Source organism: Chanos chanos, chromosome 6, assembly GCF_902362185.1.
Source record: "Chanos chanos chromosome 6, fChaCha1.1, whole genome shotgun sequence".
In the NCBI taxonomy this organism is placed as follows: domain Eukaryota; kingdom Metazoa; phylum Chordata; class Actinopteri; order Gonorynchiformes; family Chanidae; genus Chanos; species Chanos chanos.
In genome coordinates, this window is record NC_044500.1 from 33,683,287 (window position 1) to 33,736,596 (window position 53,310).

General features: G+C 40.9%; 2 protein-coding genes and 1 long non-coding RNA gene across 5 annotated transcripts; 1 reads left to right on the top strand and 2 right to left on the bottom strand.

Annotated features, from left to right (window-relative positions):
* Window positions 1-4,294: 4,294 nt before the first annotated feature.
* Window positions 4,295-8,421, bottom strand: znf362a (zinc finger protein 362a). 3 transcript variants are annotated; one of them, XM_030776941.1, is made up of 9 exons: window positions 8,330-8,421; window positions 7,454-7,700; window positions 6,978-7,103; window positions 6,498-6,828; window positions 6,064-6,288; window positions 5,886-5,964; window positions 5,332-5,490; window positions 4,947-4,997; window positions 4,295-4,868 (listed from the first exon to the last, which is right to left on the bottom strand). In XM_030776941.1, exons 1-9 carry the CDS (start codon window positions 8,390-8,392, stop codon window positions 4,713-4,715), a joined length of 1,437 nt encoding a protein of 478 aa, XP_030632801.1. In that variant the 5' UTR covers window positions 8,393-8,421; the 3' UTR covers window positions 4,295-4,712. The 3 variants fall into 3 exon arrangements, with proteins under 3 accessions (XP_030632801.1, XP_030632802.1, XP_030632803.1); XM_030776942.1 differs by having other exon boundaries at window positions 4,778-4,997; XM_030776943.1 differs by lacking the exon at window positions 6,978-7,103 and having other exon boundaries at window positions 4,778-4,997.
* A 6,136-nt stretch (window positions 8,422-14,557) lies between these two features.
* LOC115814909 (uncharacterized) lies at window positions 14,558-17,109 on the top strand. Its single transcript, XR_004025392.1, has 3 exons — window positions 14,558-14,682; window positions 16,750-16,899; window positions 17,019-17,109. It is a non-coding gene; the product is annotated as an uncharacterized LOC115814909 (long non-coding RNA).
* A 6,069-nt stretch (window positions 17,110-23,178) lies between these two features.
* On the bottom strand, window positions 23,179-53,037 carry trim62.1 (tripartite motif containing 62, tandem duplicate 1). Its single transcript, XM_030777796.1, has 6 exons — window positions 53,002-53,037; window positions 51,706-52,285; window positions 32,248-32,343; window positions 26,992-27,248; window positions 26,505-26,620; window positions 23,179-24,136 (listed from the first exon to the last, which is right to left on the bottom strand). The coding sequence occupies exons 2-6, from the start codon at window positions 52,117-52,119 to the stop codon at window positions 23,586-23,588; spliced, it is 1,434 nt and encodes a 477-aa protein (XP_030633656.1). The 5' UTR covers window positions 52,120-52,285; window positions 53,002-53,037; the 3' UTR covers window positions 23,179-23,585.
* Window positions 53,038-53,310: the final 273 nt, after the last annotated feature.

The following is a 53,310-nucleotide window of genomic DNA, read 5'->3' on the forward strand; positions in this document are numbered from 1 at the left end:
TGATAACCAAGTGATCTGAAGACACCTGTCTCGGCATTCACTCATTTTCTGTTTCACTTGCACTTGCACTTTGATTTTTTTTTTTTTACTATGCCATTTGTAAAAAAAAAAAAAAAAACATTCTTGAGAAAGAACAGCGTTTGTGAGTTCTTTAGTACTGTACAGATAACTTTTTTGTTTGTGATTTACCTTTTGTAAATTGAGACTGCTTCTGTGTAACAAATATCTTCTACTAAGTTGAGGAGAGAAGAAATGTAGGTCTTCATAGTTTTTATGCTAAATGAAACTTATACAAAACATATACAAATTTAATACAAAAGTAACAAATTTAATACTATAAGAGCAACAAAGTACTTCAAAAAATGAGTGTGACAGAAAACTAATCCCCACCTTTTATTTGATAGTTCTTCTTTTCAAAAAAGACTGCCGGAAAACTAAATTTGAGCAACATTTCTTTAAAAAACCTTTCTACATGCCACTGAATGGAAGAAATTTAAACATCATTATCTGGAACACCATGATTTCCATTGTCCTAAAAGGTAGAAAAACCAAAGTAGCCTACCACCACACCGACGATTTGAACGAGGTGTGAGAGTCCTCAGTTCCGCAACTGTTGTCGCAAAAAAAAGCAAACAAACAAACAAAAAGGCTAAATAAAACATGACACAATAATGACCGACACTAACTGGGGGATTTCTCCTATATGAAGAATATGCATTCTGTGTTTCATGTGATTAAGCATCATCACTTAAAAAACTCTAAAAGAGCTGAGGTGAAAAAACATCTGTGATTCACGACGCACATACCATGAACCGAACTGAGGACTATAGGGAACCGCGGTTTTCGGTTTCAAAACAAAACCGTTACACCTTTGTAATAATGTTTAGTAATATGTGGCGAAAAAAGTCACGTGTCCATGTTTCCAGCAGCTTTCCAGAGTACGTTTTTTGCATGCTGTATTCGTTACCATGGCAGTATCTTGATAAGTTAACCGTTAGTTTCCTTAAAACTCGAAGTTCTTGCAGTTACAAGAAGTGTCTGCCTAATATCTATCACACTGCCCTTTGGTGCGTTTTGCTAATTAGTAAGTTGTCTTTTATTTCTTACTGTATTGTCCTTTTTTTCATCTCAGCAAAATATTGTACAATTATTATTCATTATTCCATTTGCTTCAGTATCTGGTTAGCCTGGCCAATCCGTGCTGGTTGCAGCTAATAATACATGTGTTCTCTTTAAAATTATTATAGTAATTATAGTATTGAGGTTATTGTGTTCTTTTTCCTTGAGTACTGTTCAAATACCTTACCAATCGTCTTACATTCATAAACCATCTCAGCAAAAGCAAATAAGGGACATCTAAATTTTAGGGAGGTTAGGTATTTTAGGAGGTCTCCCCCGGTTTGAGACTCTTGAAAAAAAGTGTTCAAATGTTCATTTCTTGTGACATTTCAGAAAAAAGCTTTCAGCACTTTTGAACAGGTCTGGAGGAATCAGTCAATTTCTGAATATAGCCTACTATGTCATTCGAGTAGACAACGGCGAATTGTGTAAATGTCTCACGCAACGAGAGTGTAGTCTCTGACAAGACAAATTTTAACACTGGAGAATGGTAACGATATTGCTGAAAGTACATCTTTATATCGGCCATTTTGATAAAACAGATTCAAAATTCAACTTTAAGTGCTTTCTTTTGTAGAAAACATTGTAATTAACATTTCTTCTTAAAAAGTGCAACAGTTAAACGTTCCAGAAACTCACTTTCAATCTCAAATCTGTACTCCTTTTTCTTTTCCCTCTCTCTCTCTTCCTTTCTTCTCTAGACAGTGAGAGGTCTTTAAAATGATCTTTAAATGATCTATATTCATTGTAACTCCTTTACAATGAAAATTACGTTTTAACTGACGCAGCTACTGTGATAATTATCTCAACCCCCTCCCAACTGCAGCCTAGAGGCATCAGTAATGTATCTGTGTCCTAATGAAATCTACTGTCATCAAAAATCATTTTCAGACGGAGGGATGTAAAGAAACAAAAGTACTAAGTATGTATATGAAGTTTGTGAAATAAATGAAATATAAAAGAGGCATGCAAAATAAACAAACATGAGTGAGAAATAAAAGGGTGAGCTAGTCTGTTTATGGAGTATTTAAGTAATAAGGAAACTATTACCAAGGGGGCTTACCCTACATTTAGGTGTTTATATAGCAGTCTCAGATCAGAATACCACAGCTCCTAACTATAGCCTTAAATTATTATGTTGTCTTGAGTCCATGACCTTGATGAAAGGTTTCCAATTTTATTCCTGAACACCAATAGTTTCTTTATTAAATTGTGTGTGAGTCTCACCTATGGCATCCATGGTTGGAATTCCTTAAACCGCATAGTGATAGCGAGGAAATTATCTTCTTTCCACTAATGCATTTTTTGAGAGCAGTTACTATGGTTTGCAGAAATTTTTACAAGGCAGTACATCAGCCTCTTCAAGAGGAATCAGGCAAGGCTCTGGCAGGTTGATGAACCATGTATTTTCTGACCCGGGATCAGTAGAATATTACCGCAGTAAGAGTAAAGCTGTGAGCAAGACCAAAACACGTGTCTAAGTCCCTCTGTTTCCATGACATTTCAGGGGAAACTGACACTACTGTGGAGTCATTGTCAAGGTAAAACCAATTAGTTTAATAAAATTTCATACACATGGTTTCTTATGACACAAATTCGCATTTAGTACTCATAGTAAATAAACTGAAGGTATACTCAGGTGTAACTGAATAGAGTAAAAATAACAACAAAAGGGAATTATTGTACAGAGCGTTGATTCACAACATTTGCAAGCTAATGTTTACAATGTAATAACTGTTATTGTTAAGCAAGAAATGTGATGAATGTTTCCAAAGCCACGATTGGTCTGTCTTGCCCTGGATTAACCACACTGACTGATATCACTGTTGCTCAAAATGCATAATTTTAAACACAATAAACAAAACACAATAACAACAATCACTTCATTGTACTGACAGACCTATCTTTTGGCTCAGTGAAAGTTAATAAAGCACTTTGGATTTTAAAACCCTGAATAAGGTCATTTCCACAATGTAATCCACAAAGAAATCGACGACCATATATTTAAAGTTTTATTTATTTTTTTTTGGTCTTGTACACAAACTCAATTCTCTCTTCACGTCCTGACTGTGCATGTTTCAGCCAAGACAAGCTTTTTCAGGAACCACATTGCAAGACAAAGAAAATAGTATTGGTAATTAACTAGACCTATATAGTCAAAGGATATAGAAAAAATTGTTAACAGTATTTTATTTTTTTATTTACAGTATATTCATGCTATAAAATAAAAAAGGGGTTTAACATTACAGTACAGAGGAAAACACAGACATGGTAACCTCTAATATAAAATATGATGATAAACATAGTATACTGATAAAATAGTTAAGGCGTAAATGTGTATAAAAAAATAACTAAATGTTACTTATTAATATTCAGGTGTGATTTTGTAAAATGAATAATAATGAAGAGGTAATGTATACAAAAACATATCTATACAGTTTAAATGGGATATTCCGACCAGGAATTCACAGGATTTGTTTGTTTTTTTTTTCAATGTAAAATAACAGGGAATAAAATATCCTTGCAATACAAATGCACAATTTCAACTAAAGGAAGCAAAGATCAAAGAGGCAGCAAGTAATTAGCATAGCTGCTCCGATATGCTGGTCAGTTCCTATAGCTTCTCCTGTCCTCTCCCTATTTTCTCTGTTGCTGTTAAGACCAGAAGATCCCATAGGCCAGAAACAATTCAGTCTGAAGGAAATCCCAAGCAGTCAAACATAAAGTCTATGAAATATTTCAGACAGGTGATGTTAGAAGAAAACTACAAACATGCCATATGCTGAGACGCCTCTTAGTGGGTAATATCATCTTTTGTAGTTTTACCATCATATTTAATGTTTCTTGACTTGTCAATACATTGCACATGTTTTTTTTTTCTTACCTTCATAGTAAGGTATGTTATTTCAATTAGTCTTAACAATAAGCAAGTTAAATATCTTTTTATGTCACTTTTGTGTTTTACACTCTCTATTTATGACACTATTAAAGTACTGTTTAAAGGTTAATACATTTGTATAACACATTGATGAAGCTTAATCTTTCTTCTCTCTTGTATATTAATTTAAAATGTTGCCCAATAATTTAGCCACTGAACTTGGAGAAAATATAAAATTTTGATTATATGTGAGGAAACACACACACACACACACACACACACACACATACACACACAGAACAAAACAAAACAAGACAAAAAAAAAACAAACATAAGAATGCACAGGCTCTGATTACTGAGCTGACAATATGACTATTCATCACTTGATAATGAGACCCTCTCTCTCTTAAGGGACAAAAATGCTCAAGTGATAATGGACTAAGATGTTCTTGGTCCCGGACTGTTTGTCAACAAGATTCCATGATGACTGGAAATAAACAAGTGTCCTAAAATTGTGGATAGAACAGTCTTATAATGCTGCATAATACCTATGGTGAGGACTTCTAGCTGCCTGAAGCAATGCCTTTTGTGTCACAACAGACTAAAAACTAATTAGCCAACAGGATTTTGGCTTGAAAGTGCTGCAAACCCATCTTTGGATGATCCTATAGCTCCCTCTTCTGCTTACAAAAAGAAGTCGAAGGTGGGATAGGCTTCAAAAAATGTTTTTTAAAGATTTCTCTTCTTCTTTTTTGATGACAGCATAATACACGTCTGGCATCTTCTGGAACCATTGAAGGGATGTTGGACGTTGGCCGCGGCAGCAGTTAGGGGGAGGCCAGCACTGGCTTGCTGGGTGCGAGAGGTCCTGCTAAAGGAGAACTCATATGAGTGAGATGCGTATAGGGATGCCGGGAGACTCGGTCCTCTGAGGTGAGTGCTGACTCACCAGGTGCTCCACCACGGTGTGTTTCGACATGTGCTTCATCAAATACGTCTCCTGAGGAAAGGGAGAACCAATGTTAGGCACAGTGCAAACAGAGTGGTTGGGGAAAATGACAGCATACTAGTTATGCCATTCACAGAGGTATCCTCTGGAGGTACTATCTTAACAAATCAATACGCTCAGGTCAGTTTATGTTTAATTTTAGTTTATTTTTTCCGTTTTGGTTTTTTTTTGTTTTTTTTTAACAATTATTCACTCACTGAATGTTTAATGGTATTGTTCTTTATTTGTATTGGAAAGACCTGAGACCCCAGAATTACGGGAAAAATTTCTCAAAATGATTAAAAATTTAGTCTAGATCTAAATCCATTGCCATAGTGATACTTACTGAAGTGTATGCCCTGCCGCACATGCTACAGCAGTACGCCTTAGCGTTTTTAATGGCATGTGCAGACAAATGGATCTGCAGAGAGGCTGAGTCAGAATAGGAGCGGTAACAGTTGGGACACTTGTAGGGTTTGTCTTTGTTGTGCTGTCTCTGGTGGGACTGTTGGGTGGAAATCAAAGTGGTGTGACTACATACATATTTGAAAGAGGAAAGTAAGGAAGCAGATTCTATGATTAAATACTCTTATATTTAATTAATAAATAGCTGCATGAGATTCAAAGACATATGCTTCAAAATAGCCCACTGCAAGTGAAAAAAAATAAACAGGTCATTACAACTATGTTTTTTGCAATTGCATTTCTATAAAGATTGTTTTGGTTGCCTGCTCTGAGTTCACATGAACAATGAGCTGCAACTGAAAGATTCATTGGGATTATGTATGTCTGGAGAACACAATGACAACTACTAGAGTCACTAGTCACTACAGCTACCACTGCAGCGGCTAACAACAAAAGGAAGAAGAACAGAAAGTTCAAGTTGATTCTAGGTCTTACCTGTAGATTTGATAGCTGTGTGAAGGCTTTTTCACAACCTGGATGGGCACATTTATAGGGCCGGTCACCTGTGTGAATTCTGCGTAGGAGAGAAAACAAGCCAAATAATACACGGTGGAGAAAAGTGGAGAGTGAATAATACACATGGCTTTAAATGTGAGGAGGCCACTGATGTTACCTGGTGTGTTGCTGTAAGTGGGAGAGCTGGCGAAAAGATTTTTCACAATAAGAGCAGTGATAAGGTTTAACTCCCAGATGGATACGTAAGTGCTGGGCTAGGTAAGAGCCGTTGGCAAAAGATTTTGTGCAATGGGGACATTTGTGTGGCTTGGCCTCTGTGTGAGACTTGGAGTGAATCTGCATGTCTGACTTGGAGAAGAAAGTCAGTGGGCACACTTTACATCTGGAGAACAGAGACACACATACATATACATCATAGGTTATAACTAATGAGGAAATGTATTTGATACATAATAAATGTCTCACAACTTACATTTCCCTCTCTCCATCCCACATGTAACATTGTCTTTGTTGGGCGTTCTAATGTGAGTTGGCACTGTGCACATATGTAAATATGTACAAACAGAGTTGGATCAGTGGTACAGCTCCTACCTATAAGTTTTGCCCTCTTTGGCGGTGATAGTTGCGGAAGACTGATCAGCTCCTGAGGCAAGGATTGGATAGGGCAACACTAACAGAGGGCCAGAGGTGTTCTCTGCCTTGATCTTTTTACGCCCTCGGTCAATCTTGGGTGGAGGTCCAAGCAGTCCAGCCAAGCCCCCACTGGTTTTAATTGGCTCCAAACCTGGACTGTTAGCTAGTCCTGAGATAAGGTTTGGGGCGGGTGCCCCACCTAGACGACTCTGGCTGCTGGAGGTGGGTGTGGTTGGGGTGGCGGCCTCCGAGGTGTTGTGATGTCCAGTCCGGGATGAAAGTGCCAGACCTAAGAGACATGCAGCCCGCATTATGAGAAATTAAATTACTTGGGCATCCTTGCCTGATTTCTTTAAACATAAAATTATGAAATGTTAATTACTTCTCAATCCATTCTCGGATAATTCTGTTGTGAGGTGCCAAGAATAGTGCTATTACCTGACAGATGATTTGCTCTAGAGGGTTGTTCTATGATTTGACGCAAATGCCAGTCTTCCCACAATCCTCTAGCTTTTAAAGCTGCCTTATCATCCAGATTCAAGTTTACATCACCAAGAATACGGCCTGGTAGAGATGTGCAAAAAATTCACATGTATCACAAACACGTGCGGCAAACTCATATAACAAACAGGAGAGGTCTATGTAAGAAATGTAGACACTAAAAATGAAGGTGGGCATGGAAATCTCTCATTTTCACTCAAGCGGAGTGGAAGTAACGTACTGAAGTATTGTACAAAGTAGAATACTTCAGTGCAACTCAGCGTGGATATCTATCACAAAATGTACATCACAATGAAACACTAGCAGCTGCATGACATGGGAGAGTAATTAAGCCACCATTTCGTATGGTGCACGTGTGTGAATTTCTTGCACATCACTGAGGGTATTATGAGTGCTCTGGATACTCATCATACCTGCTACACTGCTGGAGGCTGGGCGCGCATGCAGGGCAATGTCTGGCTGAGATGGGCTGTGACCGTGTAACCCCGGCATCTGCTGCAGCTTAGGAACCACCATTCCATGCTGTCCACCCTCTGTGGGTGTGGGAGGGACCAGCAAAGGCTGCTGGGAAGGAACTGTGGTGGGTGGTAGGTGTGGAGGCCGGATTTTCTCAGCCATCAGTTGCTCCTTGATTTTGTTGATCAACACAAGGTTATCCAGCTATATGTGAGAACAACATACAATGACCAAAGAACACTGAAATGATACAAATTTGGAAATGCTCGTTTCTAAAGATCTGTTTCTTCTATTGGATTTTATGTGAAGTTAGATGGCTTCTGCCCTTCATGGCCATCATTAGAATGGACGTGTGGATTTAACTATGACTATAGCTGCTAACTTACTAAACTGACCATCTGATTTAGGAAACATGGAACACAGAAACAGTTTATAGTGCCAACATTGTTTTGACAAACACAAATTTGTGTAAGATAGGAGTAACACTGACATAAAAGATGTACAGTCAGTTCCTGCAGGCAGAGAGACACCCATGACCTTTTTGAGAGTCTATATTTGTGAATGTATCGGTAATCATCTTGGGAAGAACAACACAAGACAGTTAAGGTAATCTACGAATACTGTCTGCATGTATCCGCCTATAATCTAAATACACTTGACTGCATTTGGTGGTCATCAGAACTTGTCAGCCATTGTAACTGTAAGTAGTTTTGAGTGCTGTTGTTACAGTCTGATTAATGAGAACCTGTTGTGAATACCCTCACACGCTCCTCACAGGCATTTCATTGTCACTTCAGTTAGTTTGCAGAGGTCAGTACATGAACCATCCCTACCTGACCGGGCATGGTGGGGGGCGGAGGCCAGAAGTAAGGGTTATTAAAGCGAGGCTCTGCCATACTGCAAAAGACAGGAAATTAACGTTAGAACACAAAGCACACAGACACTTTGACCACAAACTGCACCAGTCACCCTTTCTGTAGGACATTAGTAGCACTTCTTCAAGAACTCACTATCAGAATTCAAACACTTAGTGTGTACCATAGCAACCATAACAATGCTGTTCCAGTAATGAACAAAAAATACAGTGTTGAAAATGCCAAAGACTTTTATTATCCCATAATAAACAGTTTAAGAATGACATTGTGTCTCTGATAAAAATCACTGAATATCTCATTGGTATTTTAGTTGGGCCTAAGAGGCCTTAGAGAGGATTATTGCCTCTCCCTAAATCTATTGGGATGTTAGATTTCTATTAAGAGTCAGCCTGCCTGGTCTGAAGCCCTTAAAGTATCTGATTCAAACTTCATTTGCCATATTAGCTGAGTTGCAGTTCAGTCAATATTATAAAACTGCATGAACATTGAAAGAGTGTTTTCACTCACCATCCAACTAAAATAACCTGCTCGATTCATTTACTGTCTGTCTTTGTGTCTGTCTGTGGATCTTTGGATAATTCACCACCCTCTGACAACATTTTGCAGAGAAGTGGAGCTCAGTGCACCAAAAAGAAACTGGTGAGTCACATCATCACACTTAGGTGGAAATACCCAAGAGGCCTTTTTTTCAGCCTCTCATTAACAGCCATTTGAACCACAGAACTACACAAAAAATAGTAATCAAGAAAAGCGCTCATTTGCTTTGTAATTCACAGTGTATTCCTGATATGTGTCATTTGAAGATTATGCAAGTGGGAACAGAGAGACTGAAATGACTGGACTCCTCAGCAGAACAACTGGAGGTTTACTCTCTCTCTCTCTCTCTCTCTTCTGCTTTCATAATAGTATTTATTTTCCCATAAATTAAAAAGCAGTAAGAACTTAAGTCCCCTGGGTTATTAACTGTAAGAAGAATATTTTCAGTACTCTTGGTTGATTTGACTCAGCAACGGTACTGTCCTTACTGTTTTACACGCCATATCTTACAAACTATTGTGCATCTTTATGGTCATTAACGGCACATTCTGAAGCACATTTAACTGCACTAATTTTGGTAGCCAGTGACTTTTTTGTGGTAAGTGCCTGCATACACAGAACTGGGTAGATACGTCAAACAGTAAAATATCACAAGCATTACAATTTTTGTTGCCTTTCTTCAGCAAAAGCATTGCTTAAAAAGTATTAGTTGGGTTGAGAAGGAATGAGTTGAAGTTAATCTGCATAGTGCTGATAAAAAATGACATCATGACTGTGCAAAAACAAAAATAAACAGAACAAGGAGTAGATAAGGTTCAGCTGTGTAGCAGACTCCTTAGGTCAGACACAATGGCGTCTTCAGGCCCCTAGACCCCAACAGATCAGTTACTGTACTCTAAGATTAGAATTTCTGGTTATATAATAATCCCCCAAGAAATGGGATTACTTTTGAAGAAAAAAAAAAACAGAACAAATAACTAATCATTTCAGACCATGAATCTAGATTATAAATAGATATTAATCAGGTAGGCCTAAATGTTTTCAAACCAAATCATTGTAGAAATGAACATTCCCCTGTTAGTATCAGTTTAACCTCATTTTGTGGAAAGAAATGTTTGCTTTTGGGAATGCACATTTTACATGGTATTTACACTCAATGGCCAGTTTATTAGGTATACGATCCATTCACAAAATTGGATCGCTCCTTCAGATGAGTTGAGTGGCTGTGGTTTGCTCTATAAAGCTGGCAGACAGGCATTAAGAAATCCAGTTACTGTTTCACTGAACATTAGAATAGGCAAATCAAATGAATTAAGCATGGGATTATTGTGTGTATGAGAAACACAGCTTTACGCATCTCAGAGACAGTCAGCAGCAATACTGTTAGTGGAAACAACTCATTGATATGAAAAGGCAAAGGAAAATGACAAGAATAGCATAAGCTAGCAGGTTGACCACAAACAGATAAGTAATGGCATGCACAGCTCGACAGCAGTCCTCGTCACTGATGGGCTATTAGCATCAAACAAGAACACAAACTTCCACTCCTGACAATGAAAAACAAACAAAAAAACCCCCCAAGGGAAGCAGCTTTAGTTTGCGCATCATCATTGACACTGGTGTGGAAAGTCACTGGCCCAACAAATTCTGGGTCTTGCTGTAATTTTCTGATGGCAGAATCAGAATCTGGTTGTTACCGGTGTTATTCGTCGTACAGGTTGTTATTGGTGGTGTAACGATATGGGAAAAGTTTTCTTGGCTCACATTAGGCCCATTGCTACCAACTGAGCAATGGTTGAATACTGCAGCATATTTTAACCGAGTTGCAGATCAGCTGCATAATTGCATGACGCCAGTTTATGCTTTGCTGCATGGACACTATGTCACAGATCACAAACTGTATCAGGATCGCTGCAGGAACATAACAGCAGTTTAATTTTTGCTGGCCTGTACAGTCTCCTGAACTCAGCAAAACAGAATATCTTGCCCAATTTCTCCTAATTTATGCAATTATAGATAACATGGATATTGAGGGCAGTCAATGTTACCCCTTTCAGGTCACTTTAATGCCAAATGAACTGTAGTAATATTGTTACACATAGTTTAGTATGAAGCGTAACCATGTGGCTTTATAAGTTTTGTGTTTATTTTCCCTTTTCAAAAATTAGAAAGATAATCACTAAGATTTACATTGTTACTATGAAAAGAACTAAATAATATCTCACTTCCTCTTTTGTGCACCTACAAATATAATGAAATTCAGTTGTGGTCAATGTGAAATGTTAAACCAAGACACCCTCTGTAGGGGGCCTTTCAGGCTGACTTCTAGTTGTTGAGCTTTTTAATACAGCAAATGTTGTAAACAGGCATTGAAATTGTACAAAGATGTGTGTAGCATGTGTAAAAGAAATTGGTACCATCTTAGCTTCAGAAATTCAGAGTATGCTTAATTCTTTCTCAAAACAAAAAAGTTTTGAGAAAATCCAGTACATAATCATGCTGTAAGTCTTCAAATGTATAAAAGATAGGCTAAGTTAAGAAATGAGTGCCTCAAGGAGGTGAAATCAAAACCCGTAACCGTCATTAAGGAAATATTTTTGAGGGGTCTCAGTTCATGTGCCTGAACGTATCATCTTTATTATTTTTGGCTCATGTAAATGAAAAGCACCATGAAGCCCTCTTGTCAAACAGACTTCAGCACAGCCAGCTTTGCCAAAACACACACAGCCCAATGTCAAATGAAAAAAAGAAAGTCATTATGAACAAGAGCAAAACGCCTAACTTTTGGGGAAGAATTGTCGGGTACAAGTCATTGATTTTAAAGACAATGACTGCTGAGTACTGGAAAGGGCACTAGAATTGAACTTGAACTAAGCCCGCTTGTAGTGTGCATACATTTAAGTTTCAGTCAATCTTGAAACAAAAATAAATGTCAGACTATATACTTTTCCTGGTCATGTTATCGACCTCATGCACAAACTCTACTTTCTATTCATTTACCTTGCTCATTTTCCCATCGGACATTAGATATGTAGCCAACACATTTAAGCGTATCACAACTTCAGCAATTTCCCAAAATCTGTTTTAAAAGCCCAGAGCACTATCATAGGAACGAGGACTGTCAATACTCATTCTACATTGAGCTTTGATAAATCAACATCAGGTGTCCTTTGGCCTTGCAGTCGACAGCTAATGATAACGTTATCCTTTTTTCTAACTTATATGACAAAGATCGTTTCAAACTGCACGATACGGGGTCAGGTTCATTATTCCGAGGCAATTTCCATGGATTTAATTGTCCCTGAATTCATTTATTCACGAACCTCTGCGTTGCTTGGAATTGTGTTACTAGAAGAATAAGTCTTGAGATACACAATAATAAGAGTTCGATAGATGCATTTCAATCCTGTTTTTATGGGTCTGATTTTCGTCCCTGCTCATCAGAAGGTATTGTATGGACAGTCTTCATACAACCCTCAACTGCTCCTGAACACCAATACATGCCGAGACAAAAGACATTCAACATGCCGCAGCAGGACAAGCCCCAAGCTTCAACTCAAAACCATAAAATCACATCGGTTTACTTGATTTGAAAATACTCGCAATATATGGCGTTTCTAGGCTACAAAGACTTCGATGATTCGGATTCTAACACTACCAAGATATGTCTAACGTAATACGAGATGTACGCAGAAGTAAGCTTCCATTTGGGTGCAGTAAAATAAAATATACGATATTCGTACCATAAATGATAATGTCGCTTTTATTCTAATAGTTTAAAACATGCATAAAGGTATTGTTTGCACAGACTGAAAATTCGTTCAGAGAAAATGAGGCAAAACTGAGATAAAAGTTACTTAACTTTTTCTTTCATTTTATCAGGAACCTTGACATTTTTCCTAATTACGAACGTAGCTTTTTCAAAAGAGTGATCGTTTAAAATTGACCAAATGCTTGTATTTCGGGGCTCGAGAAACTCCGTTTTCCCGTTGCCTTGCTCTGCAGCCTCTCCCACATTCTCAGACAGTTTTATTAAAAAATTCAGACAAAAGGAAAACAAAAATGGCAGCCTGTCTTATTTTTATAAGGACGGGACGCCATATTCTGCAGATCCCAAATTTACGAACAAAATGTGCCTCCAAAACTAGATCAGTCGAACTGCATTTCATTATGTCATCCGTTTATTTGCATTAACAGCACGAATGATTGTTTACTTAGATTTGCAGGTTTGAATAGCCCGGCTCGAAGGAGGAAAAAAAAAAAACCTAGACACTTCCTATAACAATCATGCTGTGCAAAATACCAATTGACTAGGCATGATGGGCTTCTGCGCGATCAAACCTCTAAACAAACCACACAGCGACTTGGATGCATACGTATTTCTAGTTTATAATTTTAGATATACATATAAATACGCTGTCTTATTTCAAACATGCGCTTGCCATAGTATTTTTTTTTTTTTTGGAACTTTTTGGTGACTCTAGTGACTGCGATAACTCCCGTGAAATTAAAATGTATTCTCGCGAACATTTAAAACACGCAGAGAACAAAGGATAAAAAGTATAATATACCTACCCGTCCTCTTGATTGCAGATTTCATCAAATTTATAAAAGGTTAAGATGTTCTTTCAGCTTGCCTTCTGTCGGAGTTCAGACCTTCCGGGTCGCCTACTGTTCACTTCTGGGTGCTGCAGGCAGAGTAATATCCAGTACATAACGTTGGCAATATCCATACAAAGAATAACGTACATATAATTGCCTGGGAAAATTAAATTGTGTGAAATATACGCTCTGTGCAGACCAAATTATTGCTTACTTTGATTAACGAGCAGATGACCGTAACCATCTACATGGAAACAACTGAATTGACAGGGTTGTATAAAAATACATTTTGGAAGGAAATATCTATGTCATGCTTTGCATTATGTATATTTTCTCATGAAACCAACAGATATACAGCGAGGCATCCCCCCGCCCTTCAATAAATATTATATGGCGCGATGATCGCATTTGTGCGGGTGCCCTGTCTGTTCTTTTAGTGAAATCATATAGCCACATAGAGTAAAGGGAAAGGTGATGAAAATGAGATTGGTTTTGGCATTATATATTTAGGTTTCCTTAAAGGGATGTTGGTTTCATGTTGTTCTTTGATTTTGAGTTCAATTAGGTCATAGTGGCTTTTCTGTGCCATATTTGGCTATATCAGCCCATGTTAGTTTGATTTAGCCTCAGTTGCAGATTTCAGCAGAAGATGGCAGCAAAGACCATAACTACTCAGAGGGCTGTGCCCACTATCTAAGTGATAAATGTTAGGAGGAAAGCCCATTAAAATCATGTCTTTTACTATTTTGTCAACCATTTAAATAACCCTACAATTATACGTTAATCAACCAAGTAATCAACCTTCTAGTTAAGGGATGCACACATAGAGCAAGACATGCACACACACACACATGTGCGCACACACACACACATGTGCGCACACACACACACACACACACACACACACACACACACACACACACACACACACATTTCTCTCCAAAGGAAGCAGTTAAACTGGTTTTTTGTGTGATCTTAGGCAACAGAGGCACACCCTCCACACAGACACGTGCTTACACATTCACATAGCCTAGGTAAGGACATATCCCATTGGGGGAGGGCTGTTGAACACACACACACACACACACACACACACATACACACATAGACTGAACAGAATGAACGCATACATACAGCTCATGCTGAAAGACTAGCCAATCTGCTGTGATCAGGTAAGGCACATTCTCCTTGTTAACTCTCTACTTCTTCTAGGCGTCTGCTGAGTCAGCTCTCACCTGGTGATCCACATACAGATCTGAATTTGCATACACTGCGAAACCTCCAGTCATGGTGTAAAAACACAATCTCAGCAAACAGGATCTGTTTTGTCTGTTTGTGGTTCCTGATGTTTGAGCTCAGGCATGCAGTTGGACCCTGTAATTAGCGTGTAGAATTATGCAGATGTGCTCTATTCAAATAGGGATGTTCCAATTCAGGGGAATTTCCTGAGAACTCAACAATATTTAGTGGTATGGGTGAATTTAATATAATAAGGGTGGTTGTGTCAAAGTGTTTTCTCAGGGGGAAAAAATGTAATGGGTATTTCTGTTGTTTCTTTCAATTTCACAGAAATAGGGAATTAAGAGAAGACAGAGTTTATTACTGAGATGAGCTTTGTAACAATTTTGTCAAATTGGCAAAACCAATCATTTGGCTTTGCTGTTTAAATGATTAGGTTTTAGAATGGCACTTAATATAATTAACTTAGTTTGGTATGGTTATATAAGAAACAAACCTCGTTTCACAACCTTGTTCAACAAACCCATTTCCAAATGCATAAAGGTGAGGTGGAGTATCTCCACAGTATGCCAAAGTACATGGTGTATTGATCTAGTGAAAAAGATGATCCACAGCAGAATATTTATCTGTCTGCAGCGTTAGTTTAATGTATTAACAACAGAAGTGACACAAAGACATTCAGTCGTCACATTAATACCTCTAAAAGAATCAAGTCACATCAGATTCCTCTTTTATTCTTTGACTGAATGTATGGACTCGATTTATGTATATGTGGGAAGTAGTTGGACCTAGATTTTGTTTGAGGCATACTGTATAACTGGAGAAGATGAAAGACTTTGAAAACTTTAAAAACTGATACAGTATCCTGTTTCACAAAAGCAATTATTGTGTCAAAGGAAAAGAAGATAATAACTGTCAGCAATGACTGTCATACATGTAGTTCAAAGCCAGAAAATCTGTATACATTTTGTGTTAAATCTAAGTCATCAGTGAGGGTGATTTGAATATGCATTTTAAAAGCAAACAACCAGATGAAAAGCCAAGACTAAATGTATCTACACTGATACAACCAACTGGTAATATGCCTCTAATTTTGATGTAGATATAACACGTTGTAGTGCTTAAGTAAAGTTTGTTTTAAAGGTTCAGTGGTTACGTTCCCCCAAATAGTTTAAATTAATTCCATTATTGGTATTGAAATGACATTTTGTGACATCTTCTGGGAAAAAAAGGCAAGATTTCTCAAAGCATTTCGGAATACAGTATTAAACTCTTAATTGTACAGTTGATACACTGTGTTTGTTGTCCTTATAAATATGAGGACATATAGTAATCTTTTAATAAGCATGCTAGATCAATCAGTCACTGGTGTATTGACATTATCATTTCATGAAGATGACAATTCGGCAGCTGTAAGATTACAGGCTCCTGCTTTTGTTCTGACATAACTTAAAAAACAAACTGAATATTAAAAGAAGAATACCACGCTAACTTTCCGCCATCTCATGCTGGCATGTATTTACATTGCAAACACAAATCCAAATTTATAATACCTAGAGGAACAGGTGAACAGGATAAGAACTCCAGAAGGGTGTTGGCATATTCAGTTAGGCATCACAAAAGTTGGTTTTACAAACCACAACACTTGTACGTAATGGTGCAGAAAGACTCCCTTTGCAAACGCAGATCTTTCATTGAATGGGAGTGGTTTTTGATGAGAACATAGTTTAACAGCAGCAAGATTAACCATAATCTCAAAAATAAATACATACAACCTCATTACTAATTTAAGGGGTTTTATTTCAAGTGAAGGACAATACAGTACATTTGTCTCCATTGTTGCCATGCTCTCAATGGTTCAACAACTTATTTTCAGTCTCAGAATGCATAGGCTTTTGATTTGCTAAGTTATTATGTACGCTGTGTGTGATCAAATGTGTGTGTCTATTATGTGAACAATGACGTCTGAGTAATATGTTTTCCTCTGTCTCTGTCTGCAGTAATGGAGGGAGTTTTGGAGGGAGCACTCACTCTGTGCCTGTGCAAACTGATGTGCAGTGTTCTCTTTCTGCCTGCAGTCAGAGGCTCCATGTCATCAGTCAGTTTGTGCTGCAACTGCCTTTTAATATTCACTGACCTTGCCATTACCAGTAAGCAAAGCTCTCTGTTAAATCTGTGTCTGAGTCTATATAGGACTAGATTCCCAGCATCTTTAGTTCAAAACTTTTACCTGTGTTCAGGAGTTTAACACCCCTCTTTCTCTCCTCAGTCTTTCTTGCCCTTCTCTGGTTGGACGTTCCTTGGCTGACACCTTTGCCTGTACCTTCTGATGTCGTCTGCCTTCGCTTCACGCTCTTCTTGGGACAGACTTACGGGACTGTTCTGGTGCTGACCACACCTCTGGTTGCTATGGAGCTTGCATTCCGTCTGCAGTGGTTGCAAACAGTCGGCATGAAGGCTGAGGGCAAAGAGATGCAGAATGAAATGGGTGGTGGTCTTTTGGATCCTGTGGTATTAGAGATTGACAGTGAAGAGGAGGGCCGTGAGAGTAACAGTCTGGAGAGGAAGGAGTTGCTAACCTGTGCCGTAGGCTTTTTCTGCTGCCTGCTAGTATGGAGCATCTGCGGGCTGTGTGGGGGACAAAACTGGAAGGGGGATGAGCTATCGGTGAAGACCTGTCTGAGAAGTGGTAGTTCGTTCTCCACCTGCCTCCCCAGGTTGCTCACTGTATCCGCACCAATGGGGAGAGAGCTTTCCTGGGCTCTACCCACTTATGCCCTCCTGCTGGGCCTAACTGGAAGCCTGAGCCTCCTCACAGTGAAACTAGCCAATAGACTGACTCACCAACAGCAGCAGACAGCCACATCAACAACAGGGGTGAGAAAGGAGTGTGTTGGCTCACAGTTAATACAAACACGGCCCACGCTGTGCATGACCATGAACCACATAGCCTGTGTGTCAAAGACCCAGGCTGTTGATTCAGAGAAAACATCTGACAGCTGTGGTGTTCACAGTACACAATTCACAAACATCAAACAACACCTGCTCTGCCCCGGCATAAACCCTCTCCATTGGTCTCATCGCTTCAGTCTGGCCAAAAGTTGTGAATTAAAACGTGAGCGCATTAAGTTATTCACAATATTGGGATACGGACTTCCCCAAAAGCAAACATCCCAGCAGCCCCATACAGTGGAGCTTCACTCCATTTCCTCTCCGTACCTATGCAGCAGAATGAGACTACCCTCACAGCCCTGTAGAAGCCAGTCTTGGCAGTCTCTCACGGGAAGTCCCTGCCTGGGGGCAGACATACTGACTGGGCTGCTTTGTGGGCTTCTAGTGTGTGGTTTTCCTGTAATCCTCAGTGCTAATATCCTGCTTATCAGATGTCTGGAGACCCTGATGATTTATACTCTAAAACTGCTCCTTTGTCTTTCACATATCAAATATGAACCTGTCTGAGTTCTCTGTAAGCCAGACTAATGGATCACAAGTAGTTGGAGAGGTGGGTGAGAGTTGTATGGAGTGGTGAGAAAAATGTGATGAGTGAATGTGGAAACTGGTATAACTTTGGGAGGAGGTAGTGTGTGAGGTTTTGTTTGTATTATCTATTCATTCAGACAGCTGGACTGTCTGTCATTGTCAACATAATAAAAGACAAACATCTGACTGATTGTCTGTTTGTGTGTGCTTCTGAAGCAGAGAATGCTAGAGAGCCGATGAAAGGTGCAAACCAAAGCAGGTTCAAGCAGGTTTAACAGAGCGATGTTATGAATTTATGAGTTTACCTGGAGCTTTTTTTCCCCACTCTAGAACACAGACCCAATTTTGAGTTGTTTTTATTAGAGAATGAAAGGATTATTTTGAAATGTCCTGTGTAAGCTTAATACTAGAGGGTCAGTAGAACAGGGACACACAGTAAGAGCAGTAGCATGTACTGTACTGTATATGGTTAAAGAAAAATGACTAATTACGTGCCTGCTACAGCTCGGATGCAAGTAAGATGTGACTACATTCCTCAATTTCTAGTTTTAATTAATTGCCAGATGTTCTGACTCAGAACGTAGATACATACGAAAAACCAAACGTAGTAAGTCACACAGAAACAGATAACATAATGGTACCATTTATATTATTAAACAACAGCACAAAAAGGAGTTTCTCTGGTCATATCAAGTCGCATACAACTTTAAGAGCCAGAAACTGTGATATAGCATATTTCAACACCAGAGGTCTCCCTGTAGCCATTGTATTCTTATGCCTAAGGTGAGACCTATTAGACCTTGATGTACTTATAGCATACATTGAAATAGAAACTGCAAGATGTTTGTGAAATAACAAAAATTTTGACTTTTGTTTTTGGTCTATGCCTAATGATACAACCTGAGGGCTAATATTGAGTGAGAGGAGGATTAGTTTCCTCTGCCAAAGTATTCTGACTTGTTTAGACAAATACTCTTGCTGGAAGGCCAATGACTCAAGTAGACCACAACAAGCAGAGAAATCCACTGACAGGCAACATTAGAGACTATTGTATAGGTTTGGTTTGAGAAAGATGAACAGTTCATGGTCGAACCCACTGGTTTATTGGAATAATATCTCACATGTGGAATTTTATAATGTCACAGAGCACTGGAATAAGATTAAAGCTTAAACAGTACGTTATATGTTGATAATATAAAGTCGCCAATGTAAGAGTCAGCGGGGTTTTTTTTTTTCACGCACGGATGGATCACACACAAGATGTTACAGTGCATTTAGCTCAACACAGAGATGTTATATATGAGTCAATGAAAAATCACTTGTAAGGGATACTGTTGCGGCTTTCGGTCCAACTCCCCAAAGCAAGCGTACAATGTGAGAATGTCATTTACTGCTGCAGGTTGTTTTTACAAATCTTGTCCTCTTGTGGTATGAGAATTACACTACGAATGCCTAAATCTTCAGGCTCTCCCACAGCAAGAAAAGAAAAGAAAAAAAAACTACGCAGAGTTACTGTTCATCCTCCATTATAGAACTGTTTATGTCCATTTGGCAAATACATTTATTTCAGAAACAGGATATTCTCAATACTTGCTCTTTGTTAAGACTGATGAGAAAATGAACATTGTGGAAGAGATGTTTTCCTATTACGATAAATACATTCTTTTCTACATTATCCTTATCAGTTTTAAGCATGTACCTCCTGCTCTGATTACATGCTGATACAAGTCTTTTCAAACACCACATTTAGTGCAGAACCTAAGGCACTGTCAGTCAACAGTAATGCGTTTGTAGGTTAATATTTGTATTCCCCATACTGGAAGCATTTCCAGATATTGTGTAATTTTTCCAAGAAGTGACCACTGGAAAAGAAATAATGAAACAGAGTTTCAAAAGTATTACCCATATTGTTATGAGTATATGAAATGTCTGTAAGATAGAGGACTGTGGTGAGTTTCGTTTCACTGAATTGTGAATAATTAACTGTCATCTCTCTCTCTCTCTCTCTCCCCTGAGTCTTCTGAGTGAAACACCATGCCACACACCCAACCAGGCCAGGTGCTGCCAGAGACATGACAGGGCTCTCATTTCAAAGACATTTGCACATTGTCACAGCAGTCAACTGTCTCAATGCCAACTTTCTCTTGGGGGAAAGTTAACTTGATTATATGGATGTTAGGGCAGGGAGTGAAAGATATTATGTTATGGATCAAAAGAAAAAAACAACAAAAAAAAAAAAAAAGAGTTGTGTATGTAGAGGAGATGTCTTATCCCATCTTAGGTTGCTAATGTGGATGACATTCGCAGGATGAGTAATATCTCAGTGTGGAACACAGCTGTTACGGGAGTCAATTAGCCTGCGAAAGACCAGCACTTACTGCATAACTTATTGCATAAAGTAATATGGCATGAGATAAGTTCTCCATTAGCAGTAACTTCACTGCATATTTCTTTCCATGTTCTGGATGATGTAATAGCTGCCCTGTCCGCCGTCCTTTGGGATGGGCACTTCTGCTTATAGGGTGTGATCCAGGTTTTCTTTCTGTTTGCATTCTAAGTTTTAAATAACCTTCAAAACTGCTTTATATACAGACTGCGCCAAGACACAGAAAAACAGGAGATCTCCAACAAAAGTTAACCAAGCCTCAGAAGAAAATATATACTACAGTAGATGTACTTTGCAAACATGAAAGATTTAAGCATGTATATTAAAGTATACATGTACACACCTTCACATAGATAAATGGTCTGTGCACTAGTCCGTGATCAATGACGGAAAACAGGATAGAGAAACACCCAGTGGACACACCTGCCTAGATGAATGTGACCAACTTCCATTGGACTCCAAGTGGTCAACAAATATGTTACAGACAGAACATTTTCACAGTAAATCCATATTTTTATATGGTTGTGTATTATACACGTAAATATGCAACAATAAATATAAACATTAATGAAGAGTCGGACAGAGAGGCATTGGATTGATGATTCTTTAATTGTACATTAAAACATTTTTCATGAAACTCTAGCAGCAAGAGCTCACCAGAGTGTGTTTACACAATGATGGGTGCAAAGCGACTGTCGTTCAAAGACACAATCATTATCCTTGTCGTTAACATAATCATTGCAAAGTTTCACCTATATCTCAAGTACCCCACCACCCAATAATAATCATTGGCTATTTCTGATACATATCACAACATGAGACAGCATTCTGTGCTGCAAATGTCATAGAGGTCCATTTCATCACAGTCCTCAGCATGTCACATCCAACAATCCAACAGCGCAGGGCACTGCCCCAATCCTTTAACAGCTCTAAAACAGACAGCGCATACACACAGACGCACGCTCGCACTTGAAAACACATGCGAATACACACGCACACGCACACACACAACTACACACATACAGTAAGACCTAGGTTGGGTGAGGTCTGGTTTCAGTGAACAGGATATGGAATGAAAATTAAGACTTTCCAAAGCTTACTGTTAAGCACAGGTCAGGAGACTGTCTCTCTGAAACAGGATTTGGGCATACATTTCCTTAGGGCAAGACTGGTACATACATTAGACCCAGTATTAAAACACCAAAGGTCGCAAAAATCCCAAAGAAACAGAAAACAGAAGTGCAAGGCTCTTGAATTGAGCACTGGAGACCATCATTACAGCATGATATTCACACTTCACACTTAAGTTGTGGCAACATCCCTTCGGGACAAAAATAAATTGATGAGTGTATACACAAAAATGGGGAAAGTGGTTTCTGAGTGCTGTGTAGTGCTTTTCCCTATATATATTTATATATTTAAGACTATATATGCAGTTCCAAAAAATAAAAATAAAAAATAAAAAAACAAAACAAAAAGGACATTTAAAGGCCACTTCAGTCTGCCCAGAATCTGACTGATAACAGGGCCTATCAACACCAAAACAAACCATTCAATTTGCAAAAAGGTAACGAAACAAACAAAAAAACTGTACTACATTTGTTTGTTTTTACACTCACTGATTGCAAATCAGACACCTTCATGGAAAAGTGAAGTCATTAGATATTCTTAAGAGAACGCTGGATTACAAACTCGTCTGCCAAATGTAGAACCATAAACTATTGATATCATGAGGGAAGAACAGGGCGTCCTGGCTTCAGTAATGTTCTAGAGGACAGACGTAAGAGGAATAAATAAATCAAAAAAGCGATACCATGCTGCAGGACGAAATGCAGAGACACACTAACCACCAATAAAGGGCATGATAGAACTCTGCTGACCTGCAATATGTACAAATGCGCAAAGAGTACAACCCTCACTCTGCTAGCAGCAGATACACAGGCAAGTCTCTCCAACAGTGCCTGGAATCTCACACGAGAGAGAGAGAGAGAGAGAGAGAGAGAGAGAGAGAGAGAGAGAGAGAATCAGACACAGAGAGAGAGAGAGGTCACAGAGCAAGAGTACAGATGTGCTCATCCACAAACAGCCTCTGCAAAATACACGCCCGCGCATACACTTACACATACACAGACACATCCACGCACAAAAATCACTGACGAAGCTGAGCGTTTTGGGCTGCGATTACTGCGAGACAACGGCGACGTCAGACACATTTGGATTTCCACCGTTTCCGAGGAGCACGACCTGAGGAACACAAGAACCGAGACGTCGTTCTGGTCACTAAAAGGAACAAAGAGAAGTAGCGGTACGAGGTTGAACGCACGAGCCGAAACCGGTGCCAGACAGTTAGCGGTGTGATGCCGGACACATTTCACAAACACACCAAAGCCAATTGCACAAAGAGTAAAAGGCGACACAATTTCACATATCTGGCAGCAGAACAGAGGATCTCTCTTTCCAGGCTGAGGCAGTGAAAAGAGAGACAGAGCATGGGGCCTCTGGGGGGGGGGGGGGGGGGGGGGGGGGGGGGGGGGGGGGGGGGGGGGGGGGTGGGGGGGGTGAATGGACTGTGAGTTGGGCATTGTGTGCCAGAGTAACTGGGAGATCCAGAGCACTGGCCCACACTGGGATTACAAATGACTAGCAACATAAAATGTACAAAAGGCCCACAGTGACTTCTTCTTAGAACCGAGTCTCCTTTTCCCTTTCATATGCAAGTGCCCACTTTAGAAACACAAGACCTAGAGTATCGTACGCCATCCAGTATCCCCAAGGTCAGTCACATCAATCAGCATGCCAAGCACGAGAGCTTTACTGCAGACTGGAAGAAAAGAACATTTTAAAACACCCTGTTTTTTTAGGCCTTTTTTTCTCAAAACCCCACAAATGAATGGTCCTTATAAGACTGAATCAGATGAGTAAATTCAGGTTGGTTAAATTACTCTGGTTTTCCGTAATATCTGTAATTTCTTAAAGGCGAACTGTGTTGATTCGCAATGGTTGCACGTTTTTTCCGTTGGCGTGGCTCTGGCCGGGGCTAAAGTAAGGGCACAGCTTGGCGGAGAACTTCTCTCGGTAGGTGTAGAGCCAGGACATGTCGTCAGCGTTGTAGAAGACCAGCAGGCCTTTGGGGTAGTCCAGGTATACGCCCACCTTTTCCAGCTTGCTCTTTACATTGAGGCGGGTCCAGGGTTCGGTGCAGGCGCTGTACTGATTGCCGTCGTGCATGACGATACAGTAAAAGCCGCGACTGGGCTGGATCTGGATGCTGCCCTTGCGGCTGACCGTCTCATTGGCCACCCCAATCATCCACTGGGTTTTCTCAGAAACCATCACTTCCCAGTAGTGGACCCCTCCGTTGAAGCCCTCCGCCCCGAGGACGGACACCTCTACGTCAAAGCGGCGGGGGGAATCTTGCAGGGGCTGAGGGTGTAGGTTCCCATACGCCACAATGGTACAGTCATCAGATAAGATGAGCCTCTGGTGGGCAGTGATAGGGTCCATGGTCAAAGCAGCAGGCACTGTAGAGATAGAGGGGAAGAGACAGACAATTAACCATCAGGTCTGAAACCCAATCACTTTGTTCCTTATCTAACATCTTCACTACTGTGCACTGATCCTCTAAATTATTTCTGAGGACCGCCTTTGGAAAACCACTCCAATCTCTGTGGGAGGACCAAGACCAGATTTCTGTTTGGGATGCTGTCGTTTCACATTACTCAAGGAGGGAAAAGGCGAGGCGTCTATTTGTAATTCATACATTATGTGCTGAAGCAGCTCCACAGCCCACTCCAAAGGAGTCCAGGGAAAAGAAAACATTAACATCTCTGCATCTGCCTGGTTCTTACTCTGAGTTTGTTAGTCCAACCTCATTAGCCGCCTTAATAACCCGAGTCCCAACAGGAACGTGTGGAATCTAGCTCTTTTTCAGCAAAACAGTCCCTACCATTACAGTAAAATTAAGAAGTACAATATGCAAATGACATTTCAACATCTCAATTTCAATTATTTCACATTCTCTCACCAAACAGGAGCAACATTGTGCTCATTAAACATAATTATATTTAATTATAATAATGATGTAACAAACAAAACAAAAAACCAAAACATAATGTAAACAGACACTATCTATAATGCACCACATGTAACCAGGAAAGCAATACAGGTCCGTGAACGAAACATATCCTTGAGGAAAACAACGTTTCTCTTAGGTCTGCTTCAGCGGTGGAAGTAAGATCTCCGTCGGACAGCAGCCAGGGAACCGGAGTGAGGCATAAAAATAAACAGAATCTCATCAATCACGCGGGGCCTGCCTAACAATGCCCAGAGGACCCACTGCCTGAGCTGCATGCCCAAAAAAAGGGCCTGCTCAAGGCAGTGTCCCTAACTCACACCGGTGGGCTGGACAGGCAGAAGAAGGAGAGACACTCTGGTCCAATCAAAAGTAAGGACATAGGATAGAGGAGCCCAAGAGTCCAATCTAATTGCGCAAGGTGACTTTTAAAACACAGAGCATCACGTTTAAGACCGTACGAGAAAAACGCTAAGCAGCGCACGAACGTATTGAGGCATTTCTGGGAAGCCTGTGTATTTCTAGAGCTCTTCCGTCACATGCACTGTGATTAGGAAACTTGGAGGTCAAAGTAAATCTTAGGTATATTCATTTGGCAACGAGGAGCACCAATTAAGTGGGTAAGCAGTATGTGCTTTTACTGAGTCCAACTTCAGGATGTCATTATGCAGAGTGTGGAATGCAAGCCAGACCTTTTAGTTAAATACCCAAGCCTGTCTGAGGTTCAGTCATCATGGAAAATTTAAAAGAACAATGCTGGTTTCTTTTCCCACACACCATACTTAGGCATGCCTATAAGAGAAAGAACATTTCCAACCTTCTATTTATAACACCAACCATAAGTAGGGGAAACTAACCCAGACCACAGGACTAAACATTCTGTTTCTAATCCTATGACATTCACAGACAGTATTATCTTCTAAAAAAAAAAAAAAAAAGCCAGCAGATATAGAGAGTGGTCCAAAAAAGCACAAAGTTAAGGCTAAAGTGAAATGGGAGGATGGGAGCTGGTGCTCAGCACTGATATTACAACACACACAGGACAGATGGGGCTTCAAACCATTGTTCCATTTGGAAAGCGGTCAAATGAAGCCAAGCAACCCTCCCCGCTTTGTTTTGTACAGGGAACGCAAAAATGGGAAAACCGTCAGAGTGAAGTATTCCTTTCTAGATGATTTCAAACAAATCTCTGTCTTGGTATGTCATTTTGAGGGGGGTGGGGGGTGAGAGGGCTTAGGAAGAGGTTGCCTTCAGAGTTCTTTACCATCTCGCTCCTGTGCAGCCAAACTGGCATGAGCACCACAAACAGGACATGTGTTCATATTCACTTGTTTATCTGCACTGGAAACACACAGGTTCTGTTTGTGTCCCTCACATAATCCAGGATCAGCTTTGGCCATGAATGAAAATATGCCAGAGAGAAAACAGCAGATGCCTACAGAGACTATGTCAAATAGACCATTTGCCCCTCTGCATTATGGGTTAAAATAAATCCTAAAGCAATCTAAAATTGTAACATGGTCATTTGGCAACGCTAAGCACATAATACATTCCAGAGCAAGATTTACATTGTTATGTGAAAGTACTTCACACAGGCCCAGACTGAGGAAAAATTATGGTGCAAGAAACCACCGGGCTTTTGTTAAGCAGGCAACACAGGTGATAATTTTCTCATCATGGCCAGAAATAAAAGGATTTTAAATATGTACTGCATAAAAGTGAACACAGAAAACAACCATTTTCAGACTTTTTTTTTGGATTATGACTGAGATTGATCTCTGAATCTTGGAAACTTGGATATTCCAATGATGCAGCACCTGGGGAGATATCCTGGAATAGAGACTTCCAGATTGTGTACTGTAGAGGCCCCATGTATTTTGAGGTTGGAAAATCTTCATAGGTGAGGTTGGTTTCATGGATCTTCCCTTTTATTCTGTAAAGATAAAAAATAAATACACGAAACAATTACAAACACTGTCATTTGTTATGTAAATCATATTTAAACGACTATTTGACTCTGTCTACAAGACTCTTCTCACTGCTAAAGTCAAACAGCTGTGAGTCACGCAAGGCGATAGGGTCACTTCTGGCGCTAGCTTAGATCACTCTCATTAGTGCAATACTAATCACACTATTCACCCTCCCATATGGTGCCTTGGCTCAGTCTGTTCCTTCCCAAATTAGAGCCCAAAAAAAAAAAAAAAAGTGGTCAACATTTCACCGCGATGCAATCACTGTGGCATAAACATGTCGACAGCTAAATTCCCCTGAATATGAGTGTTTTTTTGTTTGTTTGTTTTTTACCTCTCAGAGGTGACAGCCACTCCCTCCAGGAAGTCATGGCGTCCAGTCTCGCTGAGACGCTCCTGCAGTATCTGGATTCCCTCTTTGACATCACGCAGTTGCTGGCTATAACGCTGGATCTTGTGCTCGATGTCGGAGAGCGTGCGTGCCGTGTCAGTCTCCAGTTCCTCCAGCATGCTCTTCTGCCTCTCCCGCAAGAAACGGTGCAAACGCTCAAACGCATCACCGATGGTAGCCCGCAGGCTCTTGGCCGAGGACTACAAAATAAGTCCGAAAAAAAAAAAACTGATTGTAACTGTAATCACAAATAGTGTCCTCCACTAAACCAGCTCAGCTCCATTGCGAAATTACTGTTATATTGAGTAATACTGAGGAATTGGGCGACTATGACTGGATAACACACAACACTGAGAACCATTAAGGCAATACTGTGCACTAAAACACTAACACTGACAATCAAGTGGATGCCATTGAGCTGGTATGCTTCATCTGCTGGGGTTAGCTGAGGACAACCTGTATGAGAAGGGAGTGATTACATAGTGGACAGAAAGGGAGATAAAGACAGTCCATTAAAAAAAAGTGCGGAACTGTTTGACGGGAAAGGTGAGGGAGGGAGAAAAATGGTGAAAAACACTAAACAAAATTACAGAGGCCAGGCAAGGGGAAAGGATATCAGACATCTAATCTAAACCTCTAATGGAGATGAATCATTTCCTCTGTGTGTCTAGTGAGCAAGACAGAACAGAGTGAACAGCCAAGCACACCACTACTGGGTAAAGCTATTCACCAAAGCCCTTCAACAGGAAAGAGGCTTCCTCCAAGTGACTGATGTAACATTTGAGAGCTGCACTCTACGTCTTGACTCCGAAACAAGATGCGAGAAGGAAAGTACATGTTTTCCCATTACTAGGGAAAAAGAGACAAAAACAGCAACAACTAAAGAAAAAAAAAAAATACAGTGGAGGAGTGTATCTTTTCAACTGATCTGGTGAGCATCCAAAACAAAATGCGATTTACTGATCAGTAGGAAGCTGAAATCCTATTATGATCGGTTATCTCCCCAACAGGAGGAGGATTGGCATTATATCCATGGGGAGGACCAGCCCACCTGGAGACTTGATGGATGAGTAGGGCTCAGCTCCACAGAAGCGAGATTGGTCTCTTGAGCCTGTGCTTCCTGTAGGGGCCCCTGTCAGAGACGGGCTATTTACAGCTTACAAAACTCCCTAGCCAACAGCAGCTTGGCCTCCCAGCAGTCAGTCCTCTGAAGCATCTGCTTATCAGCCCATCTCCCAACAGGGTCCCCAATCAGACACAGTGTCTGCACTTCAGACAAGATGGCCCATAGACAGCCCCACCGCAGCGCCACAACTGACACAAGCGATGGGATGGCTTGAACCACCTAAACTCATTTTCAGCTAATTTTTTGTAATGAATTAATCTTCAAGAAAACTCATTTGCCTTACAATGTTGGCAACATCATCCTTGAAACAGCCGGAAACATGGGGGATGGTTCCCCATCTTTGTCATGATTGTTGCTAAAGGAAGGGTATTAACTGTTTTCAGGGGAACATGAAAGACTCAATTGTTCTACTGGTGGATTTAAACAAAGGGTTGCTTTAAACAGAGGTACATGAACTTAACGAGGATGGGAAAAAATTGTCTTTTTTCTTTTTTTGGATCAACACAGTGAGCCTTCTTGTTCTGACAATGATGTAGGCTAATGTGTCAGCTGCTCTAGGTGTCCCCTCCATGCCTGGCAAGCACCTGCAAGCAACACAGCGTAGCTTATCATTGTTAAAATATGAGGTTGGGCACTCTCCCGCAAATGTAAAATGTCAACACGGTAGGAGAAAATGACTCCTGATTTGTTCAACATGCACAGACACATATCTCATGCCACGTAAATACGGTGGTTAGAGCAATGTAGTCTGACTGCAGTGGATGATACCTGTGAACTCTACACTAATTAGATTGGCTGATTGGGGAACAAACAACAAGGAGTGAGACTGGCAGGTGCTGCCAGCTGAGATGAGCAACAGAAATGAGTAAAGAGCTTGATCAAGCTAAACCAGGTGGAACCCTGAAGTTTGTAACGACTTGTTCTTGCAAACGCATCAATATGGTCTATAACGCACCAGTGAGGACAGCTATGTAAACTGTAGGCAGAAGACTACACTCCCAAAGAACAAATTCAGCTGACTGCAGCCACTCTCACTGTCAGAGAACACTCCTTTTCCCATGGCTCAGTCACCAAGGAGCCAAAGATGTGCAAGGAGAGTGAAAGAAGGCAGAGAAAAAGCTGCAGTTATCGACTGCAACGTGTCTCTCCACTGATTAAAACAAGGTGTCAAGATTAAAGAGCTGTTCAATAAACCAATTTGCTTGTTGGAATTTCATTGTCATTCGGGGAGACAGAGACAGAGAGAGGAGCATGGCTGCAGGGAGAATGGGATGAGAGAGAGACATGCAATGAATCAGTAATGCACACACTGGGCAGAGAGGCTGTTTGTTAACTGCCTCAGAGGGCTCTCTTTCGATTTCCAACTTTTTAAAGGTCTGAGCCTTGGAAACACAATCCCATTAGACAGCCTTCTTTTCTCCCCTTTTCACCCCAATTTGGACTGTCCAGTTACCCATGATCTCAAAAGTGTCCCCCAACACAGCCCACAACCCAGTCGGTAAGTGTCATGCAGCTGGGTGTCACTTCTGCACTGTTGGCGCCTTAGCTGGGTGCAACTCTCGGACAGTAATAATTCTGAGAACAGTGTTATCTGAATGTTTGCAGACTGACAGAGCAACTGCTGATTTAATAACTCCTGGCCCTGTGCAGTGGACTGTATAAGAGATTTTACAAGGGCGCCTACAGGAGGATCATCAGCCTGGACTCTGAGCCTCGAAAAAAAAGGGTCTATTAACCTACATATGAAAATGTGCTAGTTTACTTAAAAAAATCAGTATACAGGATAGAGAGCTGTATGGGAATATAGAGGACAGTGATCAATGGGTATGAGGACAAAATTAAAAATATTCCTGTGGGGAAAATGGGGATCAGGGTGGGCTTTATGGTATTCTCATAGGAACAGTAATGAAATGTATATTAACAACTCAGCAACATTAATGGAAGGGCACCTTTAAATCACATTTGGTATTCAAATCAGTTCTTTCATAAGCTACACTGGCAGTAAATCTGATCAAACAATCATGGAGATGCTTAAGGCGGACATCTAGTAACTCATTTGTCAGAAAAAGTGATCATCTGGTGTTTGAGTAGGACAGTGCCAAAAACGATGTCTGGAAAGAATTTATTTTGAACAAAGTTGACGGACATGCTGTCCCATATGTAAAATGCATAAATGAATAATTATTAAAATGTGTAAAAAAAAATGTATATATTTCACCTTTCGGGCACAGTTGTGAAACATGTTACTGCATGTACTGATATGATTCTTAGAGTGCTTATAAAAACAATCAGAGGAAAAAAAAATTATAGGATGGAAAAGGGGTTACATTTTTTTGTAAAGGGACAGGGTGGAGATATGTGGGGGGTGGGGTGGGGCGTTGTAGGGGTGTGTGGGCATGAGGTCAGGATGATGTCAGTGTTGTCAGGGAAAGTCAGGGATGGGGACAGAATTTTGATGGAGTGGCATCAGAACCTCACTGTGGATTTGTGCTATGTTGTTCAAGTGGGAATACAATAAAATGTGCTTCAAGGAATATTACAATGTGTCATCATAGATCACGTTACCTATAAAATTCTAAATCCAACAGATGACTGGTAAATTCTGTTGTGTGACTGAGCCAATCGAATGTGGTTTTAAAACTAAAATGAAATGAACCCACCCTGAAGACTGACAGCTCTGATATGGACACGTTCCCAGAGCATCTCTACTTTTCCTATTTGCAACCATGATTTGGCAAAATCAAAAGGACAACATTACAGCACTGACTGTGCGATCAAGAACCATATTACAGCACAGATTATTCAATAGCTTCTTCCTGCTCCCTTGGGATTACAGTCCCTAAAAACATTTCAATGTGATGACTGTAAAAATGAAAACCTACAAAAATTCGTGGAGCTGAAGTACCATTTTGTAATTAAATTGCTATTTCATCATTCACTTGTTGACATTAAAAGTGGTTTCCTGTCATGCGTGTGGGCGTAATTTCAAAGCGTGTGATTGGTGGGCTGGATTTTGCCTACTAGTGGCCAACGCAAAAATAGAATCCAGTCTAACCAGAGGAAATGTCCCCAGACTGCCCTGTTCTTGGTGACCTCTTTTTTGCTTGTTTGTATTAAATGAGTTCTCTTTTTAAGGGAGGGTGTTCTAGCAGTTTCAATGAACTATGAACAGATACACCCTAACCTCGGTGTACTAGAGGTGTCTCACCTTTAGCTACAGGGGCCCTACCACGGTCTCAGTGATCTATATGGGTGTCTTGTCTTAGTGAGCCACAGGTAGGTTATTCTTGTTTCAGTGAACTACAGAAGTCTTACCTTGGTCTCAATGAACCACAGGGATGTTTCCTTGATGTTAGTGAGCTACATGGGTGTTAAGGGGTTACATTGCTCTTGACAAGCAACAGGGATGTTACCTTGGTCTCAAGGAGCTACAGGGATGTTACCTTGGTCTCGGCGAGCGACAGGGATGTTACCTTGGTCTCGGCGAGCGACAGGGATGTTACCTTGGTCTCGGCGAGCGACAGGGATGTTACCTTGGTCTCGGCGAGCGACAGGGATGTTACCTTGGTCTCAAGGAGCTACAGGGATGTTACCTTGGTCTCGGCGAGCGACAGGGATGTTACCTTGGTCTCAAGGAGCTACAGGGATATTACCTTGGTCTCGGTGAGCGACAGGGATGTTACCTTGGTCTCGGCGAGCGACAGGGATATTACCTTGGTCTCGGCGAGCTACAGGGATGTTACCTTGGTCTCAGCGACCTACAGGGATGTTACCTTGGTCTCAGCGACCTACAGGGATGTTACCTTGGTCTCGGCGAGCGACAGGGATGTTACCTTGGTCTCAAGGAGCTACAGGGATGTTACCTTGGTCTCGGCGAGCGACAGGGATGTTACCTTGGTCTCAAGGAGCTACAGGGATATTACCTTGGTCTCGGTGAGCGACAGGGATGTTACCTTGGTCTCGGCGAGCGACAGGGATATTACCTTGGTCTCGGCGAGCTACAGGGATGTTACCTTGGTCTCAGCGACCTACAGGGATGTTACCTTGGTCTCAGCGACCTACAGGGATGTTACCTTGGTCTCAGCGAGCTGTCTCTGAAGCAGTTGCAAGGCCTCAGTGTGACCCCTCTCACTCTCCTGTAGAGTCGCCAGTTGCTCCTTCATCTCCCTCTGTAACAAAACACACAAATAATATAAAAACATAAAAAAATATCCATTCACAATAAAATGGCATGTATGCATCATTTAGTTTGTTTCTTCAGGTTTATTACTGTGCTTCTAAATCTAAAATGCCACTTTCTTCATACAAAACCTCCCAACAATAACAATATATATATACACACACACACACACACACACACACACACACAAAGTAGCGATAAAGGTGATAACAGTGCTACTTACATACAACACCATCTAGTCATGTTTTTTATTTAAATTGAATTTGATCTTATTTTATTCTACTACAGGTGGTACTACTCGTGTTTCAGAAAATTCCTTACACCTGGGTCTGGAAAAGCAAAAATCCTGTGAATAAAAATGAGTCTCCTGATAGGTCTCCGCTGGGAAAAGCGGACCTTTGCAGTACAAGACTTGGCAGAATCAGGACAAACAGGCCACCTCTGTGTGCCCAGAGGCAGAATGGGGACAGCTGAGGAGTCTGGGCTTGTCACGACACAACCCACACAAAGACCCCCCCCCACACACACACACACTTAAAATGACCACGTCTGACATAAAAGAATAACAACAACTAAATTAATACAAGAGTTTGGCGGAACGTAATTTATGAATGGATGCCCTTCAGACGGCTATTGTCTTCAAACAAATTCCTAATATTCCATCAAAACACTTAATCCACAGAAATGAACAGCTGTGCATCAAGCACAGAAAGAGGATAGAGATACTTGGGAATGACCTACAAATTACTCGATAATAAAGTAAAACGATGTTTAAAATCGCCTTAGCTGTTTTGCTCTCTGATGGGTTAGCAGAGATCCAATGCAAAACGCAGAGCCACAAAAATGGTTGTTGCACAGACTAATGCAAGATGAGACTTATTTCAGCTTTCACCCTTTCAAGGACAAGGACTGTTGAAAACAATACCCCATTACTCAGAGAGAATGTGGTTATACATTTTAATGAGAGGAATGCACTGGAATCAAGATTTCTCCTACAGAGCTCCACAGCTTTGCTCTGATCTCTCAAAGAGGAAGTAAAAGTATGTCCATGCAGTCAGCGGGGGGGGGCAAGTGCCAATATGCTCATCTCTATTCTTCATTAAACATAAGAGCTTTCTGAAGAGCCAAAGATGGGTCTAAGTCTCAGACTGGCAGTGCTGCTGAGGAGAAGAGATGAGCAGGCAGCTCAAGTCCAAATGTAGAGCTGGTCTACATAATGAAAGACAGCAGGCGAGCATGTTTGGGTTCCTCTCCCAGCCCCAGTGCTCAGGTATAGTCTGTGAAGAGAGGTTTGTTTTCTCATTACTGAAGTTCCCCAGAGCATGTGCTGGCTGAGTCTTCAGCCTCCCCGGCAATGATGAATACTGCACTAATTCAGCCTATTTATTTATTCTGACTTACCATCTGCAGAACAGCACAGACAAGTACCCAAATAAGATTTTGACTATAGTTGCCAATAGGTACGGTAACTTCAAGATAAACAAACCACAACCCCACCCACCTAAAATTCACCTAATCCCAGGCATTCAGCAGGCCTTTCATTTGGAATATATGGTGTTGCAAGATGTCAACAACCTTAATTTAGAACACATTCAAAACTACAACAGCATATTTTAATGTACAAGCAATCTGTCCTAAACTATGTTTTCATGAAACAATTCGTTAATATATGACAAAACTGTTTTTGAACACAACCATGACTTCTATCCTAGCTGCTGATAAATATCACTTATTTTACTTTATGTCAGACCTGCATTTTGACATGATTTTTTGGGGTCACTTGATGTGTGTGTGTGTGTGTGTGTGTGTGTGTGTGTGCGCGTGTCTCAACTCTGTTAATGATTCTGGTCTTGGCATTTTTCAGTAAGCCAAGTTCGTTAAAACACGTGTAAAAGGTACATGCAGTGGTGATCCTTTTCCATGGGGAAACAAACAGGGGAAAAACAGACAGTTGCCTGCATGAAGACACAGAGGAATTTCCCTTTTAAGTTGACTGGTCTTATTTCTTTGAATGAGTGAAAGAAAGACATTATCTTACATTTGTGGGGGTGTTTTTTGTCCTACTTGACAATTTATGTATGTTTTTTTGATGAGTTTACCAGACAAAAACTAGTAACCGCTAGCTAATGGAAAGCAAGGCCCTGAGTGTTTACTTTAGCAAGGGCATTTTGGCATAACCTTCCCTGAGCCGCTGTCATAATTCTGTCAAACTGAAAGAATGATGGTCAAATACGCAGCTGCAAACTGAGTGCCTTAGCTGACTCAGTTCTGCTTCCCTCTGACTACTGAGTAAATCACAGATAAAGGGCCTCACGAATCTGCCACCAGCATTCCTTATCACAACCCTGCAAAGTCCACAAATGACACTTCAGGTGAACCAGTAAGAAATGGCAATATAGCTGCAAGCAGCAATGCCGGGGCCAAGCAGCTCATAGGCACGACGTAGACAAGCAATCAGAACGAGTCCATCACAGTGCGGGCAGGCTGACCCCCACTCTTAGAGCCTTAGCAGACGCCAAGAAAATCTACATAGCACTCCCATGGCCTGCCACAGAAAATCAGAGGAAAAAAAAGGATAATACCAAGATTGCTATAGAACAAAATACAACACAGAGGGTTCATAATTTCTCAACTAGAGTCCTTTAATGTGATAACTCACAAGAAGTTTGGCTGAAATATCGGCTTTTTGTCTTGGAGTTAAGGGTATCTTAATACATTTTTACATGTTTGCCTGCTATAGTGCCACCATGTGGCCAAATTTTATGAAACTCGGTGGGGACTGAGTACTCCCCAAGTCAATGTGCTATATCAAGTTTGGCATCAATCCAACGAAGCCTTGCTGAGATAAGCCCACTTCCTCTTCAGAGTCATCGCCATCAAAATTCATTGGACGACAGTGGCAATACTGTTTGGCGTAGCAAGATTCTTTATGGCACTTTGGCTCAGGTCCCTCTCTAGATGAAACATACCATATTTGGTGGTGATTGGATCAATGGCCTAGGACTAGTTCGCAAAAGTAGGTTTTTCGAAAAATTCAAAATGGTGGACAATCCAATGTGGCAGATTTTCAAGAAATGGATCCATTCTCTTCAGCATGACCCACAAAGGTCACCACTCCAGGTCAAAAGGTTCAAAAGTTATAAGCAAAAATATATTGTGGAGTTTGGGCTGTTGGTGGCGCTAGAGCCAATGATGGAATGACACCAAATTTGGTGACTGGATACCTTTTACTGTGCTCTATGAGGGTGCCAAATTTCATCATGATCCATGAAGGGCTTCTATGGTCTCCCATTGAAAATGACTTATTCCAAGATGGCTGACAAACAAAATGGCTGACGGCTAGGGCTCATAGTATTCTATTTAGGGCTTAATACTGTGATGATGCACAAGACGTTTGGCTGAAATATCTGCTTTTGTCTAGGAGTTATGGGTATTTGAATACATTTTTTTATGTTTATGTGCTATGGCGCCACCATGTGGCCAAATGTCATGAAACTAGGTGGGGACCCAGTATTCATCATGTCAATGAATTGCACCAAGTTTTGCACCAATCTATGCAAGCACTGACGCCAATGGGTGCATTCGACTCGCCATGACCCAAGGATTCAGGGAAAAAAAGATCACGACTCTAGGTCAAGCGGTTCAAAAGCTATGAGAAAATATGTACCAAAAAAGTACTTTGATTTTTGGCCTGTTGGTGGGGCTACAGGGATGGACGGATTGACCCCAAATTTGGTGCCTGGATACCTTGGATTGTCTTCTACCAATGTGCCAAATTTCACAAAAATCTACCAAGGGGTTCTAGGGGCTCCCAGAGACCCGCATGTGACGAAGTATAATAATAATAGTGGAACTTACTAACAATTACAATAGGGTTCCAGCAGCTTCGCTGCTTGGTCCCTAAATATATGTTATCTGGCAAGCAATGTGAGTTTCAGGTATGGAAACAGCAAGTCTTTCTATTTGACTGGGTTTAGAGTTCAGTCTCGCAGAGATAAGGGGAAGTTGTGTTGCTAAGGTTCAGCATTAACTCCTATAGCAGCAATGTTCAGTGCTGATATAAGGGTTAAAACATCAAACCTCAAAGATAACAATCTGTTAGGGTGGAAAAGGGACTAATATGACGACTTCAGAGGTTCTGAAGAACAGATTGAAATCTCTCACTAGTGCTTGCTCTGTCTGTGGGCAGGGCTTTCGTCATGATGATATGGGAGTTTTTTTTTTCCCCTTCAGATAAGGAGATTTTGGCAGTTACATGAGGTTTAAGTAGAGCCTAATACAATTGGCAGTATGATGTTAGACATGGTTAAATGTAGGCTGGAAGTCAATATATCTTCCATCTAATAAGGTCAGACAAAGTTTGCAAAGTTTTCATGTCTTATACAATGAGCAGCATATCTCCTACGTCCTGATTAACGTGTCAAAAATACAGCCAATCAACAAGATAGGACAAGTGTGTACGACTCAAGTTCATTTTTCTGTTTCTTCATTCCTAACATCTTAAAACATGAAATGAAGGCATGCAAAAACCTATTGCACTGGATCTGACAAATGCCTTTGGAATGTGGCTCTGTTTCTCAAGAAATGAAACTTGAAAGCTTGAAATAGACTATACTTTCATAATTGTTCCAAAAAGTAGTAATCTTGACTGAAAATCTATTAAAGAGATGTTGGACGGCATCGATTGTTGGTGTTGATGATGATGATGATGGAAAATGTTGCTCAGACACTGCTCCAGAACTACCCAACAGAAAAGGCCATGTCATAAGATCTACATTTTTTTCCAAAAACAATGCAGTGATCAACGTGACCTGTAGACAGGGGCATAGTCCTAGAAAAGACTATTTTTTATCACAACAGAAATGTTTCACCATTTATTAGTATTTACCTAGTCCTTTAAGGGAGTGTACCGGAACCATGAAGACCATGAAAATGCAACCCACACACAACAAAGCCACCAGAAACTTTCTATAACCTTTGAAGCTGTGTTGACAGTTCTCCGCTTATTGAGAGTACAGAGAACTTATCAATTTATCTAACCATGGTGGTTTTCCAGTGTTTGGTAAATCACTTTGTGTTATTTGTACTACAACTTTAGGTTTTTGTTTCCTTTGTTTTAGCAGTTAACCCTCTATAAACAAATGCTAAATGATTCCAAATGAAGGTATATTCTGTCAAGTCCTGAACTAAATCAATAATCACCTGAGCTAGCCTTTCCTCTTCATCAAAAGTCAAACATCTCTTCACTAAACGTCAGTCTTTAGTTCCAAAGAGAGTAAATTATTCACTACTAATGGAAAGGATTTTGGTGTTGTCTGAAATACAAGAGTGGCAACCATGGAATCATGCTATTTAACCTTGACCTAGCCTAGACTTTCAAAGAGAGGAGTACAGGCTCGTTGTGTTCTGTCTGAGTTAAAACAAGCTGTATGACTAATGTGTTTTATATTTGGCTTGGCTGTTAAAACACTTAAAAAGTTCAACAACAGGAAGTAACAAATGCTCTCTCAGATGAGCTTAACTAATTTTGTGCAACACACAGTTGTTTGTGTTCAAAATGTTCTTTTTTTTTTTTTTTATCTTGTGTGAGCAATGGCTGCGTAAGCAACCTGTGGTCCCTATGGACAGAGCCAGAGCACACTCAAGCTTACACCTGCTGATGTCTCTGCGCTGCACTGACCAAAAGGCCACACATTGCAGAGGACGAAAAACGCCAACATGTCATTCATTTTTCAACAGTCTGCAAATCGAGGATATGAAGAGGAACAATGCTGTGTCAGGATCAAAGCATCCCCCCAAAACAATCATACTGTGCTCAAGTCGTGCCTCTAATACTAAAAACTGTGCCTCTCCTTGATTTAGAACTGTGGAAAGCAGGGTCTGATCACTGCAGTCCAAGCACGTCATCTCCGCCACAGCACACTGAGAGAGCCAGCAGCTGCAGACGACGCTGTTCAAAACTCTGGGGCGGGGTGAGGGGTGGCTAAGCAAACATCTATAGTTTGCAGGAGGCAATGCGTCCTGGACGCACTAGGGCTTCTTTAAAGACATACTGCAGACTGTGAGGCATGATGGAAAACACACTCTGCTCACGGGCTAGGCTGCAATGCTAGCATGCAGCGCAAGTGGTAAATGAGAGGGATACTAGTGTAGAGGTCAATCAATGTCAGGGACAGAGATGAGCTCTGCTGTATGGTGGACTGCAGCAATGAACAGATTTTTAGCCATCACACTGTCTTAATCTTTCCTCCTGTCGGTCTCCCCTCTGACTCCAACTCAAAATAACACACAGTGAGGAAAATGGATGCCTCATAACGCCTTAATTGATAGATATCAGAGACCGGGCAGTAGTGATGTGCAGGTCCACCTGTAACCTGCGGGTTAACCCAAGGTTGGGCAGGTTCAGGTAAGCTTACTAGAAAATATCAGGGGTTGGGTCAAAAAGTGACTAAGTTATAAATAACTTACAGAAACATTGTGTGCAATAGGCTTTCCGTTATAGGCTCTCTGAATTACTTGCAATAGGCTAGGCTGTGATTACCAACCTTCAACCTTCCACCTCTTCCCCTCTCTGTCACTCTCTCTCTAACACATGCACGCATCAGAGGGTGCAGGTCCTCGGATGCCCTGGCAATCAATCAATAATCTGCATTACTGAACTGTAAAGCAACCTACATCTATCACAGAACTCTCTGTACCCAGACTATAATTTATAATGCATTAAGCAAGGCCATAATTTGTAATTACAGCCTGGCCTAATAGCTTATCAGCAGGTTTACCATCAATTTGTAATTGTGGTTTTGTTCAATGCATGAATTTTAGAGCGTTGATAATAGGCTTCACCTATGAGTTTTTTTCGTAAGTGGTATCCATAGCTTTTGTTTAGATTATACACCCCCAGAATGCTTTTTTTTGTGGTCGGAAAGAAGAGGCTACCACTGACGATATGACCGGTAAGCCAACAAGGTAAGTTAGGGAGAGATTCGGGCAGGTTGTCCTGTCCAATGACATCATTACAGACTACCTTATCTGCCTGAGTTTTGAGGCAATGTACAAATATGACGGCCATAAGACAGGTACATCAAACTTGAATTGGCATTCATGTTTGGGTGCGTCAAAAGCGCATCGAAATAGGTTAAATCCTGGAATTGTGGACACCATTCGTTTTCTACACAGTGCAGTCAAACACTAGGCTAAAAAAGACAGTATAGATCCACACATCTAGGCAACTATTTTGTTAAAGTTTATCATTAAGATGTGAAGGATGCATCATTTGTGTGAGTGTGAGTGTGCGTGAGAGAGAAAAAAAAAAAAAGAGAGAGAGAGAGAGAGAGAGAGAGAGAGAGAGAGAGATCATGTCTTTGATGAAAGGTTACTTGTTTTGCTGCTATTCAACAATACAGACCACCGTTTGGAACAATTTGTCTGTTTATTTAGGAGCCTACATCCAGAAACTATTAGGGTAAGATATAATTGGCTATCCCTTGCAATCTATGTATTATGCTATCGTTTGGGCAAACAACCCAAAAATGAAATAGTATAACACTGCTCACACTGCTGTAGCCTACAGTAGCTCATGCAAAACCTTGTTGTCTACACGGGTGTCTGTCCTTTTTGAAACGTACACTAAATAAGAAAACCTTCTCTTACTCTATGATATGGATGCCATCGCTATACAGTCTCAAGTTGGCGATTTGCGGATCAGGTCGGGTTCGGGTTGTTGATCAATGCATATTTTTGTGGGCTGGGCAGTGCGGATTGGTCGGGTGGGTGCAGGTATTAAAAAACCCTGACCCGCACATCACTACTGGGCAGATTAGAGGAGTAGCCCACAGGAGAGGCTGGCAGCTAGTGCAAAGTGGTCAGGATTATCTGTGGCCTAATAAGATTAACTCCTGACAATGGAGCCCAAACTACAAACAGCCATGTCACAGAACAGAGCACAAAAACTAGAAACAGATTATTAACCTTCATATTAGAAACAATAAAAGGCTTTGTGGCAAATTGAGGCTAATACCCAATTACTACATCACACTGGATAGGCTTAGTGCTGGAAAAAAATATCTGCAACCTGACAGTCATCTGTAGCAAACAGAGATCATTTAGGTCTGATCTTTTTCATTTTTGAATAGCAAAACTGTAGAACCTGTAAGGGTTTATGAAGTACCCGGCACTACTGATAAAAAGCAAAGTGACAGTAATAAAGTAAAAGCATCCTCCAAAAATCTTTGTTCCAACCAAAATTTAGGTAAGACACTTAGACTTATGTGGTCTTTATAAACACAAAAAGTGCCTGAGGACTCTCCACAGTCAAAGACCCAGAGTTTAGAGAAAATGCACAATAAGGCTGGGGGGATTTCTCCAGAGGTTAGAATGTAGGGCGAGTTATGTAAATGATGGATGTAGGGAGTTTCTCCTCCTAGAGTGAGCTGGAACACAATATGTAAAGCGACTCCGCCCATCGATATGAAAAACACCTTCCATCTGGAGCACGAGAGAAAGGGCAGGTAAAATCCACATCTCTCAAGTCCCAAGAAAGCCTCTGTATTTGGTGTTTTGAAATGAATTTAGTCTTTTCAAAAAATACTGAAACAGAGGAGAAAGGGCTGCTTGATGAAAAGGGGGAATTAACAAAAACACCCAGGAATCCAGCAGGGAGCCTGGCCTTGTTAACAAATACAACGATCCTGACATGACACACTATGAGGAAATCCTTGTTATTTTGGCAGATGAGAAGAGATTCTGGGGTGTTGGCAGATACTGCAAGGACACCCTGCTGCCTCTGCATAATGCTTCCAAACGACCTGCCAGCCCATGCAGACTTACCAGGACAAATAGATATGAGAGCTCTTCACAGTTTAAACTGGTACTGTAAAGGTCAAAAGGGACCACAGCAATGTGATAGATGATTCTTTTGCTGCCCTAATGTTTCAGGTTTGACTACCAACAAACAGCCCTCTACTAAGTGAGTGGTACACTCAGTCAAGGCACTGTCTAAAAGTGTAGGGGTGTATCCATCATGGTTCAAATCCCTGATGAAGCTGACTGTGACCAGTAGACTTGGGTAGGTGAGTCAACAAGAGACTGTTTCCTACCCTTCTTTGCTCTGTGAGGATAACTGTCAGTCCGGCTCCAACATAATTGTGCTTGGAGTCAAGCAAATAATGTTTTCCAAGTGTCTTATAGTGCTTGGTGATAGAACCTCACAGTGTATGTAATAATAGAGGAAGTAGGGCTGCTGCAGCATAGAAATTTCCTTACCTTGAAAAAAAAAAAAAAAGAAAAAAAAAAAAAAAAGAGAAATTTCTTTACCGCAGTATCCGAAGAATGCCAACCTTGTGGTTTGCAGTAATACCGCAACCCCTCCTGTTTAATTACTCGTTCATTCGACTTTACTTGTCCCTTACTATGTCGAAATAATCGACATTTGACGGCATTCTATTCACCCGCTGTTGTTGGTAAAAACAAAGAGGCTGTAAGCAAAGCATCTACTGCCACTTACCTCCTTGTATGGCTCCATTTTGGCAAAGTTGCAAGAAAAGAAACACTTCGCGTGTTTTCACTTCTCGCATGTTGTTTCATGAGTACAGGGATAAAATACTCTGTCGGGGATCCCTCCCAGATGACAGATCTTGTAAATTGTGAACCCTTGTCTGTGCTCAGTTGTGTGATGTGTGCAGCACAATATCGACAAGACATCAGAATGTTGTGTAATTTGAGCGGTTCTGCGATTTTAGAATGCGGCATCTTTCAAATTGGCTGTATCCCCCTTGTCATTGGGTTCAAACCCAAAATGTGGATGACACATTTGGCTTTGCAACAAGAAACATCATTTCTACTGTTTTAACGCTTTCAAAAGATAAAAATCCATTGACTGAGTTCAAGTCCATCACCTAGGCTAATTGTACTAGTTTATTCATGGCGTGCCTTTCAAACACCAAATAAAATGCTAAATCTTTGGATGATTAACTTAAAACTAAAGAAATAGTTATTACACACATTTAAAAAGAATTTTACGTAAGTTGTGTTACGTATTGTAATTAATAAACATGGGCATAGACAGGGGTTATCATACACTGAGTGTTTTCCTTCACAACATTGTTTGTTGATAGTTGCAGTTGCTTACTGGTTTTCAACACCAGACTTGCAAACCGCTTATCCTCAGTGTCAGTCCTCTCGATTAATTTGATTGGTTAGTCGACCAGAGGGTTATAATGAGGTGATGTGCTGGCTTGCTAGTGTATGCTCAGTGCAGAGGTATGGGCGTTTTAGAATAGTTTTCTTGTTCTCGTGTGGAGAGATTAAAAAAAAAAAAACAAACAACAACAACAACAAAAAAATGTGTGTACTGTGGACATGATCCTTCTCAAAGCTGATGAGTTTTCAAAAATATGCAAATACGTGTAGACAAAGCCACAGACCACGCCAAGAGCTACATGAGGATGTCAGCACTCTCAGATGAGGGGATAAAAAAAAAAAAAAAAAGGCTGTTATGATGGTAATGGTGGTGACGGGCTCAACACCGCGGCACACCTCCTAATACTGTAGTACGGCGGTGATGCGGTTATTGTTGCAGCCCTAAGAAGAAGAAGAACACACTGAGAAGTGAAATGCAGCCCCTGCATTTAACCCATGCTACCACCAGTGAGCACACACACACACTGGAGTAGTGAGACACACACCACGAGCCAGGAGCAGCACGCAGCCACCGGCACCTGGGAACCAACTCCAGGTCTTTTTGCCAGGGCCTTGGTCAAGGTCACCGACAGGACTACTAATCCTAGTATGCATGTCTTTGTGGTGGGAGGAAACTGCAGCACCCGGAAGAAACCCACGCAAACACGTGGAGAACATGCAACCCACGCACACACGGGGAGAACATGCAAACTCCACAGAGAAAAGGACCTGGGACGGCTGGGATTTGAGACAACAGTGCTGACCACTGAACCACCGTGAAGCCACACTGCGAATAAATGAATATGATGAATCTCATTAAATTGAGGAGGCCCTGACCACCTCTACTAAGGTGATTAATACAACAGGCATTCCACAAAACAGGGGAAACTCCCATCACTTAGCCTGACAAGTGGTTCTCGATTAAATTCAACTTGGCAACACAGCGACATGCAGGAGCACGCGTAGACAGGCAGTGGGCAACATTTAACAGCCAAACTCGATGATGGTGACAAAAGAAAAAAAGGCTAGCATTTCATTATGTGCCTGTGAGAGGAGCAACGAGCAAGAGGCAGTGACATGAACATGCTGCTGTTGTTGCTGCACATACAGGACATTCACATGCACATTCACCCGCAAAGGTGAAAAGAGGCTAGCAGCAGATCAAACACCAGGTAAAGCAGCAGACAGAGGATTTATTGAGTAGAAAAGCAGAAGGACATCTAAAGGATGTCTGAAGAGATCCAGTAGATTGGAAAACAGTGGAAGAGCAGGAGCAACTCCAGTGTCCAGCAGACTGCAAGTATAGGCAGAGTGGCCCTCCCCCCCACCCCCCCAACTGAGAAACAGCATTCAATGTAAAAATCTATGCAGAGTAACATAAACCTGAATCTAAAAATATCCATTTCTGACAGATTAAAGCAAAAAAATCTAACATAAAACCATGTCATCTTAAAAAAGCTTCTTAGGATTAAATAAAACCCCTGATACCCAGCATGTTGTTCAGTTAAAATCAAGTAGCATAAAAGGCACAGCGATTTCCATGCACATAATTTTGTTGCAGGTGTAAACAATTCTAGAAGTCATTATATGCTTTGTCTACACAACTCACAGGCGAGTTTCTCTCTGTCACTTTGATGTGTGAGTGAATGAAAGGCAACGGAACTGATACAGTTATAAAGTGCATGCATACACACAAATGGAAATGCTCAGAGATTATGACCCATAGATGAAGAGTTAACAGATCTGCTTATGCTTTCTTGACTGCCCTGGATGCAGCTGCACAGTGCACTGTCTCTTTGCGGCTAGCCGTTTAATCACTTGCCAGTGTTTCCACTTTATCTGACCTACTAAAACGGACATGCCTAACAGCAAGAACTCATTCAGACAGCCAGTCACCCATACACATGTAAAAGTGCACTTCGGTAACATAGATTCTCGTAGACTCAAACCTCCCCTTTTGTCAAACCGCTTTCAAGTGTCCCCTCCCTGTCAAGTCATCTAATCAGCTCTGTTCTCCAGTGGAAAGAACATACCTCAACAGTTTCAGTATGAGAGGGTTTGGGCTTGGGAAGAACAACAAATGAAACAAAATGAAAAGTGAAATAGGTCAGGGCCAAATGTTGTCCATTTTCTCACAGCAAGATCCTGACTAATGCAGTGATCCTCATAAAAAGTCAAAGAAGACACCACCTATGTTTGTATATGAGAAGAGTGAAGAGCGTCCCCTCTGTGTCCACATTCATTTTATGCGGCCCGTCCTTTTGGGTGTTTACATCAGACTCAAACTGTCACAGATCTCAAATTCCAATCTTGGCAGGCTAGCCTTTAAGAATCCAGGAGGATCTGATTTTAAGTATTATTTAGAAACCTATGTTAAAATGGTATAAACAGAATTACAAAGACTCTACGTGCTTCAACATTAACACTGCTATTGAAAGTCAATGACTTAAGTAATTTACAAAAGTGAGTAACTTGTCAAAACTTCTGCAGCATAAGCAAACCTTAATGGTTCAAAATCTACATGACGCTCCCTACCCAGTTCAAGTGAGCTATTATTTCAGCCTATTTGCCATAGAACAGGACATCAACAGAAAAGTGTGGTTCTAAGTATCATAAAAGGCGAGTGAGCGCTTTTGAAATATCTTCCAGCCAAAGTATTTTCAGTACGCAGACATTGTAAGTGGCTGATATCAAGACCTATCTGCTAACATAACAGAATATGTCAGAGCTGGAAACTGAAAAAGCAAGAAGAGTGCAGTCTGAGCGAATGCTCTCACGCAACAAAGATCTCCCACGCACAGGGTCATGTTTACAGCGAGGTGAAAAAGAATTGCTTGGGAGGGCACAAGAGTGGGTTTCCACTTAAATAATTCACATTGGATAAATCATTGCGATTTGAGAGTGGAAATAAGCTGAGCTTTCTGATGGAGGGGCCAAGGGTAGCAGAGCCTCCTTGGTGTCGTGGTGTTGCGGAGGGGGCAACAAGGGAAAAGATGAAAAACACAGGCATAGACCTGATCCTTCAGCTCCTGCTGGGTCGTCTGCCGGTTATAGCTTATTCTCCCTATGGCCCAGCAACCGGACAGCCAACCTCGAAGAAGACAGTCTGTACAGAGCATGAATACGTGACTGTGGGAAGGCGACGGCTTATTACTTTGTTCTGAGGAAACTTGAAGTAAAAGTTGTGTGGTGGAGGGAGCAACAGTCCGCCGGATGGTCCTAATGAAGACTCCCATCAATGACACGTCTAATTGAATCATCCGGAGCTAATCACAAGTCCCTGTCCTCTGCACGGGGGAATTAAAGGAGATTACATCCCAGTCTTGGAATCGCCTCAGAACAATGGTCAGTAATCTGGGCTAATTCCACACCTAATTAAGAGTTAGTAGCTCCCAGACCCATGGGTACAGCTGCAGGGGGGTCTACAGCTGTCATCATCCTCAGCAGCTAAAGGCATCCAGTGAGTGAGCATTTGAGACAGAATGTTCAATGGGAACTCTGCTCAATTTGAAAGTCCGAACTAGACCAAGCTGATTAAAAGGATTTGGCTTTTAAAAACGACACACATTTTATAATCACAACTTCTTGCTGTCTATGAGTCTCAGTACTATTAAGACTGCAATCTGAGTGATTAAAAAAATATGCAACTGCTCTGTCGATTTTAATGAAACGTGAGGCAGTCTGTATGACTCACACTCTGCTTTCAGCCTGAGCTACATTCCATCTGATGTACTTTTTTTGCATAGAGATTCAAACTCACCTATGAGAAAAGGACTTGATTCAAATGAGCTCTCAGCATTCTGGATGAACACTGTCAGATGGGCTAATTGTCAGCACACAAATTCTTGGTTGACTTGCAATGACCTGTCAAACACTGGGGCTCAGTATGAGATCGTGTCTGAAGTCTTAGCCTAAGTTTTCAAAGACCACTTCCACTTTCTCGTCCTGAGATGACACGTAAATCCTCTTCCTCAGTGTCAACACTAAAGCTCTGAGAGTCCGCTGACAACTTGCTCCACTGGAAGTGAAGCACAGCCTGGATAAGATAGGGTATCCAAGTGAAACTTACCCGGAGAAGTGCAGTTATATAACAGCTTTTATTTCAGAACAAATGCACACACCTACAAGATTACCTTTCTGCTTTGTCAATTTTTAATTAAGGCATGCATGTAATAAATGTGGTGAATCTGCAAAGGCATATTCTTTCATTTACAAAAAGCTAATATGGAATGGAACTAAATTATGAGTTCAAAGTGAACGTCCAGATACATAAAAAAAGAAAAAAATTAATCATCATCTGTTTTGTTAAGCGCATGGATTATATACATACATCAATCAGTAGTACAAACTGAAAGGCTCTCATTTCTGATGGAGCAATTAAAATGAATTGAAAATCAGTTGGGTAAACCCTGTGAAATATGGGGACCGGCTGCTTTTATGTGAGGACAGGCAGAGATTGATGAGCCCGCAGTAAAAACTCACTGACAACCATCTTGTCCCAGACAGAGCAGATGAACAAACATGAGAGAGAAAAATAAATGACGTACACACAATATGCGCTCCTCTTATCATTCTTGACTGTTTCAGCTCTCATTTTACTTGAAACACTAATAAGGAGGACTGTTGTGATTTCTCCACAGAACTCTGTACCTAAATGAGTACTAGCACAGTCTGTGTTGCTTTATGTAAGGTTGCAGTCAGGTCCAGAAACACTTATTGCCTGAGTAAACATACAAGGAAAACAACTGCCAACACGTATTAAAATGAAAAGTCTCTAATTTGCCTAATATAACGTGACCATTTTGCCTTTACCTACGGCTACGTTTGTCTCCTCAAGTCCCCTGCCATCACCTGCTACACACTCATTTGTTCGCATACCTAAGAGCAACACGAGGCTCCTGAGACCAGCTCAGGCTCAAAAGAAAACTTAACAGCCCAGCAATTTGACATTTAATAAAAAATCTGTAGGGAATAAGGGGAAGATTAAGTGGAGAAGGGAGGAGGGAAGTTGGGGGAAAAAAAGAAAAAAAAATAAGGGAGAAGAGGGGGAGCGAGGCACGCTGAGGGAGAGATGCTCGCCATGGGTGTCCTTGAAACCGTCTGACTCAGTACTGCGGTACTGGCTCACAGCAGCCAGGGCCGCTCAGGGAGACTGGACGGCGAGCGAGAGACGGCAGACTGCCACGCAGCGCTCAGAGAGCCGACAGCTCGGGCTAATGTACTGCAGCACCACTAAACCCCAACATAACGCAAGGCAGACAGTAACGTAGGAACAGATGAGAAAAAGCAAACAAATAATCATACAGGCCTATTTATCTTCTGACCTTTTCATTTTGGCCTTTCTAACTTTAAAGACTTGCCAAGTATGGGATCCTTCATAAAAGGAGACAAACAACTGAGACTGGTAAAGACTTTCAAGGACAACTCCTTTTATGGAACCCCTCCCTGCGCACCCCCCCCCCCCCCGGCCGAGTCCGTTCATCTACCCCAGAGGTAAAACTAGCCCAAGGCTTTCTGCAAACCATGGTTATCTCCAACGAGTCCGCTGCATGATAATCTCTAGGTTCATATAGAATCAGATAAAGTGCTCTCCAGAGAACTCCAGAGAGCTTCCTTTTTTTTTTTAAGCAGTAGCCTATCTAATGACAAATGGAGCAGAAACTGGTCCCTCAGGCATTTTAGAGTGAGACAGAGGCTATTTTTGATCTGCAATGCTCGTCTTCCACAAAACCTTCTGACAGTTGACATAACTGTTACCAAATCGTTTTTGATGTTCTGTTCAGAGGGGGAAATCAGCACATTTGAAAAACCATACTGATTCATAAACAAGAAAAATGATTGCCTAACTCTGAGAAGCTAGTAAAGCTGTTCTGAATCTGGCAGTTCATGTGGTGACACAGTCTTTGGAACGAACTGTTAGACAGGACATTAAAAAAAAACACAAATATTATTGTTATTGGCTAAAATATTTGCTCTTTTAGCTCATAGCATATGAACGTTCTTTTACGCGAGTACAACATATCAATGACGCTTGAAAAGCTTCGCCAAAATATTTAACATACTGGAAAAAAATTCTTCTCTCAGCATAAAAAAAGACTTAAAATAATGGGAAAAGGCCCTTGCATTCACGAATGAATGAATGTGCTCTAACCACTGTTGCCAGTCAAGATCTACCATGGACGTTCTAGTCAGTCTCCTCTTAAGACTCAAGAGTACATTAGCTTCCCCTGGAATCCCACTGCCTCCTCAGGCAAACACTACAGCTCTGTATAAATCCTCTCCTAACCTGCCTGTTTAGTATACATTAAACACAGAGACAGTAAAACACAGAATGAGCTAAAGGGATACATTAGAAGAATAGCTGTGATGTGATGGAGGTGCAGGTGTGTTGGAGATGTCACTGCAGTGTCTTGTGGAGTCTTGTAATGGGGGGGGGGGGGGGGGGGGGGGTGTTAAACATTAGCAAAACTCACTTAGTGGCACCTCCAACATGCCAAGACTCAAGGGTCAGATGAGCAACATGCGACATTAAGGAGCTTACGCAATCAAACCAGGGAGAGCATGTCTCTCAACAGGCAAAATCCTCATCCCACCGGGTTGTGTGGCCAAGCCAGTGTTGTGCCAACATACAGACTACCAACAGACCAGAGATGCTGTTCACCAGATGGCATGGAACATTCTCTACTGCAAGACTAGCACAAAGCCAAATCAACTCAGCATCCTGGTCTGCAATGCTTATTTCCTCTCGTTTTCTACTTCACCACCATAATGAAGCCGAAAACAATCAAAACTGCCCTCTTTTACTGTCCTAATGATGTACTTTTAAATGTGAGGCTCTTCAGTTTTACCTTTGGAGTGCTCATGCTCATGAAGAATAAAGACAAATATATGCACTAACGTCTCTAGAGAGACAGAAGAGAAGGAAATAAAGGGGGTGGGGCAAAAATGAGAGAAAATCATTGTTTTCCGTTGGACAGAATTCCTAATATCAGTTTCCAGTTTCTGAAAACTAATAATCTGAGATACCGCACTCAAAATCTCCTAAGAATCACTCAGTGTGCATCAGCATTGGCATTAAAGCTGTCACACTCCAAGGGCGACAACATGTTACGTAAACAGCAGAGTTAATCAAGGTATTTCAGCCAAACCATCTGGTGACGGTAGTTTGGTTCAGTGTTATACTTGTTTGGTTTTTTAAAAGTGTGATCAAAAGGTAAATTTTCACACAACAAAATCTATCAAACATTAACTGGTGTGTGTTAAAAGCATTTTCCAATACATCTACAGAGGGGATAGAAAAAACAAATAAACAAACACCAACCTATTTGAGGTCATGAGAATGACCATCAAAAAAAAAAAAAAAAAGACTGATCTTCATAAATGCAGGACAACGACTGTAGGAGACATTTTCACAAGCCAGTCCCTCATCCAAAAACTGACTAGCTGCAGTGTCCCAATGAGTCGATATAATAAGTGCACCAATCGATACATTTGGGCCAGTACGGCTTTGAGTTGGATTACATAAGCATCGCTGCGAATCCACGCAATGCTGCATTTGAATAGTGATTTTCCAAGCAATCTAGCTTTATCAAAAGAGCTCATTATGTTACCCAATACAGCATATTACTATTAAATGACAAGACAAGAACTGAAAAGCTGAAAGACTATACCAAGTCAACTTCTGAAGAAAAGCCCCTAAAATTGTAAGATATGGTGGTGTTCTGTTACTCGAAAGGTCTTTGGCATCAATGAGGCTCACAAATTGGCTATAAACCACAGACTACCCTAACTTACACATTGTCTGATGCCAGGCTTAAAGGCAGAAAAGTCTTAAAAGACGGTGGAATATCACTCAGCAATTGTGAGTCAGACATTTCAGAAGTTCTGTAAATGTCATGAACAAATTTTTATTTTAATTCAACAGAAAGGTTGTTCTGTGCTAACATGGAAATAAAACCTTGCAGCTAACAAAGAATACGTTCACTGTCATCCTAACAAGTGTACAGACATAGGCTGCATTTTAAAGTCTGAGAAGCACAATCAGACCAAAAGATTTGTAGAGGATTAACAGTTTCATTAGCAGAAACTTGGTCCCAGATTTCCCTGGCAAACCATTCCTGTTGAGTAAAATTGCGGGCTTTGGCACTGAAGTGTGCCCAGCTCCTGGGGAATGTTTGTTTCAGAAGAAGGCCCCAAGTGGCAGCTTTTGAGTTCACTAAAGTGATGTAAAACAGCACAGTCTCAAAGCCTCTAGGTCACAAAGCTGTGGAAAGGAAACAAGTGCTCTATAAATCTCCCCCTGGAGAGTGTCTCCGCAGAGACCATCACAAAGCGTCTGACAACTACAGCATGTTGCACTAATTAATTCTCCATCGAGATTACATACATCTGACAGTTTTCACACTTCCAGCATGCATGGAAGGAAAAGAGGGCTTTGTGATCACACAAGGTCTGATGTCAGTGTGCCTTTCATCTGGAGGTAAAACATGACCGTTAAATGGAGTATTTAAGAAGCTGCATACCTGCTTTCAAACACAGGCTTGGAATAATTCAAAATTTCATTTCCATTCAATTCAAGCCTTCATTTGGAAAAAGTGCTTGAGGGTAATCAAGTTACAGACAGACGCAGGGGGGTGACGTGAGACCTCATCATGTGTTAATGAATATGTCTGAGAAAATTACACAATGCTATATCCTCCCAAATTAGGAATACGACACACTGTTCAACATGAGCAAATCTCTCAGGGAAAAAAAAAACCAAACACATGTCAGCAGGACAGTCCGTCAGATAACAGTCATAATACACAAAACATGAGAGTTACCCATTAGCTATCGCTGACATTTCTTATCAAGCCTCTCTTTTGGGTGCTGACCAATCACTATGTCAAATCAACACTTCAGTTAAGATAAAAGTTTGTGTTTGTGCTGGCAACTTTGGCTCTACTGGTGGTGATTCACAAAATGCCAAATAATCAGGAAGTAAAGGATGAAAACAAAATTAGGTAGTTAAAATTAAAGCAAAAAACCAAAACAATTAAAAACACACACACACACACACACACACACACAGGAAATCAAACATCACAATGCATAGGCTAAACTGTCATTAGTCTGCAAATTTATGTTTGTGTTTCATGTACTGCATAAAAGACCATTATACTCAGAGGTAACTGACCTGTATTTCCTCGTAGGCCTCGTCAATGGTGGTCACCTGGTGTTGTTCGTGTAAGGCAGGTTCGTCACAGAAGAAACACACTAGACTCTTATCACTGAGACAGAAGAGCTTCACCTTCTCATGGTCCTTGCAGGGGTAAGAGCTCCTCTGTGCACTGAGGATAGCATCCAATGGAAAAGCGGAGTACCTCTCAACAATATTGGAGAGCTTGAGGCTTGGGGAGAGCAGCGGATCTGTAAAGGTCCTCCGACATTCAGGGCAATCTCGTGTTCCCTGGTGCTCCTGCCTGCTCCAGTGCTCTGTGATACACTTTCTGCAAAAATAATGCTCACAACCGAAACTAACTGGGTCTTGATAGATACTTAGGCAAATTGAACACAGAAGTTCGTCCTTCAGACAACAAGCCATTTGCATGTATGGAGAGATAGGGGCATTAAGTGCCTAGGGAACAGAATCGACCCACAGTATTTTAAAGTACACCTAACGTTAATGACAATTTTAGTACATTAAAACAAGTCTTCATCAGGGACTTCAGTGTAATGTCGTAGGATACGTCAAGGTAATTACTCCGAGGCTCTCTCTAGAAAGAAAAAAATATACGGATATAGTTACCAAACAGAGATCAATTCCTTCGACAGATAGGTGGAAACAAACAAAAGTGTTAGCGAAAGCTATCTTGCAGTTATTACTGAATGAGGTTGGGGTATGGTTGAAACATTTGCCCTTGATCTTACAACAGGAAACAGCAGCGATACTTGAAGTAAATAACATAGACAGCAGGACAAATCTCGTTGTATCATTGTGAATTCTTAAAACTGATACATAATCGCTTTGATAAAGACCGAATATCAAATATATATTCCGCTTTAGATACCGCTGGCTGAGCAGTTCCTCAGGTTAATGTCTTCAACGCTTTTGCTGGCGGACCTGTTCAACTAACCCGGTACTCACAGTAAGACAGTCCTGTTCGCACAATTTTAAACTAAAATAATGTAGTACTCCTACATAATTCCAAACTCTCTTCGTTTCTATTTTTATAAAGTTTCACTTATTTGCGAGTTTGCTATAGCTCGATAGCTAACTAATTAGCTTGCTGGTTGACTGGTTAGCTTAGCTTGACGTATAAACATATTATCCATCTCTCCTTCAAGGCACAGAAAAAAATGTAAATATATTAATCGCTCACAGTGAATTATCCCTACTTCGGCTAAGCTATGAAGGAGACAGGCCCTCTCTAATTGTCCGCAAGAAAGAATGCCTGTCATTAACTTGATAATTTCACTAAACTTCACTTACTGCTTCCACCTGCAGCGGTACACTCCAGCATTTGCAGCCCCTGGTATCCCAATGCTCATGTCTATCCAGGAAGAAATGGAACACAGCAACGGAATAAACCAACTTGGCATACAGAATTCATTAGGGACACGATCCCTCCACTGATCATCTAACAACAAAAAATAACCATAATTTGAAGAATATTTGAATCTCAGTCAAAATAGTTCTAACTCTATATAATTTACATTGAATAAACTAATAAGTATTATCTGAGTGGGATGTTACATCTGAATCAAAATAAAGAACTTTGCCCCCCTCTGATACTATGAT

What these genes read in the sequence shown, in the direction of transcription:
- trim62.1 (XM_030777796.1), bottom strand. Translation starts at nt 52,119, where the DNA reads ATGCAAATGGCTTGTTGTCTGAAGGACGAACTTCTGTGTTCAATTTGC. An exon ending in GTGGCTGTCACCTCTGAGAG is followed by an intron (nt 26,621 to 26,991) that starts GTAAAAAACAAA and finishes TTATCTTTACAG; the next exon opens with AATAAAAGGGAAGATCCATG. An exon ending in ATTCCAGGATATCTCCCCAG is followed by an intron (nt 24,137 to 26,504) that starts GTGCTGCATCAT and finishes CTATCTCTACAG; the next exon opens with TGCCTGCTGCTTTGACCATG.
- znf362a (XM_030776941.1), bottom strand. Translation starts at nt 8,392, where the DNA reads ATGGCAGAGCCTCGCTTTAATAACCCTTACTTCTGGCCTCCGCCCCCC. An exon ending in AGCCTCCAGCAGTGTAGCAG is followed by an intron (nt 7,104 to 7,453) that starts GTATGATGAGTA and finishes CATCTCTACCAG; the next exon opens with GCCGTATTCTTGGTGATGTA. An exon ending in CACAGCTATCAAATCTACAG is followed by an intron (nt 5,491 to 5,885) that starts GTAAGACCTAGA and finishes TCCACCCAACAG; the next exon opens with TCCCACCAGAGACAGCACAA.